This window comes from Fringilla coelebs (assembly GCF_963513975.1).
Source record: "Fringilla coelebs genome assembly, chromosome: 7".
NCBI classification, from domain to species: Eukaryota; Metazoa; Chordata; class Aves; order Passeriformes; family Fringillidae; genus Fringilla; species Fringilla coelebs.
The window spans coordinates 13,723,444-13,795,532 of NC_140035.1; the positions used below are offsets into that span (position 1 = coordinate 13,723,444).

General features: G+C 41.0%; 1 protein-coding gene across 2 annotated transcripts; it reads left to right on the forward strand.

Moving 5' to 3' along the window:
- The first annotated feature begins 12,819 nt into the window (after positions 1 to 12,819).
- GYPC (glycophorin C (Gerbich blood group)) lies at positions 12,820 to 43,295 on the forward strand. Of its 2 annotated transcripts, XR_014616316.1 has the most exons (4): positions 12,820 to 13,013; positions 37,872 to 37,922; positions 40,162 to 41,013; positions 43,167 to 43,295. XR_014616316.1 is itself a non-coding variant. In XM_084209566.1 (3 exons), the coding sequence occupies exons 1-3, from the start codon at positions 12,980 to 12,982 to the stop codon at positions 40,356 to 40,358; spliced, it is 282 nt and encodes a 93-aa protein (XP_084065692.1). In that variant the 5' UTR covers positions 12,820 to 12,979; the 3' UTR covers positions 40,359 to 43,295. The 2 variants fall into 2 exon arrangements, 1 of the variants encoding a protein (XP_084065692.1); XM_084209566.1 differs by having other exon boundaries at positions 40,162 to 43,295.
- The last annotated feature ends 28,794 nt before the right edge of the window (positions 43,296 to 72,089 follow it).

A 72,089-nucleotide genomic window follows, 5' to 3' on the forward strand; every position in this document is an offset into this window, starting at 1 on the left:
TTTGAGGCAGTGGGGAGTTGGCTCAGTGCATGACTACCCATAAATTTGGCTCCAACACAAAACTGGCTTTCTGATTACATTAAACAAGAGGATGGATGCCTTTGTGGTTCATGTCCTTGAACTCTGGTCAGGAGGATGACCACACTGAACCTCCTGGTCGACCTTTTACAGGGCACATAGAAGAGACCTGCTTTGTGTGGCGAGGGCATGTCATAAAAAGCTCATTTATTTAGTAGAGCTATGTCCAGCAGCAGTAGGTGTGCAGAGCTCTGCCAGAGCTGCTCTCCTTTCCAGAACTCCCCACAGCACTGGCACACCTACCCTGGTTCCTGAATGCTGAAGGACAGAGACAGACAGATCATCTCATTCAGAGGCAGCTTTGGTACACTCCTACACTGAACAGAATAGAAACAATCTCTCTCTATTCCTCCTTTGCCCCTTTCTAAAAGGAGAATTTCTTCTCCACTCCTTTTTCTTCCCCTTTGCATCTTGTGAATCAGTTTACAACAATATCACATGCTAAAACACTTCAACTGCTACTATTTTTTATCTTGCTACCTTCTACTAAACCTCCTACTTCTCACTTTCAGGCACCAAACCATCCCTGACCCCCCTATTTGCCATATGTTTTGTCAATACAACCTTTGCTGGTAACACCACATCCTTCCGAGAGCGTTTTGGAAAGGAACAACAAGCAGGTTATTTTGGGTAGAGCACATTTCGTCACACCGGGGAAGAAGAGGTTACTCTGCAAGGACAAATATTTCATGATTTCCAGAGGACACCAATCTGTTCAGGAGCTGTGACTGTGCAAAGAGAGCTCATGGCATCACCCACAGCAGGGTAGCAGGGAGAGCCCGTAGTGAGCGACTCTACAGGGAGAAACTTCCATGACTTGGGCGCAAGCTGAGAGAAGTAGTTGTACTGAAATCATGGAATAAAGTAGAAAACAATATATCTTCCTACTCAATTGTTCTCCCTGGGGAGTTTCTAAGTATTCTGAATACCAGGCCAGAATCTCTTTTATTTGCAAGTGAGTCCCTATTGCTTTACATTAGCAGAGAATTGGGCCCTCTCTTTCACATGGGGATGGGTGATATTGAATCTAACACCTAATATCACTCTTGGTTGCACAGTGATAAATCTGAAGTTACTCTGCTCTTGAGCTTAGAGTACTGAGTGGAAATCCAACAGGTTTGTCCCACTTTTACAGGGAGATAACAGAAAATAAGCTGTGCTTTGGTTCATTAAGAACAGATGAAAAATACTGCAAAATTATTAACTTTGGGCATAAATTATTTGGATTATACAAATATAATAAATTAAAATTTTCAAAGGCAAGGAGAGAAGAGTTAAGACACTCTGCCTGGAATTGCAATCTATTTTCTTTTCCCAGTAGAAGCTGCCCTGGACCTGATATGCCAGCTGCTGTCTGATATATGTCTCCTGCCTCCCCATATGCTTCATGTATATGCTTACATATCACTTTGCAGTCAGCCAGCAGCTTGAAAATGTCACAATGATAGCTTGCTTGGTGACACCCCGCACCCTCTGTGCTCGTGACTGAACGTGTAGCTCCCAAATCTACTTATATGCACAAAAAGCAGAACAAAGAGGGCGGTTTAAGTGAGATTCTTGAGCAGAGCTGCAACAGTGAGCTCTGGAGTGAGCCAATACAGAGGTTTTACCTGCCTGGGGCCTGTAGGGACAGAGGGGACATCAGGATCGTGTTGTTGGATACTCTGCCCTTTACAGGCCATAGATTTTCACTGGCTGATTCACAGATTAATATCTTCAAGGCCACTCCGGCCACAGAATGATATTGAACTAATAACTTACGTTCGACTCATAAATCTTTCAGGAAGGTGCCTGTAAGATTTCAAGAAATAGAAAAATTCACCCTTTTTGTCATTGCTTTCTTCCAAATCTTGATTGCTAAAAAATTGTCTCTTTTTTATCATTTGCATTGTAAGAGACTAATTGCACTATTGTTAACATTCATTAAATTTTACTCCACTAGATTAAAAACCTCTTTTAGTACCTGATTTTAGCTTCTCATTGAGATCCTCGTGAGCAATAAACATATTGCTTCTTTCTGATAAGGTAAACAGAGGCATTTCTGCTGCAAGGCCTTGGCCTTGCATGAATCAGGAGCCAAATATACGTTAAGATATTTATCTTCCATGCTTCAAAGATGGAAAAAAGAGACATCTTCCATGCTGTTGCTTCTTATTCTTCAAATGTAGACAAGATCACAGAAGTTAGCTCAAGCTACCAGTTTCCAGAATAAGTGAGGTCAGCCACGACTGTCCATCACAGACTTTTTACAACGAGCTGCAGCTGATGAGACATTTTTGTAGGAGTGGAAAGACACATTCAGATTTAGGGAGTCAAACGGACTAGCCAGGAATTTCAGCCAGTATATTAAAGGGAGCTAAAGTCCCTGTACAGGCAACAGAGGAAAATTAAATGAGACCAAAAGGCAAGTTAGTGAGCCTAAGAGACATATTCCTGTGCTCTCCTTCAGCAGGTAACCTCTGTTTCTCCATGGGGTGATCAGACCCTCTGACACCCAGTGGGCTCCCACATGGACCTCCCAGACTGGAAACAGGGGGCTCAGGGAAACTCCAAATATGAATTCCAAGGAAATCCTGTGTAGCAAACATTCTACCTTCACAATGATTAATGCACTATTCAAAACAGCTGCCTGATGGTGGAAAAATCAGCGAAGAATGAGCTCTAACCACAGCTCTATGCCATGACCCCAGTGGAAGGTTAACTTCTCAGCAGGGAGTTATCAATATCTATCCGTGGCAAAGACATCAGTTAAGAGTAAAGTGGACATGACCTTAATTCTCATTGTACTTGTGCATATTTACAAGGAGACAGAACATGTTGGTAAAATTTTTATTCTGACATAAAATTTTTTAATTTATTTATGTCAAAGTAATGTGACTTCTAAATGGAGAAAAGCCCTTCATAGCTCAATATTGTAGGTGTATTTCTCTTTATAGATAATATTTGCAGTGCAAGATGTTTTTAAATCTTTTCTTTTTCCCCAGTGATCAAAAAACTCAGCATTTCCAACCTTTTCTGGCAGTACATTTTAGATGATGTTTTCTTTCTCTAAGGAATCCAAATAATAGGTCTCTGCCAGAAAATGGCAATTTTGCAATATCAGCACACTGGCAGAGTACATAGAATTGTTAGAAACACATAATCACAAAATCACAGAATGGCTGGAAGAGACCTCTGGAGATCATCCAGTCCAAGCTCCCTGCCAAGGCAAGGGTCACCTAGAGCAGATCACACAGGACCTCATCCAGGTGGGTTTTGAATGTCTCCAGAGAGGGAGGCCTCACAGCCTCCCTAGGCAGCCTGTTCCAGTGCTTTTCCACCTCCAATGCAAGGAAGTTCTTCCTCATGTAGAGGTAGAACTTGCTTGCTTGTGTTTTGGTCCATTGTCATTGCTCTTTATGCTGTCACTGGTCACCACTGAAAAGAGCCTGGCACCATTCTCCTGACACCCAATTTTGAGATATTTACATGCATTGATGAGGTCCCCTCTCCTCTTCTGCAGACTAAACAGGCCCAGCTCCTGCAGCCTCTCCTCTGACCCCACACTGGAGCAGGAGTGAGAAGCCCTCCCCCTGAGGAGGAAGGAGCAGCAGTGATGGCAGTGATGGACTGACACCATTCCCTATCCCCCTGTGCCACTGGTGGGAAAGAGGGAGGAAAACAGAAGTGAAGCTGTGCCCTGGGAAGAAGGGCGGTGTGGGTAGAAGGTGGTTTAAGATTTGGTTTTCTTTCTTACTATCCTACTCTGATCTGCTTGGCAAGAATCTTTTTTTTTCTCCCAAGGGAGGTCTGTTTTGCCCAGGTCAGTAACTGATGAGGGATCCTTCCCTGCCCTTATCTTGATGCACAAACCTTCCATTACATTTTCTCTCCTCTGACCAGCTGAGGAGGGGAGGGCTGGATCAGGTTTGCTGGGCACCTGGAGTCCATCCAGGGCTAACCCACCAGAGCAGGACATTTCAGAGGACATCTGAGAATTAGTCTTTGAAGTTAAAAAAAGCAGAAGATTGTGGCAGGTGAAAATTCAAATGGTGGAATATTGATAGAGAGTGTTCATTAACACAGAGTGTTTATTTGTGCTACATAGTGCATATAATCAGTTACACTCACTAAATGAGGATTTGATTGCCCACTGCTCCAAAGCACACCAGCACTTTCACGTCGTAAAGACAGGGACTCTGCCCATTTGAATTTGCTAAGTACAAGCAGAATAGCCTCTGGGAGGAGCACAAAACAGTACCAGAATAGAAATAGCACATTCAAATATTCGTAGAAATGCTGCAACATCCTTTATGTCTGGATCTCAGCAAAGAAGGGTGTTGGCTGTTTCTTAAGGGAGAGAGAAAACTTTTGAATGTGATGTAGTCCATTGCACCTAATTTTAGCCAGAGAATGAATAATCTTCTGGAAACTGCTATCTCCTCCTTTGACTCCAGAGGGTATGCAGAAGACTAGGATAGATTATGTGACTAATATTTCAAACACAAAATTTGCATAAAATGACACAACCCCCTTATCTTTAGAAAGTTTCTTCAATAGACTGCCTCATCGTAGAGTCTAATTAGGAAATTTAATTTGGGTGATGCTGCAGAGGAAGAGTCCATATATGAATATTTATAGGAAGCCTTCAGTAATCAGAAAAATCTTTCAGCATGCTTTCAACTTGTAACAAGACCTAATCATGTGCTTAAAACTTAGAGGAATTTTTGCGTTTTCTTAAAACTTGGTAGCCATAAGGGCATTCTTCAGTGCTTTCCCAATAGAAGTTTGAGCTCTCAGAGATGAATCAGCAATGTGGCACTGTGCTAAACAGCATTACTCCAGCTCTTATTTCAGTGTTTGAAAAAACTGACAAAATCCAGGGATCCTAAAGATTTCTGAACTAAGTTTTTTCTCAAGACTTCCTGATATAAACCAATTCCATTCCTGAACTGTCCCTGAAACATGTTTTTCAGCCTGACTTCACAAGAGAGAATTCATATTTATCTCCCTCATAGAGAAAAGATATGTTTAGATTATTCAGATATTTTCCCTGTAGTTATGTTTACTGTTCTGAATTATAACTTCCTGGCCAGCTCTTTGATTTAATAAGGAAGAAAACTATTTCCAAATAAAGCATTGCGTATTTCATAGTGAAGTATATATATTTATCTCAGTTGAGTTTGCTTGTAGCTCACTTCAAGAAAGGAATCATTTCTATACATTGTCTTCCAGAATCTCATCTTTCCCTTGCAGTTTAATGCTTACCATGTCTAACAGGAACACAAGGACAATAAAAAGAAGATCTGTGTGAGTGTTGCTGAACTGACAGGTGAAATCTTCAACCACGTTTGTACATGTCATTTAAATAAGGTTCAAGGAAGTCCATGACATTGTACCCAGAGGGAAACCATTGTGCCCATTTGGACTCTGCATTAAACCAAAACAAAACTCATTGTGCAATTTTGCCAGCAAAAGCATTCATTTTGTGTCCCAGTGCCCAAGCCGCTGTGAGCGTGAGCTGTTGCTGTTGGGCTTGCTGCCATCCCAGCATGTGCAGTTTGAGATTTTTTAGCATTGTTTTGTTTCTTTCAGCTGTGTATTCTCCCGCTGAACATCAAAAATCTTGAACGAGTGCCAATCAGATACAGCTGAATTGCCTTTACTGCAGTAAGAAAAATTATCAGCATGCAATTTATTATTAGAACAGACCATTCTAAACTTTTACTTCCATCACAGCAGACAGCTATATCCATTTTTGTATAAAAACTCACTCAGCACAAATAAAAGGAACAGCAGATTAGCTAGCTTTAAAACCATATCCTATTTTCAGCTGGACTCACTGGAGAGTGGACCTCAAGGATAGCCATATCCAGGGCATTTAGTTGCACTTGGGGAGCTCTTTCTTTCCCACACCCTGTAGAAGACCAATAAAACAAACTTATTTGTTATTTGAGGCTTAGGAACCTCACTTCAATGAGATTAATATTTTATTATTTGACAGACCTGCAACCACCCATTTAGCAGGAGTAAGCAGAAAAAAAAAATTATTTCTACTGTAGCTGTAAGTTTACCCCAGGGTTCCGTGGATCCTACACCAATTGTGTTTTAGGAGCAAAACACACAAAAAAATAAAAACACTACCAAAAACAAACTAACAAAAAAAGCCAAACCAACACTACCAGCATAAAAGTATTGATGCTCTGCATGCAGGATATGATAACCACTTGCCACTTTGGGAATTATCTCCAAGAGCCTAAGGATTTGCAAGTGTTAGAGTCAGGAAGCAGAGAAGAGCACACCCTGAGGGAGCTTGAGAGGACTAAGGTCTGTTCTAATCTCTTGTAAACCCTTTCTTCCCCCCCACCAACAGGGAGAAGTTATTTGTGGGATTCTAATGTACTCCATTGGGATTGCTGACTGCATCTTCTATTTATTTAACTAATCACTTAACAAAGGAGGCAACCTAGGTCAGTAAACACAAACAAGTTGCAGAACTAAAGAGAAAATTATTGAAGTTTAAGGTTCTTTTAAAGTAAAACCAACTCAAGTCACATTATTTATGAGAAAATGAAGTTCAAGCTTCCCTTGGGCTAATAATCTTGTGGAGTTATTTAAAGCAGTGATAGGAGCAGTGCTAAGCAACAGGGTCTTGGGGTCATCACACACATCCTCATGGAGCCCTAGTTTCATTCAGTGCAACTGTGACTCTACCACATGCCAGCTTTTAGCCCAGATAGTGGGTTGAAGCAGTAAACTTCACTGAAGTATCTCTGAAGAGAAGCACAAGATTTTTGCTCTTGCACTTATAGAAGAAAGTAATCTTAAAGTGATGCCTTTTCCTCTGGAGAGATTAGCACATGCAGGCTAAAAGAGCACATGCCTCAGTGTTATTATACTTTAGGAAATACCATCAGCCAATGCAGCTGAGTCTGTTTGGCTAAGTGTTGCTGCAAGGGGGGAAGCAGACTCAGGAATGGATTTTAAGCACACACCCTTATCCAACACCTTTGTTGGATGTAACCCAGTTACTGCTTTGGCCAAAGCATTCGCACTGTGATTGGAAGGATCTCTGCTTTGGATGTATCCCCTCTGTGCCTAGGCTAGAAAAGGGTAGAAAAGAGGCTGAAGCCCTTGCTAAAGTACAGGAGATCCAATCTCCCAGAGAGCTCAGGCTGACACAAGCCCATCATTCATTACATAAGGACAGGCCAGATGCTGTACTAACAACCTTTGCGAGGATTTTCACCTGCACTTAAATAGCTACAAAAGCAAAATTTAACACTTAGTTAACAAAACACAGCAGGCTCCACAATCATCAGAGCTCTTGACTTTCAATTTCCTGGCCTTCAGAGTTATCACAGAATCACAGAGCATGCTGAGTTGGAAGGATCAGCAAGACCAGCTCCTGATCAGCAGCATTCCCAAGAGTCACCCCATGTGCCCCAGAGCATTGTCCAAATGCTTCCTGAACTCTGTCAGGCTTGGTGCTGTGGCCACTTCCTAGGGAGCCCATTCCAGTGCCCAGTCACACTCTGGGTGAAGAACCCTTTTCTAATATCTAACCTAAACCTCCCCTGACACAACTTCAGGCCATTCCCTTGGGTTCTGTCACAGGTGACTACAGAGTGATCAGTGCCTGCCCCTTCTCTTCCCCTCACTAGAAGTTGTACCTGCAGTGAGGTCTCCCTGCAGTCTCCTCTTCTCCAGGCTGAACAGATCAAGTGATCTTGGCCACTCCTCACTCAGCTTCCCCTCGAGGCCCTTCACCATCTTGGCTGCCCTCCTGTGAATGCTCAATAATATGCAGCCACTAAAAAACCCAAATTATTGAAAGCATGCTACAGTAACAGTCCCATCTATGCAAGGAAGAGTAAAGATTTTCAGTGAAACCGAAGGTCCAACTATACCAGGTCCTCCAGGAATTATGACTTTCAGTGTTTAAATCTTTGTGTGAGCAAGTCTTCTCTTTTGTTTTAAATTGCAGAATGAGTCACTTTATTTATCATTCTGTTCTTTTGTTATGAGAAATCCATGTGCCAAAGCCTGCTCTGATTTCTTAACTCAGCAAGAGCTGATAGTATGATTCACCCTCTCCACATCTACCCAGATGACATTACCACTGCTTCAAATATGCACTATCAAACTGCATGTCAACATCCTGTTGACTGGTGTAGAGTGTGAGCAGATGTGCTTTCCAGTGGTGTTGGAAATTAGACTGGAGAGGAGACAGTGGCTCTAAGACATTCTGTGTGACCTTTGGACATGATGACACTACAGAGTTACAGAGACTCTCCACCACTGTCCACTGAACTCCTGACCTTACACATCTTCTTCCCTCTATGGTGTTATTAAATGAACCACAGCCCATGGAAAGCCAAGTACCAGGCTACAGGGAAGATGCAGAGCCTCCTTATATTTCCATTCCACAAAAATGGCATGTTTTGAGAAGTATTTGCATTGTAGTGACACTGGAGGTTCCCCTGAGTACAGACACAAATGGAAAAGAGTTTGGCCCAAATAAACTAACAGATTAAGTGGGAACCTTAAACACAAGCAGGCACACTACACCCTTTATCTGCAAATAATTGTGCAATAAGGTAAAGCAGGGGATATATGTGTTCCAGGGATAAGAATATATTCCAAAGGTTCAGGCAGAAGTCAGGGGAGTGGTAAAAATAAAGACAAATGCTTGGGATGAAAAGTTGGAAAGAGAGTCGATCTCTTATCTCCAGGGTAAACTCTTCTCTTCTGGCCTCGTATGAGGGTCAAGAACTAGTTCAGTGTTATGAATGCAGACAGAAAATTCTTCCTCTGTGTTCAAAGGATTTCACAATCTTGTTGCACTTAAAGTCACAGGCTGCATAGGCACCGCATAAAACATGAGTTATACCAGCACCACAGTCCATCCTGGGTTATAAGTCTATATTGATCCCTTTTGCATCACAAAGGTTTAATTTTCCATGACTTTACATCAGATCTGAGATGGTCCACACAGTCTATGGCAAATATTCCTTGCCCTTTCAGCACAAAAATAAATGGGAAACAGAAAGGAAACAAGGTGGGGGAGAACCCCACACACAAGGTAAGAAGTAAATAAACTATTATTCCTTACAGAGATGGACAGGAAGATAATCAGTACAAAACAGTATTTCATGGGATGTCCAGAGCCAAATGTTTTCCCATGAAGAATCCCTCCTTCAGGATTCAGCCTAGCAGTTAAATCTCTGCTTGTGCTTGACCTGCAAAAAGTCTTCAAAATTTGGGATTCCACCCAACCTCACGCAGCTCAGCAGCTTGGCACGTTTAAGACAGCCTGAAGTGTGCAGCCAGCAAAGGAGAGGAGGAAGCCAACACCCTGTCTCCTGCCAGCTGGCCAGGTGACCATGGCATGCAGTCCTGTGGGACACTGAGCCACTGGTTCGTCTGGATGTGCCCCCAGCCCTGCCACAACCCCATCCTGAACTCACAGCCAGGCACAACTGCTGCCACATCCCCTCCTCAAATGGCCGGGGGATGGATCAAACACCTCCTCTGAAGCTTGCAGGCTGTGCAGGGTGGGCAGTGAAGGATATTATAGAGAGCTTTCCACTCAGACCCTGTCAATCTTGCCATTGCCTTTACAGGATGAGATTACAGATTTTGTATTATGTTTTGCCATGAAAATCCATCAGAGAGAGGGATTTCTAGTGTGATGTCCTGTTGTTGCAAAGCATAACTTCCTGGAGAGAGCCTCCTTCCTTTGTTTTATTTATTTATTTTCCTCTGAGGGCAGCCTAAACCCTCCCTTCCTGTTGGGAACAGCTGCAGCATGCTGCATCAGCTTGCCAAGCCTGAATGACTGTGGAATATCATTTATCTTGGAGCAAGATAGCATCAAAGAGAACAACTATGTGGGCCTGACCATGCATTCACTACATAGCTGTGCTTAGGAAAAGTAGGATAAATTGCAGTATCAGAGGCAAAAGAGGTCCCACTTCTGAGCTAACACTCTTGGACCTGAAAGTACTGTCACATCTGAAAGCACTACTGAGAAAAAAAGGGAATTTTCATTTCCTTATTCAGAAAAAGATTCTTCAAAGGCTGGAGATGCAAAAGCATTCACCAGGGCAGGAAAGCAATACTACTTCTGTAGGTTAATGGGAACGCCATGGCCTCGAGATCAAGTAATCAGCTGAGAAAACCACAGAGCTGACACAGATTTTCTAACATACCTGTGTTATCCCACAGACCTGGTGAATCCTGTATGAATGCCACAATCCTTAGATAAAAATTACTTTCAGATTCCCTTCTGTTATCTTCTCCTTTTAACCCTTTTGGGGAGCTTTCAGTTTTTTGCCAGAAGCAACTGCTATTTAAAGATTAGGAGAGAGTTCAGTCAAATTGAAAATTAATGATTAATCACACATTTTCCCCACCAGCACTCCACTCCCATCTTTTGCTCTGGGTTCCTTTGTTGCCTCCTGCCCCACGTGATCAGTTGGCTGGGAGCACTGAGATGCTTTTTGTTCAGTGCCCAGTCTCAAGGCTCCCCTGGAAGCATGCTGGGCTGCATGGTGCTTCCCTTGACAACATCCCATATTTCCCATCAATGATGAGTGGAAAAGGTCAGGCAGGTCTCTTTAATGGCCTGTTTGAGAGCAAACAGCCTTGGGAAATGGCTCTCTGATTTCTGGGAACCCCAGTCCATTCAATAAGCAAAGACAGAAGTCCCTAGAAAAGTGAAGATAACAACACATTAAAGGGGACTTTCCCGTGTGAGTTTGTATCTGCCAGAATCCTCCTACATAACTTGGGTAAAACTCTTCCACTGATTTTGGTGGGGGAGAGAACAGCCTTAATAAGAACATAGATGCAGGAAGTGTTGCACAGATGCAGAGGGGCTGAGCACCAAGATCTAGCTGTGCATGCCATCTTGAGTATTTTGCCAAAATGTCCTAAGACAGTCCAGACCCTTGGCTGTAACACAAGGTCATCACGACCACCATCCTTCATATCATCTGCAGCAGCTAGGGAATCTTTTCTCAATAGAAGATCTGAAATTCCTTAGGCATCATAGAACCATAAAATGGTTTGGGTTACATCATCTAGCTACAACCCTCCTGACTAGACCAGGTTGCTCCAAGACCACCCAACTTGTCCTTGACCATGACGATGAAAGATTTAAATGTAAAAACTTCACATGACAAAATTCTCATGCCTCAGATCAGAAAGCCCTTATTTTACCTGTGTAAAATTTTACCTGCACATTGTGTTTCTTGCACAGAAGAAGCAGTAACCAAAAACATACCCATCAGTATTTCAATAGAGAATCTATCAAGTGTAAATGAATGTCACGCTGTGGAGCTGAAGCCAGCGCAGCAACGTCAGGAGTTTTTCCTATTATTTCCCTGTCTTTGTTTTGTGCCTTGCTTTGCTCTATCACTAAATGTTCCAGAGATCTCTACCACGAGCCCAGAGTGTGGAAATGCTGACTGAAGTCATTTACTGCATCCATGTTCACAAACAAGCTGTTAGCTGCTGTTGGCATGTAAATAACTCACTGTTCTTTCCATCCTATGGCTGTTAAATAAATACTGTGAGCCAAGTTCACGGCACTGATTTCTTGTAGGAGGTCACTGAGATGATTTCACAGAAATATCCTGTGACAATTTTGCAAAACAGGATGGTCCCAGCCTGAATTTCATCACTTTGTTTTTTTACACTTCCATCCCAATGGTGGCTGTGTTTCTGCTGCCACGGGCAGGCTGTTAATTCGTCCTGACTCCATAACAGACACCAGGAATGTGGAAAATTTGTCCACTCTCCTTAGTGTTTAAGGAATATGCATTAAAAATTGCTTGTATTCTGGTATAACCTAGAAGTCCTAGTCCATGTCAGCTACAGACAGGCTGTGTATGCACACTTACAGTGACTACATGCCACTGACTGCAGCACAGCATGCAGACAGCCAAACAGATAGCTTTAAATGGCAGCTATAGAGACAAGGCAGCTGGCACCCGAGTCCAGGCTGAAAAACTCACAGTGGAGTATGCAAATTTCCCTCTGCAGCCCAATAAATGCATCTTATTTACAAATAACACCTGCCTGTACATTAAAATACAAATTCCAAGACTAGGGAGAAACCAGGTGTCTCATCTTTAGTCTACCAAAGGCATAGTGGAGCAGATTAAGCATTTTGCCAAAGGTGCCATAGGAAGCCTGTGTCAGAGCCATGACTGGAGTTACCTGTGCTTCAGCCTGTGCTGTAGCCACAGGTTCCTCCTTGTTTTGAGCACAGTATAGTATATATTTTATATATATTATATATATGTGTGTTTTGAGCACATATAGTATATGGTACATGCTGACATAACTACTTTGACCCAGTAAATCCCATCCTCAATTTTCACCTGTTAAAAAGACAGAATCAGTCAGACCGTGAGGGTGAAGGGGGATGATGAGCAACAAAATTTGAAAGTCCTACTTTCAATCTTACCAACTAATAGTAGGGAAAGGAGTCAGCAGCAAGTTTTGCACTTAAAAGAAATAATCAACAGCAGTGGATAGGGGTTTGGGAAGTGGATTTAATAGGTGTGTCTAGATTTGGCTAAGAATGAAAAGAGCATTTTCTTTCCACTGGTTGCTGGCTAATAAAAGCAGAGGGGTGGAATACATCCAACTTGCAAAACTTGAATACAGTTACTGCTATCTGCAAATGGGTGCCCCTCCCCGCTCATGTGAGCTGCACAGGCAAAAGAGAATGACACATGTGCTGTTTCCTTTTCCAGTTGTAGAGGGGTCAGGAGCCAGGCAAGGAGAGCCCGAACAAGAGGAGCATTTTCCTGGGTTCCTCCAGCTGTTCTGTTCAATCCCGCCGTCAGTTCTGAGCAGGGCAGAGAGACTGTCAACACAAATAAGGCATTTTTCAGAGGCGTAAATTATGAGTTCCCCAAACAATGCGACATCTCAACCACGTGAGTACCCTTACCCCCCCTCCCCCTTACAATGAGAGTGGATTTATCAGCTCGTCGCTTAAGGAACAGATTGTCTAATGCATTTGGTATGGGGGGGGGAAAAAATGAGGAATGCCTGAGACTAATCCTGAAGGAAAAAAGTTGTGAAGGAGCTGTTTTCTTTCTTAATTCTTTGTGTTTGTGTGCGCGCGTGTGTGAGGGGAGAACTGAAAGAGGCTCTGCAAACTCTGGCTCCTGAGTAGGACCAAACAAAGTCAGCAACGTTTCTGCCTAAACCCCAGCTTAGAAAAGTTTCATTTGAATGTTTTTCCCTCCCCCCGCCTTCAGGAGTGAAGTTATAGAGCGTTTTGAAAGCGTGCTGACGCTTTTTTAAGATAGTAATGGTGCTGCCCAGCCTGCGTTTAGTCTCAAGCTGTCTGTGTGTAACGTGAGACTCCAGCCACAAACTGACAGCCTATATTTAAAGCCACAATGTGTTTCTGCTCCTGGAAATTTAGAAACACGGGCTTAAGGACAAGCAAGTTGGTTTTTCAGAAAGAGAGGGTACAGGAGGGCAAGTCCTCTGTTTGCGTAACTCTGCATATTTCAGGAAATTTTAAAAGAGAGAATTTGGCCCGAACAGTCAAGTGAGCACAGAGGCTCAGCTGCACTATGGCAGTGTTCACTTTGGGACAGTCTTAAAAAGAAAGGTGAGGGCAGGGGTGGATTATGATTTGATAAGATGTGGAAAACTCTTGAATTTTTGGAGCTGCATTATAGATTTTTTTTTTCTTATGGCTTTAGTATGATCTGTCTTGTTTTAATTGAAGAAAGTAAGTTTGTTTTATTTTTAATAAATAAACTGCCAATATCAGAATTGTTTATCATATGATGGCATCAATAATGAAGGCAGAAAGTGCAGACAGCATCGCTGGGAGCAGCCTGCAATTCAGGGTTTGATCCAGATCCTGCTGCAAGGATATTTCTTCTGTATGGCTGTAGACACTGACCATGTTTCCCAAGCCTTGAATGAGGCAGGCTGGTCCAGCAGAAAAGACACAGCAAGCAGAATCTCTGGAATCCCAACCAGCAATTTCTAGTTACCCTTTAGTCCTTCTTGCAGGTTCTAACCAACAAGAAAGATTAGCTGTTACCTTTATATTTTATTCTGCTTCATTCTGCGGTTTAGAATATTGCAGCTTGTTTTCTATTGCAGCTTGTTTTCTGTTATAGGCAGGAAAGATACAGGCAGGCTAATTAAACGTTCTGAGATCTTGGGTTTAGCACAGCTTGTGTAAATTACTGCTGTTGGTGCTCTCCAAGCATGCCCAGGAGGGTGGTCACGACTCACTGAGGTTCTTCTTGTGTATGGTGAAATATCAACAAGGGTCGAGACCCAATCTTGTATATTTAGTGACAGCCTTGGCCAAGTGACACATCCAGGACCAGCTCTGCAGTTCTGAGTACATCACAGACAGCCTCTCTGGCAGACCCAGGTTGTCAGACCCCACAGAAGGCCCCAGGGGGAAACCGGATGAGGAGTTAGTGCCCCATGGGGCCTTTTGTCTGCTGATAATGAAAAAAAGACAGATGCATCAGGTTCTCCTGGGTTTTCTTCCAAAATGTGGACAGGAATTCTCAGCTTGAACTATTTTAAGATCATGTGATTCTCTCCATGAAAATAGATTGCTTGCAATCCAGCTAGGAGTATTATGGCTGAAAAATAGTTATAATACATTGTCTTTGGTTGCGTGTTTTGGTTTTGTTGTGTTGTTTTGGTTTGCTTTTCTTTGATTAGATGGATAAAATTTATAGATTAGGAACAAAAGTTAAAGAGAAGTCTAATAGTAACAAATTTCTGTATAATGCACGTTTGGCGCATTGATAATGGTTGAAGTTTTGAGGGAAGGTCTTTGGGAAAAGGGTCTTACATCCTAGTAAAATTCCTGCTAATTTTGCAAGAAACAAGACAAGAAACAACTGAAAGTTCAGTGTATTGACAGGCACTGCGCAGCACGGACAGCAGATGTTTGCCAGAGAAGCAGAATAATTGGGAAAACAAATTTGTTTCATAGCCACAGTGAAAATCTTTGAGATGGGTGTGAAAATGCATAAAATAGCCATCAAAAACTTTTTGATACATATTTTGAACATATGAATTCTTTGCTGAATACCTGCAGGTGAGACCACAGAGCAGCTGCCAACTGATGTCAACTGAACAACGTTAAGTTACCTAATTGCTCATGTTCTTTGCTTATCTCCTTGTGTTCACCCATGGCTGATAAGGAATTTTATTCATTCTATAAATGCAGTATGATCCTGTCATTCCGGGGAGGAGCCCGCACTGTTTCAGATTTTAAATACTCAACTCTGTGCAGTCTGTAAATGTATTCTGCCCCTATATGGGGATGCCCCACCATCTCACCTTGGGCACTTCCCATGCCCAGCTCAGATATCCCCCAGATGTCTCAGTGGGCTCTCTGTGCACAGAACAGAGCTGAGGGAGACGGTAACTCCGTGATGCATTTGCTTCCTGCTCACATGTACAAGCAGCAGCTGCCTGACTTAACTATGAAACCTGAGGAACTCCACAGATTTGGCAGTCTCAATTCAGCTGGCAGCTTGTGCCCTCTTCCTGTTAGACTGCAGTGACCCTGTTTTGAGGCAGTGGGACAGCTCAAATGAGGCGAAGGATTAGGACAATAAACGTCACCAAGTCAAAGGTTCAGCCTGGGGAGGCAGTGATCTGTGCAAAGCCGTCTTTATGGGTCAGAGGTGTTCCCCCCCTTTGGAGAAGGTGTTCTGCAATTTACAGGGTTTCATCTGTACCCAGCAGGCTGGGGGCTGGGAATGTTTATCTCGGGTCTCTCATACTCCAAATGCCGGCTGTCAAAGGAGTTAGTGGTTAAGGACAACAATTTGTGGGGGCTTTTCTTCCTCATCACCCATCACCAGATAAAGTCCTTGTCCTGGGGGGATAGGGAAGCAGTGTGTTGTGAGCAACGTAGAAGAACTGGCCCAAAAGGAAACCAAGAATTGGTTGGAACCAAGGACCAAGGCTGGTTCTCAGGCCCTGCCCCAGCTGCAGAGGGAGGAACAGGCTGAGGAAGAGGGTGAAGCAAAGCCTTCTTGAGCTGTATGCGCTCCCTCTGCATTGCCAGGTGTCCTCCAGCAGTAACCCAGGCACTGCCCTGCTCGGGGGAGCAGAGTCTGGTGCTGCCTCTGTTTTACAAGCAGGAGGTCTTGGCTCCATCAGCCCAAGCTTCTCCACCTGCCCCAATGACAGCTGGAGCTTCTGGCAAAATGAGTCACGGATGTGTCTGTCCCCTCAGAGAGGCTGAGACCTTGCAAAGGTGGCCTCAGATAAAGGCAGAGTGACTTCTGGCTGTGAATGGGGAGTGTGGTTCTGAGAACAGCCTTGCCACATCTTCAACTCATGATGAGATATATTTTGGGGCTGCAAACTGGTTATTTTGTATGTTCATGGAGCAATACCACTTGCCTTTCACACAGAGCTTGTGAAAAGCCTTGAATGAACCTTTCAGGTTTTTAATTGTGTTATTCACACCTTGGCAATACATGTGATTTCATTGCCCTTAATCAACAGAAGTGCTTGCCTGTGACAGTAAGTGATAAACAAAAACAGGGGCTATTGATTATGAAAATCTAGCCTTCACTGGTAAACCTGTGAGCATTTATACACAAGGAAACCTACAGATTATAATAACCTCTCATTTTTAGCACAGAAATCTCAAAACGTATCCTACAAGCATTGATGTAAATTGAATGTCTCTGCTTGTATCTTTGTTTCCCACCACTGTGCATATGAATTGGAGAATTTGGCTTTATACCCCAGGGCTCTCCTGACACCCTCATTGTCTGACATATTTATGTGAAAGTCTGGGAATCGAAAGGCTCAGTCTGCACCTAAAATTTCAGTAATTAACAGCAGAAATGTTGGCAAACCGCTGAGCTGGAGAGAATAGGGAGGATGTCGACCCAAATAGGAGTCTGCTGGTTTAAAATACAAAATGTCAGCATTGCTGGGCATCATTAAAAATAAATACACAGTAGATGTTAAAGTAGATGTTAAAGATTCAGGTTGTGGCTAGTTGTGTGCTTAAGCCTGTGAATATCATAGAATTATGCAGTGTCTGCATCTCATTGCTGATACTGCTGCACCTTTCTTTCTAGGCTCTTGTGTAATATACCCTGTATGCATAGCTGTTCAAATGGCTGAGTCCAATCAGCAAAGTCTTTTGTAAAACAGGCTTTCAGAACTGCATTGTCTAATGAAAGTCTGTTTGTGTGTGTGCTCTGTGCAGTGCCTGCCTCTATTGTTGGGGAGGGATCAGTATTCCTATAGCAGGGAGAAATTCAAGCCAACAGAGGGATCTGATTGTGCTAGGTGCTGTACAGCCACCTCTTCTTCAAAAGGCTGGTAAAGAGCAGAGATTACAGGTGGGAGAGGAATGACTGCTCTCCATGGACACTGCTGGTGAGGCAGCTTTTAGCTGGGAAAAGCTGGGGAGGTAGGAGTTGGTTCGATTCCAGCAGAATCACTGGTGCAACTGCTCTTGGCTTCCCACTGCCTAATTCTGTAATGCATGCTCAGGAAAAAAAACATAGCTCAGAAGTTATTTAGCAACTGACCTGCTTGTCTCCCACAGAAAGATCAGAAAGCTTTTGAAAACAGCATTTGACATGAGTAGGAAGTTTGTTTACAATTTTTTGTTTCAAATACAAGTTGTGATAGAAAATCCATGAAAAACCCAGATGCCACAGTGACAAGAATATAGAAACACCTTTAGAGGGCAAGTGTTCGGGCAGCAGACAATTGTGTTTTGCTTCCTTAATTTTCTAACTCAGATGAATTTGACACCATTACCCCAGTAATGAGTAGATGAAAAATTCACCAGCTGCTAAGCATTCTGAAAACTACTTGGAGAATGGAGAAAAGTGTCACTTGGAGAAATCAGGCTTTGTTTACCAACAATTTATGAACATGTATGGAGGAAAGGCCTCTCTTCTCTGGATAATTTGTTTGTAACTGATAACTGCATCAAGTACCAACACTGCAGTGCTATAACAACAGACATGCAGCTCATAATTTCATGCTGAAATAAGATCTGGACTCCTCCGTTTCTTGAAGAGTCAGCACAATCTAATTCACACCAGATTCCTATCTTAGCATGGAAATCAAATGCACTGCCTGTGCTGAACTGATCCCTTATTGCAGATGTACCTTGCACGTGTAGTTTCACCAATGAGACAGCTGGCTAAGTGATTTTCCTCTTAATTAATCATCTCATATGCAAAGGATGCCAGTTTCTCATATCTTCTTCTCTTCTGACATATGTTTCACCACAGGGTTCTTCCTGATGAAGCAGAAAACTTCACTAAAAATCTCAATGGGTTAAACTTGTTCTGCTGCATTAGAGTTTTAAAGTGATTTTTCTTTCCTTTCCTCTGCCTCTCTTTTTCATCTTAAGAGGGAAAAAAGAATTCAGTTATTTCATGAGGGTCTCTACCTCTTTTTTCTCCAGATAAGCCCTGAAACTGAGTTAAGCTTTTTATCAGTAACTTGCAGGGGGGCATTTGAACACACCCTGAGACAGTTCTTTGTTATTGGGAGTGATAAATGCCTATTTTACTGGGGACTACATGTTTAAAATGCCTAGTTTTATGAGCCAATCCACATCATACAGGACATGTGTGACTAGTTCACAGCCATACAGAATCAGACATCAAATCATATATGTGTAGGTGTTCACACTTGTGAGCAGAGGCTCTTTCAGTAACACCAAACCTTTTTTTTATATTTTTTTTATATTTATTGTTGTTTTTTTAAAAACCTACCCTCCTTTGGAAACAAAATACTTATTCAAGAATCAATTCAATCATATTGCATGATTCTATGAACCCCCTCAAACAGTTGAGGAGATTAATTTATGCTGGAAGAGATCTTACAGAATTGTTATTCCAGTTTAAGTTTTTTTTGTAGGCAAACTTCTGTGTGGTTCATCTCATTTTCTGTGAAAAGTGTTCTTACTAAGACAAAAGTAAGATGCTTCTTGTCTGCTAATTGGATGTTTCAAAAATTTCAGTCACTTAAGAAGGGATGAAAAAGCAGGTCTTCATGGCTGACTTTAGGTAAACCAAAATAATCCTTAGGTGAGACAAATAGACCACAAATCATTTAAACACAAGTGATTGAAGAGTTATCTGTCTGAATGAGTAGAGGAAAACAATATTTCTAGTGGATGGTGAAGAGTTACCATAAAATGTAGTCATCAAGAGTTCAGGAAACTTGTGTACACTTTCAAAAACTCTGATGTTTAAAATGACATGCTGGATTTTTATATTTTATTTCTGTCTTCTAGACTATATTGTTGAATTCTGCTTTCAAGATTTTAATAGCATGTATTAGGGCTAGAAGTTTACCAATTTATTATGAAACAGTCTCGTTTTTTATTTCCTGAAACTTTAAAACCAGCACCAATGAGCTAGCTGAGGTTGCTTTTTTAACTGTCAATGGTTTGTGCAAGTAATGGCAATGAGCACACTCCCAGTCCCATCCTACAAAGCAAGCAGGAAATTAAATCCCTGATGTATCTGTGGCCTCTCTCACACCTGCTCTCTCATGCTGTCTAGTTCAGATATCCTCTGCACCTCCTAATCCTACCTGTCCTTTTCTTAGCTCACAAGTAAATGGTCATCTCTGAACATGAGAGACACAGAGGTCCCAGCTGTTAAATACCATTTCCTCCCTTCTCTCAAGGAGCTTCCACAGTCCTGCCAGTGAAAAGGAAGAAAACAGGTCAGGAAAACATAGATCTTTCCCTGTCACCATCTGGGCTGAGGCTTTGTTTCCTTTGGGAGTTGCCCTCTTTTCCTCTCTCCCTCTTCTCTATTGATTTCTCTTTGCTCTCTCATCTTCACAGCTTGCTATGAAACAACACCTCCCCTCTCCAGATCTTTCCTGTCATCACATAGCAATTTTTTATTTACAACTGGGACACGCTTTTTACATTCTGAATGGCATGATTGGGAGAGATTATTAGTGTCTATCCCTCTTGAATTTCCATGATTACATCAGTGGCCTTTGATTTTTGGACTCTCTTGCATAAAATCCAGTTTTCCCCACACTGAACTCATAGGGACCTTTTTTTGGGTTTAAAGAAGCTATGCTACCAGTTACTAGTGGCATTTAAGCCCTTGGTGGAAAGAGGGGCTATACACAGAATTAGGCTGTATCTCTCTCTACAGAAAACCCTGCATAATGTGTTGACTACACCAGGAAACAATTCTGCAGTTGGGAATCAAGTCCCAGCTTCCCCTTTGCTTTAGGAAAAAGGGGTTTTTCACTCTTTCGGAAAACCACTCAGTGTGCTCTGAACACTGTCACTTTTCCTGTTACTCAACCTATCCCTGCTCCAGTTATGAAGAAGAGTGGAGGGAACAACTTCTGCTAACATCACCAAAGCCACCAGAAGAAAAACACCACCAGGTCAGGGAGAAGAGGGCCAGGCTGGCTGGGACTTGGAGCAACATTGTCTAGTGGAAGATGAAGCTGACCGTGGGGGTGTGGTTAGAAACAGGTGCTCTCTAAGGCCCCTTCCAACCCAACCCATTCCATGGTATTAGGATTCAAAGGCTGCTTGCTAGGTCCTTCTCATGAAGACTGTGTCCACCTAATGTGAAGAAATTAATTTTTTTGAGACTTTGCTGATTGCCTTTGGCACTTTACCACCTCCTACTAAGAGCTGTCTACTCAGAATACCCACAGCTCAAGCTATAGGTGGTGACTGGACCCACAAACATCCTTTAAAAAAGGCAAATACCCTTCTTTCTTACCTTTCCTGTAACTGAATGGATCTGATTCCTGACAACACCTCTTCCCAAGTCACCATCCCACACCCTGACCCAAAAATCCAGGTCTGATTTGTACTTGCTGTACAGGGGACAATATGAAATTACTACAAATCCAAGCCATGCCACAACCACATGGTGACTTGGCATGGTGAGAGATGGAAAAGCTGGTGTTGTACAGCCCCCAAAAGAAGCTGCTTTTTTCAAACCATTGGTTATTTAAGTCTTTCCTCTGTCTCCACCTCTCCAATTAATGTCTCCTTCCTACTCATGATTAATAGCAAGCTTTCCACTCACATCCTTCCCATTTCCTCTTGACAAAATAGTCTTTTTCATTGCAAAAGTATATGCTGTTTACTTTGTTTAGTATGTAAATTTCTCAGGGCAGAATGATCTCTCCCTCCATCTCCTTTCTAAACAAGAATCACCAAATAATTATTTGACACTTCGGTGCTCGTGTGGCACTGACCACAGCTGTCCTCCCAGGTTACCTCATCAAGTTGCTGATTCTGGATAGAGATTTCAGCCTCCTGAAGCATGAAGATAAAATGCAAAAAACAACCTTAGGTATGACATCAACTGGTAATGCATATCAAGCTGGAAGGACTTTAGGGGTTTCTCCTTGAAAATATTTTTCCCCTAAACACATTTATTTGTATTCTCTGAGATAGTCTCTAGACTGTGGAGATCAAAGGGAGCTGGAAATCCAGCAGGGTTTTTAAGTGCATTAAAGGTACCGTGTTTCAAGCCACATGCCTGAACATTTAAGCACCATGGAAGAAATGAAGTAGCAGGTGGTAATACCTGTAAACATGATTGTTCTAATCTTAATACTTTTCAATTTGTCAAAGCCTAACTGTGTGACAAAGAGCCAAAATAAAGGATGCTGTGTGCACATGCAGACACACACGAGAGCATAAAACCCAAGGACATTTCAGCCACATTTCTGATTCTGTAAGTCATTTACAGTAACAAGGATGTGTATTTACCAGGCTTATGTGGAACCTGGCAAATCTAAGTATGGCGTGCTTCTTGAGAGATTTGAATACAGAAATGTAATTCCCTGCTGCACTTCTTTTTTGCTGAGGTAAAAAACATAAAATGCCATCCACCATAGAATAGTAGCATATTGTAAATGTCTGCATATTGTGAATATATAGAGAGAGAGACAGTCTATAATGTTCCTCACTTGGCAACTTAGACATTATAAAAATATTTTTAGGTGCTTTCACAGAATCAAAGTGAGCAAAATGAGACTGTTTTTATTACTCCTAAAGAAATGAGAAATTATTAACAAGTGGTGTCTACAAGATCTAACCCCTTTCCTACCATAAGTTTTTGTGCATGTTTGAAACTTCATCAACTTTACATGTTGAAAACTTCATCAGCTAAGATCACCTGAGATCCTGGCCTGTAAACAAATACCTAACTATTTCTGTGTCCTTCCCATTTCTGAGAGTTTCTCAGGAAATGCCTCACTTACTGCAAGCTGCCGTTGCAGTGCTGAAATCTGTTGCTGAGACACTTGTACCCCGAAACCTGAGATTGCTCACATTGATTTGATTGGACTGTGTATCAGAATTTGCTGATTTCAGATCCTAATTTTTTGATACTACAATGCTTCAAATGCCTTGGTTTAGCTCACAGCAGCCTCATCTACTATCACCACAGATTTTATTGAAGGCAAAGTGATTAATGAATGGTAACTAGAGTTCTTGTAGGAAACACTATTGAAGACTGGGGGTAGTGGGGAGCAAAGAAAGATAAACTGATCCTGTGTGCTCCCAAAGAAAACTTCCCGCTGATTCAAGGTTCTTGCACATTAAGAAAAGATGTCTGCGGCTCCTGAGCTCATTTCCCCTGTGGATTAATGATCCATAAGGGATTCTTTGTACCAAGGAGGAGTAAATCACCCCTCCTGCTTTTGGCAGGCAGGAATATAACTGGGGAGATAAATGCTTTTACATTTCTCTGAACTTTGCTGTTGCTCCTGGGTAAAGGATTTCCTTTCTGGAATCCATTAAAATCTGTGACTCTCAGACAAAGACTCTTCTTCCTCCTCCCATGTTCTGTGTGAGATGCTTAATCTCAGCATCCTGGGGACATAACCATTTGTGAGCTGGAAACAGAGCATGAGCTGAGCCCTTCTGCTCTCGAGGTACCTCCTCTGGCTTCCTTTGCTTGCAATGAATGAAACCTTTCATTGCAACAGCCTCTGACTTGTGTCAGAAGGTTCCTGACTGACTGGAGCAACAATGGGTTGGCAGAGAGGTATGAAACTCTTTAAAATGTGGCATTGCTTAATGAATAAAGATCAGCTTTAAACACAGGGGAGAAAGTGAGATGAGGTGCAGTTGCGTGACACTGTTTTTAAGAAAAAAATGCAGCCTGGACTTTTCCTCCCTATTCCTCTCCACAGATTGCATTTCCTTTAAGGAAAAGGTCATGCCTTCTTTCCCAGGCTGCTACAAGCCTTCCCCAGACAGGAAGCATATCCTGTGTCCTGTTTTCTCCAGAGTCCAGCAGCAGAACAGACAGCAGTGTAACTTCCATGCTGCTGCTCCCACTGTGCTGTTTTTAAGTGATCTGAGTACCAAATCTCTGGCTGACTCTTCCCCCCACCTCAATCGTGGTGCAGCCCCAGGGCCTTGCAGAGCTGGCAGCTGCTGTAGATGGCCAGAGGGAGAAATACAAGCCCCTCCCTTTGGAGGTCTGGATGGCTATTTTTGTCAGATATGAAACTGCAGCAGTCATTGGGGGGAGATGTGGGAGGGGGAAAAGCACATGCTCTGTAATTGAAGATTGTCTCTGTGATTTATCCCAGAAGAGAAGGGTAGATTTTCCTCATTGAATGAGAAAAAGAGACCTGGAAACCCTAACAGGTAGCACATGCCCTTTTCCACCCAAGTGATTTCCTTCACAGCTCACACTTGAGAAGAAGCTGAGGACCAACCCTCCCTGGTCATGCCCTGCTGCCTGCAGCACAGAACAAGGTCCAGGACTTTGGCTGGCCAAGGGAAGTTCACCAGGGAAATACAGATAAATGTGGGTGTTCGGCTTTGCAATTGATTTTGCTTTCCACTACTTGGCACTTCAGGGCACCAGCTTGCTGTCTGTGGACATGAGCATCCATATCCCTTAGAGGATAATTTCCTCCCACTCCCCCCTCCACTAAAATATCCTTGGTCAGAGGAGATGTAGCAAGAAATGCAAACTCTGTCCCTTAACAGGCACAAAGCCATGGCGTGTCAGCTGTGCCCAAGGGCTATACATCTCTCCAGACTCCCAGGGCCACACACATCTGTCTTTTCCATTCCCCAGCCTTGCTGGGATATTTCCAATCCATCTTCTAGCTGATGGGATTTGGTACCAATTTTCCCCGTCCTTTGTTTCACTGCCATTGCACAGTGAAGTGATGCTGTAGCATTACCAGAGCTGCCTGTGTCTCCCTTAGCCCTCACCAGCTGTTAGGTTACACCAGCATTGAGGAAAAGAGACTTCCTTTCCCAGGGACAATGCCACCTCTTCCCATCTGATTCTGTAGCAGAATGCTGGTGTAACCAGCATTAAGGAAAAGAGACTTCCTTTCCCAGGGACAGTGCCACCTCTTCCCATCTGCTACAGAATCCATGACAAGTGATGGCCAGGGTGGGTTTGGTCCTGATGGTGATGGTGCTGGGTTTTCTTGACTAACCAGAACTCAAAATTTTTTTAATCTCTGCCCATGGAAGTGCTGCATGGAGCTGATGGGCTGTCTTACCCACCAGAGCCAGTAGCAGATGCTTAATGGAGAGTTAAAGCCCAGGCTGACCATCAAGGGGTCTGAGGAATGGGAAAGTTTTGAGCCAGAATTAGTAATTCAGAGTTTAAATGGGTGCCTTGGGGTATAAAAGCTTCTGCATTTACCAGAGTTTCTCATATGAAGTACTTTAACCTCCTGCTCACATCCGGACTTGGCGCTTGGCGGGACTGAGCCTTGCCTGCCGCTCTTCTTGAATGAGATCTTTTAACTTGGAGTTGAAAGAATTCAGCCTTTGAAGCTCAGCATTCCTGAATGCACAGCTGGTGGCAGGGAGCAGGGAACTCCTCTGTCCAGCTCTCCCAGGTACCTGCAGGGCCTGCAGGGCTGTGTGACCATGACTTTATCATTTTGTCCCCTCCATCTGTGCAGCAGCTGCCCACCCCAGCAATGATAAAGGCTTTTGTCTGAAGCCAGCTGTGCAACCCAGCACAGCACAGAGATGCTGGTAAGCCTAGCCCGTGTCTTGGAATGCAGCCAGGGTAGGGAACAGCTCTGCCACCCCTTCTTCCCTCCTCATTAAGCAGACCACCTACTTCTCTGGCAAAAATGTGCAGTGTAAGGTCTTAAAGAGTTAAAGCCAGACTGCTGTGTATGACCCTTCTTTCTAAAGCATGTGCATCTCCTAGGGAGCACTTCTTGCTGACTCTCTCCTAAAGGGACTCTCAAGAGCAAAGAAGATAGAAGGACAACCCTTAGAGCTCCTGCTTGTGTGTTTAACACTCGTGGGTGTTGCAGGGGAAGAGGGAAAGACTACCACGTCCCGTGAAAGGAGCCAGGTGGATTTAGAAAGGCAGATATTCAGGTCTTGTGGAAGAAGGAATTAAAATTAGCAGAGCAGCCCTGTAAATCTGGGGCCTGAGGCCTGTTTTATCCACTCCTTTAAGTTTTCTATTTGACCTATACAGAGAGAACCAAAAAAATGCAAAAAGGAAGTGGGCTTTACTCCTCTCTTGTAACAGATACATGCTTGTGTCCAAGTGCTGCCATGGCATGAAGAACAGCACAGCTCCCCCTGAAATAAACTGCAGCTCACACATTTCTCAGGGTGGAACTTGGCTCTTAAACAAAATTTAATGGGAGTCTGCTCTGGCTGAACTCTACTTATGACTTCATATTTTCCAGGGCTGTGCTGCTGCTGTTGGCTTGTTCATTTTTCTTTATTTTTTTCTTTTCATTCTCTTTATAGTAATAGGTGTTTCAGTGGGATAACTTGACCTTATGAGACTGTTCCAAAGCATACTTCTCTGAAGGCAGTGGTAAATAGTTTTGATATATTATGAAAGTGCTTTGAGAAATTTGCAGGCTGTCTCATGACTGCTTGAGAAGGCAGACTTCTGCAACCTGTTAGGCAGTATCAACTGGTGAATTAAACTAGGAAGCTGGAAAGCAGAGAAGGCGTACAGAGGTTATATGTTATGTTCCTGGCTTGATTCTATCTTGTTTCTCATACTAATAAAATGGAGCTTTCAAAACTTTCACCATCAGCCCAACTGAGCAGGTGGAATGTGTGAGAGAACGGATTTCAAAGGAAGCAGAAGCAGTTTAGCAGTGAGAGCTCTTGCTGATCCCACCTTGGGTGTGAACCACTTGCTGTTTCACTTGGTGTGTTGGGAAGGTGCCAACAGTGCTTTGAGCCAGCGGTGGCTGCTGCTGCTTGGCCACAGAGCCCCAGGGCTGCTGATGCAGCTGTGGAGGAGCTGCACGGCCGAAGGAAGGATGGAAGGATGGCACAGGGTAACAGCTCTGCCCTTGGGTCCCCATCTGACAGCTGAGAGAGGGACCTGACTTCTGAGTGCACTCCAATAAAATCTTACACAGGAAATACCAAGCCCAGCTCTTTCCATGGCCTTCTACTGTAGTTCAAAGGAGTCACTGGGCTCTGAATGTCTGGAGTTCTCTGCTCTGCTCAGAGCACTCTAGAAAAGAAGTCTGCAGCTTTAGCCAACTGCTTTTCTCTTCATGCTTTTCTTCTGGGGAACTTGTTTTGCCTGCATGTAGATTTTTGATGTACTTCAACCACTCAAAAGAGCATTCCTGCTTTTTGCCCTCTCTGTCTACACCTAGCAAACCTCTCCCTGTTAATGACAGTCAGACTACAGATTGACTTGGATCAATTTGCCAATAAGTAAATAGCCTTCTAAGTAAACAGTAAATATGAATAAATAAATAAATATTAAATGGGGGAAGGGGCTTTCCTTTTGGTGACCTGGTTTTCTGCTTGGAAGGAAAATGTTTAGGAACAAGAATGCCCTTTGCTGCAGGAATGTAGTGGCCAGCTCAAATCACTATTCACTGTCAGCTTTCCTCCATGGATATTTCACACACTTGGAGCAGCCCAAAGGCTTTACAGTAAGTGAAAAATATGTTGGTCAGAGAAGTACCATAGCAAGCATTTGTTGCTATTGAAAACTACTAGACCATATTTCTTTGCTTAATGACACACATTAATCCTCCATTGAAATTTCCATGGCTGTCCAAACTGAATCTGGCTTTAAAGGTTCAAAATACAGTCCAAACTATAGAAATGTAGCATTCTGACCAAAAAAAGGAGCTGGAAAAAGGTCTCAGCAATGTTCCTTTGTTTTTTCCTTTGCTGTTTAAACTACTGAGGATGTCATTTACAAGCTTTGAAATGGTTTCAAAAACATGGGATTTTTTAAATTGATGACCAGAATATGAATATTAGCCAAGTACCCACTGCTACTTCTGTTTTCAGTCCAGTTTTGTAATGAGATGAGTATTATGTGTTCCTGCTGTCTGTCTGCCTAATCATCTGCTCATCCATCTGCCAGTTCTCATCAGGAACTTTTGGGTCCACTGACCAGTCTCAACCAGATTTGAAAGAGAAACAAGAGTCTTGGAAATCAATTTGATTTTCCATGTTGCATGAAAGTCAACCCTGTCTACAGAGAGCCATTCAAGGGAACAGTAAAAAGGACTCCTTATTGAGAGATTAAACTAAATGAAGTTCTTTTCTACTTAAGAATGTAGCAGCATCGAGTTTTGGCATGATTTGTTTCCTTCCATAAACATGACTCTAACTTAACAGGCAAAACACAGAGGGTGAGACCCCATTTAAGCACCTACAGGAGATATCAGGCCCTTCTGACCAGGCATGTTGAAAGCTCTGCAAAAAAAAAAAAAAAAAAGGGTCTCACTATCTCATAGCGAGGTTAAGCCCTCAGCACAAGCTTTGCAAAGGGATAGTTAAGCAGTGCTAACAATAATGTTTGGGATTTATTTTCCCTAATTATAGAAATCTAGGCTTCTTTAAGCTATTCTATGTTTGCTTTTTGGTTGATGGGAAGGGAATTCCCACACCATACTCCAGGATTCACCACACCGTGTGGAGGCTGAATAGAACTTCTTGCAAGAAGGCATGTCAGAACAGAACAGGACAGAATAGCTCCAGCTGGAAGAGACACACAGCTATCATCTCGACCAACTGCTATCAGTATCCTCAGCAGCACCTGTAGAGACAGCTGGGATCACACAGACTCCTTTCCAGCAGTCAAACATCTCGTCAGGCTGGTTATTAGCCTCCCACCTACATGGTCCTTGACATTAGCAATACACTGTTAATGAATTTCACAATAATACATTTGTGTGCTGAAAAACATTCAGTGTATGGCTTCAGTGCAGGTCTTTTCATGCTTAGCTCTGTTAATGTGTTCAATGTGCTATTTTCCAAATAATGGCAGTCAGTCGTCCAAAAATAATACACAAATGATCCTTTTTCCTTTTCCCCCCAACAATTATTGCACAATTTGTCTAGAATAGCTCAGATGAATGATAGGTAAAGAAGTTTTGCTAAAATTTCTCAACTCTGTTCAGACAGCTTGAACTGATAGGTAAATGCTTTTCAGATAATAATGTGGCCTCTGTCTTTAGAGCAGATACGCAGAAGAAATCTCCATATTCATTGAAGAAACCTTGGGAAATAAGAAATATTGTTGCCCTGAGCCACTATTTGCCTTGCAAGTTTCTAAGGTGTTTCAATATGTTTTATTTTCTTTGTTTAATATGCTCAATATTCAAAGCATTTGGAAGATTGTTTCCACTACAGATATCTCCATTAATAATATTAATCTCATCTGTGCTCCAGGAAAGATCTCTGTGTCCCTGAAGAACATATGCTAAACAACCTGACATTTCCACTTGCAACGCACAGTAGACAGCCTTAGGCAAGCATTGGTGTATGAGCTGGATGGAGCTGAATACAATTCATATCAAATAAGCCAGGGGACAGAGCACAGAGAACTCCCATTTCCAATAATTATCACCTGTTGGACTACTTTGCTACAAAATATTGACAGTGAGAATGAGCATAAATGAAGAAACCTGCCCATGTTGGGAAAATTATTATGCTTTTCTAAGGATGGGAGCCTGATACTACATTCTTTGAACTCTTACAATATTATCAGGCTTTCACCAGTTTCCAGGTGGTTTCTAGGTGACATTATGTGTAGTTTGATCATATCATCTCTACTTTGAGCACAAGGTCAAGCTTTTTCATCTCAATGAGCAATAGGCATTTATCAGCCTCAATAGAATAATGGCCATGTTTCTATATCTCAGCGTGTCTGTGTTTCTTAAAATCAGTTTTCTGCCAGCAACAGAGTCAGTGGAGCACTCTTGCTTTTGGATCTATGCCCCCTAAATCCCACCCCCAGTACACAGAGGCTCCTTCCCTCAGCAGCTCCCCATGGGGAGGGGGACCTGCAGGGCTTCTGGATCTCTGTCCTGATGGCTGGAAAGCTCGTGGTTAATGCGCTACTGACTGCTGCGAAACAGAGCTTAAAAATGCTGAGTCCTCACTGCCTTTCCTTCAGTGCTGGGCTACTCTGGTCTCCCTTTTCTCTCCAGTCTGCAGATTTCATGAAAATTGAAGCAGTCCTTATCTCTGCCAGCTTTTCCTTTAAAAAGAGTTGGAGTTGAATAATGGAGTCAAAATTTGTGAAGGATAAAAGGACAGTCAGACAGATAGCAGGAACAGAGAAAATCAGTGCAAAAATGCTGTTGAATGTATTTGATGAAAATGTTTCAAATTCTAGCAAGTAGTTCTGACTGTCTTAGTTAAGGGACTAATTTTAACTAATGTTTGTCTTCATGCCAAATCCATAAATGCTTAGTGCCATGTCCATAAAAGAGGGCATGTTTCAAATGTAAACCAAAACCTAATCTTTAGAAGTTATTTCAGTCATAAAATCAAGCACAACAACATTAAGAAACTGAGATCACCTTATCCTCTTAAGAAACAATCAGAAGGCTTGAGAGCCTGGTCTGAGGCTGCTAGACCTGTTAGGTACAAATTAAAAGCTTGTCTTGGTAAATAATTACAAGCAGTTTAGCAGTTAAGTTGTCTTACTGCTTCATGTAACCACTTACACAAGGGACTGGGAAGGAATAATGACCTACTCCAAGATCTCTTGGCCTCTGACTGTTCACTAAAAGGTTCTGACTCAAATTTTTATGCTTATGTTTTTAACATTAAAAGTTTAGATCAGTGGGGTATGCTGTTTTCATGAACTATTTCTTGAGAATTATAACATAAATATCAGCTACAGGTCGTGAGATGGGCTTTCACTACGTCTGTGGTCAGCTGCTTGGATTACCTATGGCAACATTTGCAATGATTAATCAGTTAAGCCAGCAACTCCTGTCTATTCAGCTTTGACCTCAGTGAAGGAGCAAATGGCTGGTTTGTTCCCATTTTGGTTCAACAAAAAAGGAATAGAACTTAAAATTGTTGGCTTTGGAGGAAAGTCGGGCAGAAATTAGCAAGAATCATCAGATTCACTGGGTATTTCGTGTTTCTTTCAAAACCCTCTCAATTATAAAGCCTTCAAAAGGAGTACTCTGATGAAGAGGGAAAAGGTGGGAGGAGAGGCAAAGGCAGGAAAATGTCCTGATCATGGACTGTATGTGAGAGATTGATTCACACTCCATTTGTCACTCCTTTCTCAATGAAACAATTCCAGGTCAATTTATCTTCCCCAGGAAGATGTTGTATATGAGCTGGCTGTGAGCACTATAGAGGAAAAATATAAATGATGGCCTGGTTACATCACCTTATTTCCATGGAAAAGTAGGGAAATTTTGCAGTGATGTAACTATACACATGAAAGAGACAAAACAGGACACAAGTTCCAAATTGCCACATGGAGCATTTTTTCAATAGATTGGACCTTCTTCCAGGTTCTCACACTTCATGCACCTTTGTACAATAAGAAGGCAACTTTTGGTCTTCAGACATTGAGCAGCTTTCCCATAGGAGCACAGCAAAAACTGGTCACTGCAACATTTATAGCACTTCCAAGGGGGCATTCACCATTTTAATACACTTATCAGATGGACTTAATTGCCATCAGAATTGGTGGCAGTTCTCAGGGTTCAACAACCCTGAGTAATGAAGTTAGTCTCCAGTAACTTCAAACTAAAAAAAAAAACCAGAAAAAACAGTACATGGTTCAAACTGTTCAAACTGAAAGGGGAATTTGAGGGCACTCTCAGTCCTTTTTCAGTTCTTTTGGGGGATAAATGGAAAATTTAGTTTAAAAAAATCTGTATGTTTTTTAGTTTATAGTCCTTTAAAACATTTTTTTCCTCTTTTAAAATTTGATATGTGTTTTTTTAATTTCAAAATATAGAATATCGGTTCCTTTTAAAATATCCTTATTATTTTTAACCTAAAATAGTTTCCCAAATTTCATTAATATTTTCTCCTTTTCCCTCTTATCATTAAGGGATATCATATGATTATTTTTGACAAGATGACTTTTAGTGTATCTCTCCATCTCTGCTTTTCCCCAAGACCCAATGTCAATTCAGCTTCACAAAAGGAGAAACTGTGTGAATGAAACCATTTCTTCCACAAACATTGTAAAACAGATTTTCTCTTATTTACTTCATAACATTCTAGAATGGTGAAAAACTATTTTGCTAACACTATATACTAGAATCAAATGAAATTAAAATAATGTGACAATCCTAACCTAATTAAGCTGATTTGATAATTGCTTTTTATCCTTTCTGTGTTATAAAGTGTCAAAAATCTTGAACAGACCTTTATTTGAATGAAACTGTACTTGGTCTGTTTAGAATTAATGACAAAGTACTTGTTAGCTGGGATAACAAGAGAATTGGACCCAGAGCATTTTAATTTCATAGGTATTTTTAATCTGCATGATGTAACTTTCATTTTCAACACAATCCATTTACTTGTCCAAAAGATCATGTGATTGTTGTTGTTATATGACACCATTATTTTCCTTATAATAATTTAGTACACAAGTGGCAGCCAAATTATTCTGTCTCTTTTCCAGATTGACAGATGAGAAACTGTTCCTTAATTTTGAAAGAGCAGCCTTAATGTGTTTCATAGTCTAATGGGAGATGGTGATGACTTTTTCAGCCGAATATGTCAAATTGATGGGTTCAGGCTAATGACCCTTCGGGACAAGAGAAGGCAGCTCTGGCAGGGCCCTGCACACTTACTGGCAAATATTAAAATAGGTAATGACTTTTTTTTCGCTCAGAATGGCCTCAGTGTGATGCATCTGATATTGTAACGGGCCAGAGAGCAGCTTGAGCAATTAACATATTTCTAACATGAAGTTTTCAGAAGTTGGTTCGACTCATTTTTACAGACACAGCTGCAGTCAACCAGTTCTAACTATAGCTTGTAAATTAAATTGGTGTGCTGAGGTTAATAGATTAATGATTTTCTCATGAATGCAGTGTGTTGGCAAGACACAAATATAAACCAAAGGGCAAGGAGAACATACCATAGTTGCATAAACAATGGAGGTGTTAAGACTTCATTAGTTTTTCTTTACTAAGTGTGTGATAAGAAATGTCCTGCGTCAGTGGAGAAAACAGGGACGCATTAGGACCTGCTTTTCCAGTCAAAGAGGAGCCATGACTGCAGAAGAGCATACAAAGAACAAAAAGAGCCCCTTGGAAAGGAACAGTTATGATAAATATATATTATATTTTATATTTTATATATATATTTATATATATATAAAATATAAAATGTTGTATATATTTTTAAATATATGTTAAATGTAATTTTTTTAATATATAAAGAATATTTTAGAAAATTAAATTGCAGTAGTTATAGAAAAGGTTTTAACAACTACAAAAGCTGCCTGGTGGACTCCATATATTCCTCAGTGCTTTCAGAAATTTATGATGTTTTACTGAACCCAATCAAATACCTTAGTATCATCTTGAGTGGAGGCAATTAGAACCTCACCTAAATTCTTTCAATAAAAAGGCAGTCTTCTTTTTTTAAGTCACAACTTTTTAAAAATAAGGCAAGATTATTATGGTACGTTGTGCTAGGTCAATTGATACAAGCCAAAAAAATAGACAAAAATTTATTAGACTCTGTATTACTGAGTAAACTGTATTTCATTTGTCTTTTAACCAAAGTTATCTTCCAAATGCATGGAAGAAGCAAAGAACATCAATACTGAGGTAAACCCCTCCTCTGAATTCCAGCTCTGTCTGGCCTGAACCATGAACTGGATTCCTGAACTATCATTCAATTTGAACATCTCCCTTGTTTACTGGACATGCATGGACAGATAGTAGGAATGTTTAAGACAAAGCCATTAAACATTTAATAGCCAAATTCTAAAGACATACTTCAGCCTACAGATAGAGACTGCTTACACAACTCAGTCAGTATTTGGGGTGATTCTCCAAAGCACATCCCTGGATACACTGAGGTAAGGGTGGACTGTTCCTCATCTGGAAAGTCTCGTTAACAGCAGATTTTCATCAAGTGGTTAGGTGAGCTGATTCGAGATGAAATCTTCCTGTGTATTTCCTAGTCTGCATGCCTAGGAAAGCCCTGAGAAAGAAATGAGTGCCTTAAGGATTTCAATTCACATGGATTGAATGAATTTAAACCACTTCTCATGCAATGAACAGGAACATCAAGAGGGAGAATGGGTTGTGCAAGAAAGCACTTAAAGACCTACTTGAGTGCAATTTAGCAGCCAAGGCTTTGTCTGAGATGGTAACAGAGCAGTCAGCAATGGAGCATCGTGATAAGAGATGCTGGGGTTGTTAAGAATCAAAAACACAAGCATGTGGGTAGTAAGATCCTAAAAGACAGGAGCAGGAGCAGTGCTGCCTGGCTGCTGTCGAGTGGATTTGAAGCCTGTGTTGTCAGAGCTGCTCATCGCACACAGATATCTCTATATTCACTCAGCCTGACAAACTCCCAAATGCAGGATCACCCACAGCTGCATGGGAGCCAAGACAATGTGGGTGGTAACCTCGGGCTTTTCATTCTCTACTCAACACTGCCAGCTTCAGTCTGGAACTTTATCTTGGGAAATTGGAGAGGCCTTGAGAAGTTTGGGGTAAGGTCTACAGTTATACCATCAAATTGCCCTTGTGGATTGCATAGTAGAGATTTGGCAGTTCACACCAGATCTGTCCTGTAGGGTCATTCCTCTCAAATGTGCCAAATGGGGATCCCCTTGCAGGTATGGTTTTCCTTTCATGCTTTTCCCATGTAAATCCATAGCAATCAAGCATGTAGGTGCTTAAGTTGTTGACTAAGGTCCTGACTGCAGAACCACCAAGAGTACAAATACTGGATTTTTTTTTAATGGAAACTAATTTAACAGGCAAAAATTATGCCTGAAAATTGGAAAGCTTGAAGCTTTCTACGAATTTATTCCATGTGTCACTGATAGTAGCCACAGAATCACTTGAAAGTATTGTTTCCTGCAAGAAGAAAGATCTAAACTCTCAGCTTTCTATGCTGAATGGGAGAAAGTATTTGGGGGATGAATATGCCCTTTCCCACCACCGTATAAGTTAAACAGCTTGTCAGTTGGAATGTCTTAACATGGTTAAGGCATTTTTCTAAAGTAGAAGTCTTGCTCGCTGATAAGTCTTGCATCTTTATGAGGACTGCCATTAAACTTTGTTTTTTCCTTAAAGACCTGTTCTCTGGTGTCACAAAGTCATGCCAAAACCTCACTTTCTGTCTTCAAAGCACATTTAGTCCTTGGCATTGTAAAGAACTGGAAAGATCTACTTGAATGAAGCTCAGATATAAAGCAAGTGTAAATGTTAAAAAAAAATTGTTTTAAAGCTAGTGTCAGAATTTTGGGGCAGGAAGTGATTTATGGCTTTTAGTGGTTCAGATTTGCAATTTGCACAACAAAAGAAATCATTACAACTGTCAGAAAAGTGCATCATGAGAATAGGAGAGAGCTGAACCTCAAGCAAAGATTTTCACTGCTGGACCTGCCCTCTTCAAATAAGTGTTCCTTAGCCAAAATTGAAGGGGATAAATTAAAACTAGGGGGAGGGGGGGAACTACTAAAATTCATAAAAATCAAGTTTTATTGGAAAGTTGGACCTGAAGGAGGTATTTTAACAAATTTACCGACAAATTTAGCAGGAACAAGTCACCACTGGCTATGTTAACATACAAGTCAGTTGCACTGGTGTGCCATCTGTGAAGCACAAAGCCAGAGATCTGCTTGCAGTATTTAAGTCAGGAACATTTCTGGGACTTTCACAGGCTGCTGCCTTCTCAGCAGGATGTGATTGATGAGAATGAGACAGGTAGCAATTGTCATTCTGTTGCAAAAATTCCTTATCTGTAAGTTTATGAGCAAAACTGGAATTTGATGAATGTCAGGTCATGACACAAAAGCATTTCTTTCTCATCATTCTGGCTTTTAGAAACATACTTTCCAGCAGCAGACAATTTGATTTGTGTGTTCTGTTCTTGATTTGGTCAACTCATTCTGATGGCCAGAAATTTTATGAAAAACATGTTTCCCCACAATCTTTTGATTTCTGTGTGTCATGGTAACCAGTGGCAGTAAATAACAACAATGTTCAAGCACTTGCAGAACCAGATTGTAGGTGGACAAGGGCCAATATAACAGGGAGAAGAAGTTTTGCAACGACAATATAGCAAGAGATAACACAAAAGATGTTCTTGAAACAAAGGGAAACAATCAAAACAGGTGCAACAGCAGCAATTGAAACACAGACCTCTGAGCACTCTGCATGTGAAGAAGAGCAGAATAAAGAAGGTACAAGAAGGCCAAAGCCAATGCTGAGCTAAAAGTTCCTTCAGGAAGCTGGATGTCTTTTTTTGTCTCAGCAAGTGAAGATTCAGTCCTCAGCAGTACAGTAATGCACTGTATTTCTCACACAGACTGAGTCTAGAGAGGCCATGCTGAGGTTCCTGGCCAAGCACAGATTCCCTTCTGGACAGCAGCCACTGTTTCACTCCTGCTCAGGGAAGGTGGTCTCATTCCACCACACATGCCTTGCGTGCTCCTCTGCCATATTTCTGGAAGGATGACACTGTTTGAACCTCAAATAATGCCAATACTTTCACACCTGCCTAGCAATACTGTAATATTGCCATGGATCACGTAGTTATTTTTGGACAAAGTGAAATTTCAGAGACAGTGTAACAGGGATTAAGAAGTGTCTCTGCTCTACATCAGCATTGCTCCAAAACTGACCTGGGAAGCAGACCTTGACTGTCTGGTCATTGGTGGTGGCTGCAATGTTCTGGCACTCCAGCTGATGCAGCCAAAGGCTGTCTGGGAGGACAGCAAACCTGTTCTGTGGCCAAAAGGAGACACACAAAGGAGTAGTCAAGCCCTGGTTCTTGTAGTAAAATGGGAGCTGTGGTGAGAGCAGCCACATCAGGGTGTCAGCTGAAGGGCACAGCACTGCCAGCTCAGCAGATCAGTGCCACCCGTACCATGGCTCAAGATGAGTCCTGCATTCTGTGGCAAACTTAGAAAGATAGAAATGAAAACTTTTCTGCCAAGTGATGATACTGTAATCCATTCTCAAAAAGCACTGGGATGGCAAGTCCTAGAGATAAGGCACCTGCTTGTTATCTGAATCTGAGAGGCACCTAAGAATGCCAGCTATGAGCAGAGTGTTACTCACAAACCGTTTTTTAATTAAGGGGATAATGATTTGATCTGGAATTAATGTTTGGCAGCAAGCTGTGTGGCTTGGGAAGCGCTTTGGAATTCACACCTTCAAGTGTTTGATTGCTGCAGAGGAGCCTGCTTTTTTGGCATGCAGTATGTATTTGGTGTGTGAAGGAATACAGAGCATTTTGACCTTGAGGCAATTAATCTCTTCTGTGCACATGGGTTTTGAATAGACATAGACATAATAAGAGTTTTTAAATTACAGAAGATGTGCTCAATCATTCCATCAGTGTATAGATGGAAGAAAATGTGGGAAGGATCTCTGGGGGAGAGAAAAGCGCTCTTACTTTCTAAAAAAAAGCACCTCCCATGTTTGAGAAGAGGTGGATCCTTTGAATCTCAGCTCTTCTCAGTTTGTTGCAAACTGATGTTAGAGACTGGACATGAGCAAGGAGAGAACTGCTGATAGTGTTTTGTCCTTGAATCATATATACAGATATAGCAAAAGGCAACCCAGGTATCAACTGTAGGGTCACTCTTGAGTTTACAGAAGGACTTGGAGTTACATTTTCACCTTTACCAGAGAACTTTTATATGTACTTCATTTACCAAAAATTTAAAATAAATTATAATGCAATTATGTTATTTGACTTATCAGCACTGAATTCAGACTTACTCCACATGGGGACTGAGTTTTATGCCACACAAATGAGAGGCTTGCCGTGATTGCAAATGTAAGCTGAAAAGAAAACAAATGCAAAGATTAAAAACAGGACATTGCAGATAAATATTAATTGAAATCAATACACACAGATTAATTTGCACCAAATCAAGATCCAGACCATGCTCTGAAGAGCCATAAATGGGAAAATAAATAGACATCAACCTTCTTTTTCCCCAAAACTACCTTTCTGAGAGTAATCACAGTACCTAAATGCTCTTAATTTAAGCATTCACTGGAGGATGTTACAGGTAAGTGCTCATAATACACAGTAGGTGTTTCCCTGGGGGCCATGATAGTTTGCATAATGTGTTAGCTATTTCTTTTCCAGTGCTGTGATGGCAGAAAACTGCTACAGTAAGGCTAACTCTAATGTGAATTTTCATAAATGTCTTTTGCTAACAAGAGATATTGATTAAGTTCCAGGTTTCACAGGTTAAAATAAGACAAAACTGCCAGTACAGTCACTGCTCCTCCATATGATCCAGTTTCTTTTTTATAATTCACTTTTTTATGTTCTATTCTATTTATAGATGGAGAAGTGGAGAGCCCCACAGCTGGAGCAGATGTGGCTGTTATTGGAGGTGAGCAGCAGACCATACTAAGCAGCACCATAAGAATTAAAACAGCAAGTTTGTTGATTTCTTGCATTTCGCCAAACCCCTGCTTTGCTGACAAGACAACAGGAGCGGCACAATTAGAGTTAATTAGGCCAGTGGGAAATCTGCTCCCAGAGGGGCTATTGGCAGGATAACAAGATGAGATAATGAGTACAAACCATATAGTGAGCAGTACCACTCTCATCCATTCCCCATTTTAGGATGAAATACCAAACAGTCCAACAGAAAAGTCAGTCTCTGATTTCCCTCGGTATTCACTGGATCAGGCTTGTCCTTTAGCACAGAACTGGTGCAGCACCTTTGATTTGAGCGATGTTAGCTCATACCAGCTGACCCTTTATTGTTGCAGAATTCACCACACTCTATTTCCTGGTGTTCCATTAAAGCTCTCTCATGCATTTAAACTAAATACAGTTGTCAGAATAAATGAGCAAAGCTCCGTTCACGGAGTGAACCTGTCTTTTTATTTTTATTGTGTTTGTTCATTTCCATGCTAACACACTAATTTCAGTCATTCACAAGGGGCTATACCAATCATTAGTGCAAATTGGTGAGGTTCTGCTATATTTCCCTCAGGTCCCATCTCCTGTAACTTTAATTTCAGCTTTCTATGAACAAGTAGCAGGTAAATTGATTTGTACTTAGTCCCCTAGGCTTATTAATATTGTGCTACATCTAAAGCCTATTAGAGCCTCTTGTGTCAAGGGATACCACTGAGGTCCTAAAAATTGATGAAGCCCACGCTGCAACCATGATATTATTTTCAACTTGAAGTTCTTTGTACAAGCCATTTCATTTCTGCTAGCAGTAACTTTACCTTCCAGAACCAAGCACCATGAAATCTGGGTGATAATGTTAAGGCATTATATATATTATATCTTCAAAGACAGAGTTATAATCTTTATTTACCCTGCTAATATTCTGTCTATTCCTATGGTTTTATGCCAGTAGGGTATCTGCACTCAGTTTCCTGATGCTGATAAAACTAGAGCTTTGGAGATACCCACTCTTGCCACTTGTCTTGAATACAAGATGCAGAAGAGAGGTACTCTCCACCTTCCCCTCATTGTATCTGCAGAGTAGTAGGCATTTCCAGGGAGGAATTCTTCTGACAAAACATAAAATTCACTTCTAGAAGAAATGACCACACACACACACTGACAGCAGAGAAAGCCCTAGGAATGTTTTGTTCAAGTTCTTTTTATGGTGTATTTCTTTAATATTTGGCTTATTCTTGGATTCATATGAATATAGAATCAGCTCAGTATCATGTGCTCATACAGAATCACAGCAAAAATGTTTATAAGCACATCCTGAATCCATGCAAAAAAATAATGAAAAAATTATAAAAGTCACACAAGTTGAATAAACTTCAAAATACTTAATTTTTTTCAGACTTTTTAAGTCATTAATTTGATCTGGGAGGAAAAGAATAGAGTTTGTAGGTCTTTTAAGAATGGACTTGTCATGAACTTGTCTCTTTTATGGACTTCTACCTTTCACAATGGAAAAGGATCATGAATTTACTTTTTTTCACTAGGAGTGTTTCCATTCACCATTTAGTCCTATGCACACTGAGGTCATTTATAGAAATTTTTGTCCAGTCAACGCATAGCTGGAATTTAGTCCAGGAGACAAGAAAGATCTACCCAGAACCCCTTCCTTCTGCCAGGTGCCACTTTCACATTCATTACAATCAAACTTTCTTAATTAGAGCACAGAATGAAATGGCAGCTTGCAAACACAGAGCAGCTCCAGAGTCACACAGCTCCTGCCATTTGTTGAATGTCCCCTATGAAATGCTCAGTGCCCTGAACATTTCCTGAAATTGAGGACACTTGAGAAGGCAGTGTTGGGTTGTCTGCAGCACCCCCCACCCCGGATGGATGAAAGAAACCTCTTGGTTTCCCTTTAGGCTCTTTTATTTCTCCTCGTTTGTAATGAACTTTTAGCTCCAATATGTTCAATCAAATCAAGCCATTGATTTAAAAGAAAGCTAGTGAGAATTTTTCCAGTCTTCCTGCAGTATCTACATCCCATCCTGTTTTTTGCAGCGTGCTCTGGCTCTGGCCACTGCAACAAGCAAACCCCTGATGGGCTTTTCCCTGCCCAGCAGCTCAGGTCACGATGCCTGGCTGTGAGACAGTGCTGGTGTTTTATCACCTGTGATATGTGATACATTTCAGTGGTTTCTTTCGCCTAGGTGTGATTGCTGCCGTGGTGTTTGTCCTCATTTGCCTGCTGGTGGTGATGGTGCGCTACATGTACAGGCACAAGGGCACCTACCACACCAACGAGGCCAAGGGAACCGAGTTCGCCGAAAGCGCCGACGCCGCTCTGAAAAACGACCCCGCTCTCCAGGAGGCAGTGGATGAGAGCAAAAAGGAATATTTCATCTGAGAGGCAAGGATTTCCATGGAGACTGCCCCGAGGGAATCAATCAGAAATACAACGTCAACAGAAGTACTAAGAGATGGGTAATACGAGGATACGGGCGAGCGTCCTAATTGAAAAGTATCTCTCTGCTTTTTTTTGTCACTGGGTTGTTTCTTTTCCTCTAGCAGTGAAGAACTAAATGCCAGATACTTGCCTGTTGATTTTATTAGCAACACAGCTGGTCACAGTTGAAATCAATATCAGATAAGAAGAAACAAAATCTCAGTATGAGTGATACACCAAAACCAGATAAAGATAGCAAATGTCAAGCCTTGACATTTGGTGAAAATAACAGATGCCAAATGAAAACATCCTCTTAGAGTTAATGATGCATCCTATTCTGATATGATGAAGAACTACCTGAAATTGAATTTCAAATGGTAACAGAACAAACATTAAACTAGATAAAGGTGATCTAACTTGAAAAAAGAAAATCTATAGCCCAGATATCCCTCCTCCCCATCCCCTGAAATGTGCATTTTTATTGGCACAGTGGAGTTTATGTGGGTTTTTTGCGGGGATTTACACTGGGATTTCTTTTTTTAATATTTGAATTTTATACATATATAAAAATCAAAGACACTTCAAACAAATAAAACTCTTGGAAAACATGGAAAAGGTAAGAGTGAAGGATTTATTACTGACTTTCTCTGCATGGCAGCTTGAAAACTGCGAAATGCTGGAATTCACAATGTAGTATACAATAGTCAGTAGATGTACAAATATGATTCCAATTAGTCTGTAGGTTTTCTGCACACATGCATAAATAGATAGATATTAAAAGGTTAAGCATCCTGATTTGAGCAGGCCCCTTGAAACAATGGAGCTCAGCTACATTTTTTTCATGTAAGATATTTCTGCCTGAATATTTATTTATTTATTTTGCATTAGAATATTCTCTGAGTGCCCCCCAGCAGGATTGTAGGTTTTTGCAGGGAGAGGAATTCAGTACTGGTGCAGATATGAGTACATCTTTCACAAATGCAACCTTACGACTATCACTCTAAAGAAGCTTGTTCATCTGCATCCCACTGGCTTTAATTCTCACTCTGTATGGCTTCTGTGTATCCTTTGCAGTGTGCTAAACCAGAGAATTACACTGACATTGATGCTTTATTATAAATAAATAAATAAATAAATAGATTATTCATGGTGGGTCACATGAAAACATCTTATTCCTCACCTAAGAATCAACCGTGATGAGTTTCTTTCCCCAAGTAAGTTGGCTTCCTAATTGAAGCCCACAATTACCTCCAGAAATAGGATAATTGTTCTCTGCACCTGCTCATCCACAGCTGTCATGGTGCCCTGGACTACTGAAAATAGAGGTGGAGAAATGCAAGATAACAAACAAGATACTGATGAGCTCTGCTCAAGCTGATATATTTTTTCCTGTGCTTTGATCTTTATATGTGTGTACGTTTATATAAAGTCATCTACAGCTGTGCTTTCAAGACACTGTTGCTGATCACTTGTGCTCACTTCTTGGCACCAAAGCTTGGGAAGCTTCTGGAGTCTGGTGTTTGTTAGTGACACTGGCCTCAGAAATGCTGTAAGAGATCTGAGCAAGGTAAGACTGAGGATCCAGCTGAAGAAAGAAGATATTTTTGTCTTTCAATCACAGTATTTGGTCAGAACTTGAAGAAGATGGACTCTGAATTATTTTTAGAATCCCAATACCTTTAATTTTCAATCTTAATTCCACATGTGTTAGCATTTTAACCAAAGAATGTGACACTCGTGCCAAATTTATTAAATGCTTAAGATGATTTCTGTAACATACCATTGCAGAACCACGTTGTATTCTGTGGCTAGTGCAGTATAAAATGCACAAAACACCGAGCTGAAATATTTGATATTATGCACCTGCCTCCTTCTTAGACCCATTAATATTTTAATAATTCTAAAATATTAATAATTTTTAAATAATTTTACTTCCGCAATAGGAACTATTTTATTTCTCTAGGACAAGTGTTAGAAAAAAATCACTGAGTTTAACTGTAAGACTGAGTTTATAAAACTGAAGACCCTGATCCTCCAGTTCAATAAAAATGTAAATATTTCCTCTGAGAAAAAGAAAACTGGGGTGACTTGAGCTCTGCTGCATCTCCCACAAAAGTGTGGGAACACCAAAGAATTTTCCTCCAGCCCGAGCAGGACCTATAGAGGACTACCAGCCTTTTGTCCCTTTCAAACATTCAGAACATGTAACATTATCATAACTGTTAAAGAAAATTGACTTTACAGAAAAGTATGATGGACATAGGGGATAAATTCCTGCCTCTCTCCTCGGTCTCATGACTGGCTTTTGCAAGTTGAGCTTGCAGATTTTAATCAGACACCTGTGTCGTACCTGTTACACACGGGAACTTGACTTAGTTTATTTTGGTGTGGGCATGAGTTTTTAAATTATGATTTAGACAAAATGCCACCCTGGAATTGCAGACACCAGATTTTCTGTTGGTATATCATGAGCTCAGAGGAGCTCAGCCAATTCTTACCAGTTCAGTCAACTTCAGACTTTGTGTCATTGCTTCCCTTAAATCTCAACTGAATGCAACTTCTGGTCTCTGACTATATCTCTTCTTTGTAGCTTAATTAACAATCTTTATCCCATTTTCTTTATTTATCTAGACTGACAAACAGTTCAAGCATTCAGGAACAGCTTCCCTGTTGGTAACAAGCCACTTTGAATAGTTGGACAGCAGCACTTCTGTCATGAGCTGTGGTTTCAGTGAATTTATTTCTTTACTGTGTCCTTCTGGTTTTCAGGGCCTTGTGTATTTAGAAATTGCTCAAGCACACTCAACAGAGAGAAGAAATGATTTGTGGAGATTTTCTGTTTCTTTGTTTTCTTCAGGAAAAACTTTGTTTTCTAATGAAGAAATCTCATGATATCAGGTGACTGGCACATTCTAATGGCCTCATCCTGCTGTTTTTTACTCATACAATAACTCAACTGTCTAGAGTCATTCAATTTAGTTGTGAAAAGAGTGCATTACAAACTTCCTATAACTTTAACAACTAATTAGCAAAACATCCCTCTGCAAGCAGCATGCTGTGCTAAAACAAACGTTGCGTACAACGCTGAGACATCTCAGTTGGCAGCCGTAGCTTTTCATCACTGATGGCTAAATGATTTTTACAGTTTGCTTCCTGAATAGAATAATTAATGAAACAGATTCTTCTTCCCCCACATGTGGGGTCCCTCTGATGCTGTGGCCTGTTGTCCTGCAGCTCTTTGGTGCCTCATTTTCTCAGCTGTGGCTGCTGTTCTTGCTTGCACTCCCTCAGCTCCCATCTGGATCTCTCCTGCCTTCTCTGTGCCAAAGGATTAGCCATTTATTTATGTATTTATTTACCTATTTTTATCTATGAAGTTGTTCTGCCCCTCTCTGCTAGGCAATAAAAACTTTCAGAAAGGTTTAGGTTTGGCTTGCCAATCCTACATCAAATTTGAGCGAACGTGACCAATCTGACCTGAGAGATTTACAGAGTGATCACATATGCCACGTTTTTACAGACAACAGGTCTAAAAACAGCACTGTGAGTTCTGTAGTTGTTAAATTTAGTGCTGTAAATCTCCAGTGATCATCTCCAATGTTTCTCTTTAAAGAAGATATCATTATGATGATCCCTCAGGCCACTTGATTTTGTCCTCATGCCTTAATGCCCTATGAAAACTTGTTGAATCCCACTTTGCATAGGAAGTAATAGGTCCACATTTGCAACTATAAGTCATTTTTCAATGATATATGGGAAAATGCACAAAAAATGACCAATATTTTCTGAAGTTGGCAGACAGGAAATAAATATGATTCTATTTTTTTAAGATATATGGAAATAACAAAAATTAAACATAGTATTTCTGGTGACATTAGTGAGCTTTAAGAGTGGGTTCATGAAGCTTTCAAACTCTTTCACTGATAAAAATAATCCCTAGCAAAGGGAAATTAATCTCCTTTAAACCATTTCTTTTTGTTAGTCTTTGAAAAAAGTTTTCACAGATTCAGTATTCTGACATTCTGTCTTCATATCTTGATCTCAATTTCTTCTAACTTTATGAGCATAACTGACAGTCCTCCCCTGCACAAAAATGACTGCTTGCCCATCTCAGCCTCTGAAGCACCATTACAGCTCAGCAGAGTAATTCTGTCTGAAAGAAGCCTGTCCCCACTGTGTATCTGGCCAACCAGACCATGGACCTGGTGTGCATTTTTTATGGGGCTTGTCCTCTATTGTTCCAGGTTTTCCCCGGGTCCAATATGCCACTACACATTAATACAGACCTGAGGAGAATTTAGTCAGCCACTTGTCAAGGAAACGAGACATATAGACATACATATGAGTAAACAAGACACACATATGTGTAATTTTTTTTTCTTTTTAGAAAAAAAGACCAAATCACTTTGGGATACTATTAAAAATAGGACTGTGGGATTTCTCAGAACATCAAGTTTTCTCTTAAATCAAATCTAAGGATCACAGGGGTACATCAGTACATGGAAATAAAAAGGACTGTTTTCTTTCAACAAGGAATGCAGACAAAGTGCTGAAACATTTATAGTCCCAGGATAAGCAGAAAAGGACTGCACTAGTTAAAGCCTGCGAGAATTCCTCACAGAACAGAGGAAACACTGAGACAAGATGCTGAGAAAATCAGTAAAAAGGTGCAGAGCAAGAGAAGGTAATCTGATGCCAATAGGGATGGAGAGAAGTTTTTCTTCAAAGAAAATAGATATTCCTGTTTGGATAAATCAGTGTATTTGCTCACTGTAACTGCTAACAACAAATTTCTTTGAATTTTATGAGATGTTTCCTTTGAATTAAATGAGGTGTTTGGATTCCTTGTGTGTGCAACTCCAATCAAAAAATTATGGTACATACACACCAACAGGACACTCCCATTAAATATATAAAAACTGTTTATTGCATTTTCTGAAATCTCTCATTCTTCACATAAGAAAGCTTTGTATGTTTAGGAAGTGCAGAAGCCTCCCAGCAGCAGCTCATTCAGGACAGAATATTAAATACTTGAACAAGCAATGGACCCACATCTGGTGTCTGGAAATTTGGGTACATAAAGGAAGATAACAATACCAAAATAAAACATAGATGGTGAGCAAGAATTTCAACCATATTACAAAGAAGTTAGATATTTGCTGTAGTAGAGATCTTTCTCTAATTCGAGACAGTAGTATTGTAAGTGACTGAAAATAAGGAATCTTTATTCTACGTGCCCATTCCCTGTGGGGTTGGGACAGAATCCCACTGCATTCAGTGGGACAAACATTTTATTGATCATATTTATCCTTCCTGAAAAAAAATTGTGTTTCCACGTGTGTCAGAAGGAAAGACATTGAATTAAAATAAAATCTTTATAAGTGCTGATCTTTTAGCACAACTTCTTGCCTTTACACCTTTTCTGTTGTTTCAAACTGTATGTATGATGGAAAGTATCTGATATGTTGTACTAAAGACTATTTGGATTGCAGCATTGCTATGAAAAGAATGGAAAAAAAGAGCATCCAAAGCTTACTGCTGATTTTATGTTAAAGCTGACTATAATGTTTGTATTTACCAAAGCTATTAATACACTGATGGTGTAAATCTACTATATTTTGAATGGGAAAAAAAAAGAAGAAATTAATAACTTTATAATTAAAGTTCTAATTTTCAGCATTTGAAAGACTCTTCTCATATTTTTCTTCTTTTTCAAAACATCATAAACTTTTAGAATTGCCAATTATGTTGCTTTCATGTGAATGCAGATCAAAAAGGAATAGTCAGCGAGAATTTTTCTTCATAGAGCATACAAACCCTAAAAGATATACTGCTGGTGTTTGCATTAAAAAGCCAGAGAAGCTTTTGATAGATCTAAGAAGGAGTCAACCTTCAAATGAGAAATCAAACAATTGTTCTCTCTGAAGAAACATTACCCTGTGGATGTTGGTGTGGACCTGTGCCCTGCTCTGTGATCTAAGGCATGGTATTTTTAAAAATTCTGGGCAGATTATAAACATCTAATGGCTATTTACTGTTGGCTGACCTGCCTTCCCCCCAGCTGGTACCAAATGTGAATGCTTCTGCTTTATTCTTCATGCTTTCCACACAACTTATCTTTTATCTCAATACATCCCCAGTTTAAGAGTATTGAGAGGATGTGCCTGGTATAACAATGTTGTAATAGAATCATTGGATCTTTAAGGCTGAAGAAACCCTGCTGGATCATCGAGTGCAACCTTAGGAATCTTGCCACTGCCAAGCCCTTTTTCAAAGATCACTCCTGAGGAAAGCTCTTCAGGGGATTTGTTATTGGGTCAAGATGGTACCTCAAAGTGGTCAAGCCTGGCGGGTCTAGAAGGACAATGGATCACGTCAGTTTTGATTTCTGTGCAGAAACTGTTCCAATGTGCCTCCAGTGTGCCACAGGATTTGATGTGTAGGCTGGAGGCCAGCACCAGCCAAGTGGTTCACCAGCAATGCTCTAATGCTGAAGAAAGATAAGCAGGGAGGAAATGCTACTGAAGACCATAAACCAGATCCTTCATTATTAGCCAGAACACTGTGGAAACTGGAGCTTGGCTTGGGACCACATCAGACAGCAGGATCCGGTGTTGTTGGAGGTGCTTCCGATTTGGCAGCCCAAATCTGTGGTGTCTTTTACCAGTGGCACTGCATGGCAATTCCATGGAGACTGGCCACAGGCTGACTGCCAAGGAATTATCAAAGTGTGTTCACACCAAATGAATCCTTTATGGATGGCCAGTAGCTGACAAGCTTACAGCAGAAACAAAGAGGTGAATAAAAAAAAATAGCAAATGAAGGGCAATACATGAAAATAAGAGCTTTCAGAATGAAGTGCCATCACATAGCATCACCTTACACATACATATGATTTGCTTCATACCTAGTCCATCAACCTAAAGCTTCAGCACAAGGTATTTTGACTACACCCAGAAAGACTTTGAAGTAATAAATCTGTTTCCCAGCAAATATTTTGATTAACATTTCTATTTCAGCTTCAAAAAAAAGGTTTCCCACCTTAGCAACTAATCTTGCTAGAACTATACACAGAAATGTTTCTTAATTTCTGATTTTTGCTTAATGCCCAGGAACACCTGAATGGTCACTCAGTTTCCAGTACGTTGTAAAGAAAGTATTTAATCTCCCTGAGGGATTGCTACCAAATTCACTTGGAAGGACTTCTCAGTGTGACATATGGGTATGTTGATAAAATGCAACTCAGCATCATATTCTTAGTTACTGGAAACAATCACCTTTATTCATTCTAACACCTAATGGAGTGATCAATAGCATTTTAATAAAGCCCCCTGTTATTCATATTTAACATAAATAAGATTTTATATTGTATTTCAATTAAATTACACTTTCTGCTATTCTTTACTGTCAATTTTTTGCTTTCTTCGCCATTCATAGGTTTTTTGTTTCACGAATGCATGTGAGAACATCAGGGCTCTCCATGCCTTTTCTCATATTCCTGTAATGTTCTGCATGAGCCTTGTGCTCAGAATTTCTTCCACAGAGCAGAAATATCTCGATTCCCTTCTGTTCAGCAGCAGCACAACTTACCTAGCAGAACAAAAGTTGAAGACTCAGAGATTATTACATCTCTCAGTTTTCTGGTAAAGAGATAAAGACCCTTGTTCCGTGAAGGGAGCTCAGGACTCTCTCAGTCTTTCTTCATGCATGACATGAGTGATGCTTCTGACACCAGGATGCAAGAAAGCAAAATGAAAAATGGAAGGCAGAGCACAGAATCAGGAGCAAGTGCAATCCCCTGAACAGCAAGATGCTGAACACTTGCCAAAAGCCCCCTCAGAGTTATTTCTCTTTTTCTTCTCATTCAATACCTCTCTCACCTTCTTCCCTGCAAAGAAACATCTGGCAGCTGTGCTTAACTTTAACCACATCTCTCATCTCTGCAGCTTCACTGGCTGCAATGAAAAATGGATTACAGGCACAAGGATAAGAGCAAATAGTTCAGGATCAGATTACTTCCAACCTTATCAGACCCACCAAGTCAGCTCACGCCTAGCCCTACTCACAGCTGTAAGTCACATGAGCTTTGAAAACCTGTCCTCATTTCTTCATTTTGTTCCAGCCCTCAAGTCCTGTTCTCATCCTCTCCTGCTATAGGATTAGGAATTTTCTTATTAGACTCTGGCTGACCTGTTCATGGATACAATCTTCAGGGGAGAGAAGAGACTCTTGTATTGGTTGTGGTGGGGTTTCTTCCCATACAAAAAAACTTGAAAAAACTGTTTTGTTAAACTCCAGCTGGTCAGGCATTTTGGTAAGGAACATAATGGAATAGTTGTGAGTGAAGGTCATACTCCCAAAGATTAACCTGCCTCCCCAAAGCATAGGGGCATCGAAGATTTAAAAGAAAACAGTTTTTTCTGACGTGGATCAAACAATACCTTTTCTATAAACCAAATTCTTAGCCAAAGTTGAATTGTTTCTGAAAAAAAATAATCTCAGAACTCCTTATAATTGTCTTTTCTCTGAAATAAAGAGTAAATAAATAATCAGTCTGAAGAAAAAGCATTTTTAATCAAACAGATGAATAAGAGGTCATTATTCACTAAAACAATTTCTTTTCCAGCAGTTCTGTGTTGTACAGTAAAATTTTTTAAGACTGCACAAAGAAACTAATATTTTGTTTCATCTTCCCTCTGCAGGAACATTCATGAAATGTGTTTGTGTCATTTTAGCTAATAAACATTTTTTTTGAGCAGTGTCTTCGAGGGTCTTGCCCTTTCTCTCTCTAAGAATTGTATTTAAGGTGGATATGGGAAAATATATATAATCATTCACTGTCTAGCTCCAAGTCCAGGCAAAAGTTCCCACCTTCCAAGCGCTCTTTTTCATTTTATTGATATTATTATGGCAAATTAAACTGCTGAGAAAATTCTATACAGTTTCCTAAAATTGTATATTTAGCATGTATCACTCTCCAGTTGGAATTCCCAGCCAAAAAGACAACAGAGTCTACAATGAATTGGGAAAACAGGAGTGAGAGACTCCATTAGTCCCACGAGGAATGCCTCTGCATGTGCCTTGGTTTGCCCTGGAATATCAATAAAGAGACAGAGGTTATGGTGCTTTTTGCTTGTTTCTTTGTTCTTTTTGGAGCTTTTTCCTAACGGCCGTATGGAGAAATTGGCTGGCAAAATTCCTGATAGGACTAAAATAAGATAATCCCTTCAAAGGCACAGAGTCTTCTCCTCCAGCTGCTGGGAGCAGAACATACAGATGTCCACTCTTAAGGTCTAATGCTAAACCCATACAGAGAAAATTAAGCTCTGCTCCACTGTGCCCAGTAACACCATTCTGAACAAGATCAGGGAATAATTTTACCATTATTTTTACCATTTATTTTTATTATCATGGAATTAATACACACCCCAAGTGTGTATGCCCTAATTTTGGACCATTTGAGAGCTCTGTAACAGAGCAGCTGCTTCATCCCATCTCTGTCACAAGGAGCTCTGATGTTTCCTGTGTGTCAGATACCAGTAACCTCCACACCAACATCTGCCACCAACTTGTGAGGGCCATCAGCTGCTGACAAAGTGCTTTCCAGAGGGTCTCAATACCTTTGACTGAAACAGCAAGAATGGACTCTGCATTAACTTTGGCAATAACTGACAGAGGCCACGGATGCTGGGCAGAGTCCATAACTTGTAGGAGCAATTGGATCAGGTGTAGTAAAACCAGAGCAACCTATGATCTTGGAATGCTGTGTTGGTGGGTGAGCACACAGACACGTGGGAATGCAGTGAGTTCTCCCCTGCTCCTTGGGGATGGTGGAAAGGGAATTCATACTGCCTAGCAGCTCACTGTGTGAACACAGCTATATCCCTGAATTCAAAAGCAGCATGGCCACCAAGACAGGCTGAATGAACCCAGCCCCCTTTATCTGTGGTTCAAACTCAGCTACAACAAAATCTAAGAGAGATCTCTTCTGACAGCTGAGTCAGAAAGCAGCAGGAATTGATGGGAGTCACTCGCTGTGAAGATCAAGCTGTGGTTCTCACAAATGTTTTATCACCATAGAGCACAGAAAAGCTCTCCATGAAATTCTCTGCACCTGCACACTGACAAGCAAAGTCCAAGCAAGATGTCCCTGTAAAAGCTTTGTTTTCTTATTTGTATCCAGAGGTTTGACTCAGCCCACAAGCAGCTTGTATAAATTAACACAAGTACCTTCACTTCAATACTATTCAGTTCAGCTACTTTGACTCAAAAAAAAACCCCACAAACAACAGAACCAAAAACAAGAAAACAAAAAAAAACCTTCATGTAAATTTGTCAAGGACCAATGAACACATTGAAAAAGGACATCTGCATGAAGAGAAGTTATGAAAAGCCTTGAATCCAACACTTAGGACTAAAGTGTACTTTTTGTTAGGCTTCCAGGAAAGATTCATGTTGCAATAGGTAAACTGCAGAAAGAAAATGACCTTAAACATAGCAAAAAAAAACAGAATCTTTGAAAGCAGAGGGTTCTGATCCTTCCTAAATTATGTTGGCAGAGTCTTAATTTTGCAGAACTGATGGCTTTTGTTTTATCTCCTCACCACAGTTAATCTGACAATGTGCTACTGTAATTATAAGCCAAGACAAACTTGCATGCATTCTAGGGAGACCATCATGAAAAAAAAAGGAAGAAATATGCTATTGTGCATTAATGACTTCTTAAACAAAATTTTCATGATTTTGTGATGGAGGACTGAAATGATGGGCAAGAATTATCTTCTTCAAACATCTGGGAGCAAAGCACAGCTGGCTCTCTATTGGAGCTTGGCACTCAGCGTGCTATGAGACATACTTCAGTACATAAGAGAGGCTCTTATAAAGCTGAATCATTTGGGCAATTAACACTCAAAGCAATTTTCACACAAGCTCTTGATACATGAAATTTGAGTTTTCCATAAGTGACAGGCAGGCTGCTGCATGCAGACAGAGCCAGCACTTCAAGGTTTATGAGGGGGAAAATGCATTCAGAGATGGAAGGTGCTTTAAGCAAGTTTTTCTGCTCATTTGAAAAGGAAGACTTACTGACAATGTTTTACTGTTATGGGCCTGTGCAAAGTTAGTTACCTCACAGGAATATTCAGATCAAGGGAAAAATTTTGAAAGTTTTGCATCGCATGTCTTAGAGGACCAAAAAACTAATTTTAATTGATTTTTCACCTCCTGCACAAAATCTTGCATTGGGTGTAAGCTGAACAGTCTCTCTTAAGAAGGCAATTGTTCAGGTTTTCTATGAAGAGCAACAGCGTAATTTAGTGGAAAGAAATTGAAACAGATGAAAAAAAAAAGTGGATTTTATAAGTGCAATTACTTTTGATCAAAATTCCTAGAAAGTCATTGATTTAGAAAAAATACATCTCAAAAAGCCAACTATATTTAAGTTTCCTATTGCTGTTAAAAGGCCACATACAATATAGTTTCTGACTCAGAATTCCCAGTGATCTGGGAGTTGACTGATGGATTTATCACACTTCAAATGGTTAATCCTGTTCATATGGCAGCCAGGAATTACCACACACAGAAAAGTATGGAGTTAGTCACAGGTAAATTTAGAAATGGAAAATAAAATTTGTTCTACCATCATATATAGCCCAAGCACTTTGCAAAGTAAAGATATCACCCTTAAATTTAAAGCATAAAATGAGAGGAAAATCAACATTCTTCTCCCACACCAATCTGTGAACCAGAAGTGAAGGTCCAATGTTCACAAAATCAGTTTTCTTTATTTTTTAATTACTAGGTTATTTTTTTTTCTGTCTTCTTCCTTTTAATTACGTGCAGGACTGAGTAAAACACAGTCCAGAAGAACACTCTGAATTTTGCTGCTCCTTTGGTTCTGCAGAGCGGTGATTTCAGGTACTCTTTGAACTGGAATATAGTGATTTAGTAGCAGTACAAGGAAGGTTATTTAGAAGACAAAGTTACACAGAGCAGCTGCTGCCCACCATTCTGCTCTTAAACTATCAGCTGGTTTTGATAAAGCTGCTCAATTTCCACAGAGATAACCGAGAACAGAAGCTGTCTGAAGACCCCTGACTTGATTAGAGTTTTTAAGCCAGGGTTGAACCCTATCTTCAGAAGCAGCCTTCCTATCAGGAGCTGCCTCAGAGTAAGCAATAGAGATACGCAGCTGGATCCTTTAGACCTGAGAGAAAATGGAACAGAGGTGCATTCGAGAGGCAAACCTCTGCACCTGAGGTATCTCAGAAAGCCTGGATTTACTGACAAGTAGGGCCAATACCCAGGACTTTATTTATGCATTGCTGCTAAGACTGACAATAGCACTTTGCCATTAAGTGCCTTAAACTCATTTCGCCTAAACTCATATTCCACTGAAGCTATTTTAGGCTTCAATGACCAGAAGCGTTTTATCAATGACTCAGAGCTCCCAGCACACCTTGCTTCTTAACACTGACTCAATTGCTGCACACCTGGACTTCATTCCCCAAAATACTGCTATTATCCAAGATCACGAATCCTAGGAGTCACCTAGGGTTTGCAATCTAGCACAGCAACTGGGTGTAGTTAACTTTCTGTGCTTGCTTCCACTAGGGAGCAAATCCTCTCTTATTTAGCAAATAGTCACAGCTGGGAAAAAGATTTTATAAGGAAGTTTTTCAGTCATCCTTTGATTTAACTAGAGGGGTGCAAAACAGCATGGTTTTCATTTGGGTTTCAGAATGTATTTGTAGCCAAAGATGAAGTGCGGAGAAAAGTTTGAAGGAAGAAAAACAGTGGTGTGGAAATACAGTGATGTTTAGTGAAGAGCACCTAAAAATAGCTCTTGAAGAACAGAACACTGAATTAAAAGAGCAAGTCCATATTTCTGTATAATTCTCAATGGCTTTTCTATGTAAGGCTGATTTTCTGGCAGACCAGGATACTTAGAGGGGGAGCAATTTCTTCCACGCTCCTCTTCTCTCTGTGCTCCCCTCCTCCAGTGTGGAGTGGACTTTTCAGTCAGACCTCAGCATTGCACCATTCCCCTTGAGGAATGAGCAGCCCACGCACTCTGGTGTGTACTGGGCAGTGCCTCCCCTCCCCTGGAACAATATCTTGATTTTGTCCAGCCCTTGTTTCTTTGCTACTAGGGTGGTTGCTTCCCACCAGTGAATACTGAGTCTGCTTCCCTGAGTGGCGAGCTTTTCTTTGAGCTTATTTTGTCCCTAGTGACTTAGGTCAAAAAATCTCTCCCACCTGCATCGTAGTGACACCTGAGTAAACTTCAGCAGCAGTTAGAGGCTGACTCTGGAAATGCAGGGGATGTGTGTGGCCCTGTAAGAGAGCTGTAGTGGGACAGAAGAAAGGTCCGTGTAACCTGGTAACGCATCTCCAAATCTTTACTGACAGCAGGTCTGTAAGGGAAGGCTACAAGCACAGGGGAATCTTACAGTACAATGTCTCTAAAATATACTCTGAATATTTATGATATAGAGGTGTCTCATATCAGAGTAAGGTTGTATTTTCAGATTGCAAGGCTTTTTCCTCCATTAATTTTTTAATTCATTAATAATAGGTAATGTTTTGAATTAGCAATTCTTTTTTGTGTCTCAGACATGCTGAAGCAATAAGCTACACTATTTTATTTATTTAAAACAGCAGTACTTTCTTTTCTTTGTTCTGAACCTATCCCTGAGTTTCTCACCAGATTCCTAATAGCCTTTGCATCAGAACAGATGATGAAGTGTTATTTCCATTAACTTCCTTGGTGGTCCTTACATCACTTGGAAGCCCTGTCCACCCTCTGCAAAGCTATTTAAAATGGCAGCAGCAACATGACCTATCTTGTATGAGGAAAACTACAGCAGCAGTTTCAAAAAATGTTAAATTAGCTGGAAAGTTACATTCTTTAGATTTTTTTTTTGTATTGCTCTCAACTTCTGTTCAATGAGTCTTTTAAAGCTTGACATCCATTCTCTGCATATTACAGTCAGCAAGACACCACCTTTGTGGCAGCAGCTTTATTCAAGAATATAACGCTCTGCAATCCATGGCTTCTGTGCAACAGACAGCATTTTAATCTACATGTAATTATAGACCACTAGAGGGTTTTCAGGACTGTCTTCATGTGTAGTTTTGATAGTAAAAAAAAAAAAAAGAAATTTGGCTTCCACACTTTCTAGTAAAGCTGTTCTCTATCCCAGATAATGAACAGAACTCATTGGACAGGACTGAGATAATTTGCAAGGCAAAGCACTGATGGGTACATGAGAACCTTGAGCCCTAAGTTTGTCTTATTTTGGATGGGCTTGGTTATGGTATCCAGATAAATTGGTGGCAGGGATCTCTGCTAACACGCAACAGTTGCAGGCTGCAGGTGGGGTAAATTCTAGTTATGGAGGCAGCAAATTTCCCACTAGCTGACAGCACGGGAACATTGTCAGAATGTTTCACCCATCAGAGTATCACACATCACCCTCCAGTTTCTTTTCACAATCATAAAATTGTTCTTTACCAATGTTAAACAGAACTTCTCTTGTGTTTTCATGAAACATGAATCAGCTCTGCATTAGAACCAGGGAATTTCAAGCCTGTAGAAGTCCTAGTCCACCTTCCCATGGGGGATCACATCAGTGAGCTGGAGGTAAATATGGAATTGGTCCTCAACAGTGATTTGATGAATATAGATCAATAAGGGTAGTTAGAGATTTTGCATTTAAAGTTTGGTCCATCTCACAAAGTCCATTTTCATTAAGTGAAACATAATATTACTGATCTGAAGAAGGGAGGAACAGAACACTAATAACCAGTGTGAACTATATTTATAGTTCATAACAACAAAACAACTCAACATGCTTTGCAAGGGTGATATAATGGGTGAACACCTTCCTTGGATGCACTAGCAGACAAGAACTGCAATGATTTTTTTTCCCTATTTGGCCCTGCTCACCTGATGCTGACACATTTCCTGCATAGTGGAATGACATGTCCAGTTCTGGTGTTGACATTTTAAAGAGGATGTTGAAAAACTACAGGGCGTGTAGGGAGGAGTCACAAACATAGCTCAAGGGATGGAAAGAAATATTTATGGGAAGCGAATTTGATCTTATCTCAAAGAGGTCCTGAGACAACCATGACTGGTGCATTAGGAACTTTCCTCAAGAGAAAATAGAATATACAAAATCATCTTTAAATCTTGCAGAGAAAGGCATAACAGAAAATTTACAGAAATTGAAATTGAACAAATTCATATTAAGCGTGTTTTGATGACCATGATTAACCATTGAACTACACAGAATTAGAGCATAGCAAGCTCTTGATCTCTGTGCCTGTGTCTGTGTTAATATTTAAAAAAAAAACAAGCTCTCATCAGCAAAGTTATAGTCTTTCAGCCTAGATGTGGGCTTAAATAGATCACAGTCACACTTTTATGGATTCAGGGCAAGACTGGCTGTCTGACACATTTCTGAAGCAATATGTAAGCCAAACACAGTACAGGCTGTTGGACTCCGTCCAGGAATAAACATGTGTGATCAACTGGCCAAGCACTTGGTCTTTTCCATCCAAGGGTGATGTTTTGTTACCAGATATACAAATCTTGACAGCCTTCCCTGTTCACAAAATGTCTTGAATACCCACACTTGCCCAAAGCAAGCCTGATTGCAGAAACCACCTCCACAGAGGGCAAGTACCACAAGAAGTAGTACAACCAGCATCACAGTTGTGCCTCATGATTGAGTGAAGCCAGTAGCTATTGCCTCCTGGAAATAAAAGTGTAGGAGGCCTATCAGCTTCTCAGGTGCTGTTTAACCTGCAGATATTGTTGTTTGTGTTGCCTGACACAAAAACGTGTTACAGTGTTATCACTCACTCCAGCAGATATAGCATTGCTAATTATCCCCTGGTGAGCTACTTTGCAGTGACATAAATAGCCCAGTTAGTGTCATTTTACATTATCTAGCAAAGAGTCTCCATAGCCTGCACAGGGAGCAGAACTGCTTGAAAAGAAAAGCAGGTCTCTTTAAAGACAGATGTTGTAATGTCTCTGCACATGCTTCAGATGCCATGGTTTGCTTGAATCAGTTCAGTAAAGAAGGAAAAGGGGAATGACAAATAGGGTGATGAAAGAGATGCATTAATGAATAGTCTTATTGTTGAGAATTCATCTAAAGCAGAGGTGTAGAAGCTGATGCAAATACTGTTTGCCTCAGATTCCCCTAGATGCAATACTTCACAGATCACCCCTCCAAATTAAATCCATAACCTGGATCCCTTTTCCCTGCCTGCAAAAGGTCATGTGTCATTGTTGCCAACAGAATGGCTTCTTCTAGAGCCCTGCCTTAGGAGCTCCTTGTGTGTACATCTGAGCTCTTCCCCACACCTGAGAAATTCTGCTCTGTCTGATCTGGGCTGCTTACTCAGCTTTGGTGCAATGGCAGACTCTGTGTGGGAGATTGTGCCTGGTCAATGGGACTCCCAAATTTCAAGCTGAGATTTCCAGGCTGTAAATAGATAAAATCAGGAAGAAACTGTGAAAGACAGTTTGGTTTGGGTCATTTGTGCTCATGCATATGTATGGAACAGCTAGAAATTCTGGACAAATGTCCTACATCCTCAAATTCTGTCTAGGTAAGATTTCCAGGCAGTAAACATATCTAAATGGGAAAATATGTTTAAAAGAGTATCATTATTAATCTAAGCATCTATAAGAAAATATTAGAAAAACTGGGAGGTGTAGACCTATGTCTTGGAAAGGGAATCGACTGAGAAAGTTATTAAAACCAAGCTGAGGGAAGGAAAATTTATTCCTAATGAAAAATTGCTGATAGTGAGATATTGTGCTGCATAGTTGAATGACTGAAAAGAGGTGAAGAATGAAGAGCATAATCCCAGTTAGATACTGGGAAAAGGAGGCGACCCAGGGGTCTGAAATTTGTTTCATCTTTTTCCAAGTTCCATAATCATTGTTGCCATCACAGTCATTTATCTGCAGCAGGTCTTGCTTGTGCTGTGTGTTTGACATGCAAGGAGGAATCATTTACTGGGAGCCACATGGGTTATTACCATAGCCAGCTGGGTTCCAGGGACACCCTTTGGCTACCTCATGGCAAAAGGCTGGAAGTCCTTCCAGGCAGGTTGTTATCCATGAACTTAGGTAGCACAGGCTAGTGAAATGAGGTCTGTGATCTTCCAAGGATACTTCATTCTGAGATTGCCTTCTGCTTGTTCTCAGGGAGCTAATTTTCCTTTAAGATGTTGAAAGAATAAATGTTTTCCTGGTGTTTCTTCTCCAGTTGAGCAGCCATGTGGGTTGCCAGGGGAGAGCTGACTGACAGCAGGAGAGAGGACAGTCCAGCTCAGAGTGAATCAAAGGGTGGCTCCTCTCCTCCAGGCTGTCATCCACACTCTGGAAACCTGAGACCTTCTGCCCAATGGCCACCACAGGAATTAGTCAGAATGTAATAAAGGTGTCTTGACAAGGAGGTGTGGCTCCACTGATTAAATGGATTAATGGGAATCTGGATGAACATCTCTTCAAATGTACCCATGGAAAGGATGACACTTCCATGGAAGGAAGCACTTCTATACAGGAATAAAATTTCTGTAGTGTTGGATGTGAAGATTTTTCCCAAATTTGCACTGTAGTTACAAATACTTTGTGTCATAAATTCTTTAGGCTGAGGAAGCTCCAAAATAACCTTAGCATATTATTTTATGAGCAGACACCTGTAAAAGGAATGTTGTAAATCTCATCCTTTCCTTGAGATGACACTCAGGCCCCTGCATGTCTCAAGGCAGAACCAAAGTTTCAAAGAGCTTGTGTGCAGTTGTTCAGGGAATTTTTCATTCATGTCTCAGGCTCTATTTGCTATGCAAATTGAATAGCAGCACGCCCAAAATAACTTACATGTGTCTGCCTATTTGCAAATTGAACTATGCAAGTTAATAGGCAGGAGAAAACTGGGTCCCCACAGCAAAGTACAGAGATCTACAACTTATAAATCAGCAGGACCTCTCTGTTGCTGTCTCATAACTCAGTTGCCCAATGAAATTACCTCCCATCTTAGATACCTCTAGCAAATTTGGTTTTCATCTACCAGTCTTTCTAACACCACCATTTGCAAGTATGCCACCCCTGCACAGGCTGGCTCCAGAGCCCAAGGTCATCAATAGAAAACCTCCCATTTCTAAGCAGCCCTAAGAGTAGGCAGGAAATAAATAGGCATATTGTACACATTGTCCTAAAGAGGCTTTTCTTCCTACCAAATTAGTCCAGGTACCTTTGTGAGGAGTTCAAAAGTGTTTTGATGGAAATTAATATGTGTCCTGAAAAATCAAGAGAGCTGGAGGGGAAGTCCAGGAACTCAGAAAGTAGCATGTACTGTGTGGGGGTTTTTTCTACAGATTAATTTACAGCACTTCTCAGGGGACTCAGCCTAAGTAGTTGTGACAGACCAGACAGAATAACTCTTTTATGCACATTACCTTGACTTCCAGCAACACTGCTGTGATGTTCTTCTTAAGTTTTTGGTGTTTTAAAGAGAGATGGAAATTCTATTACCAAAAAGTTTTAGCTTTCAAAAAAATGCTGCTGTCTTTGAAAGAAAAGCTTTCAGCAAGAATTAGTCTATCTAGAAGAAACTCCTACATTAAAAGCATTCTTTGTTGAAAAAACCAAAGTTTAAATTACCTGTTTTGATGTGGCTGACTTAAAGTTTTATTGTCCACTCCATCAAAATTCTATTTGCAGATTGATTTTTAGTAAAAGAAGTCAAACTGAACTCACTGATAGTCTTTTGAAATTGCAGTGGTGAATTCTTTGCTCACACCAGTTCACAATCATAATTGTTTCTATTCATCAGGTTTTGCACCTCTCACCTGATTTTGCACTGAAAACATGACAAGATTATCCTTCCTTCCCACCTCCTGCTGAGCTTCCTGGAGTTAGGAGAGCAAGAGCAAGGTTTTGACCACTCATACTAGCAGCTGTGTCCATGCAGGCTGCTGCATTTTTATAAATCCTTTAGCCAAGAACTTCTCCCTCATCTACCCTAGATCCCTCCTGCCCAGAGCAATGCTTCAGTGGATCCCTGCCCTTTTCTTGGATGAAGTGCTCACTGCAGCACTGGGAGCTCTCCTCTGAACATGCACCATGCCTTGGACACAAAGCATTCTAAGCATTTTGCAACCCTAAATTTAGCATTTGCTGGGTTATGAACTCAGCCCAATGGGCAGTACGTGCCAAAAGTCCTGGCACACTCCCTGCAAGGAAACACTACAGTAAAAATAAGTGAAGAAGAAGGTATTTCTGTACCTCCTCTGTGCAATTTTTCAGAAGTTTTTGTTCACCATGAGTGCAAACAGGAGGACATGGACTCTGGGGTGGCTTTTGCAGCCACCCCTCCCTACCCAGCATAAATAAATTTCTTTTTATCTCAGTGTGACTTTATGAAAACTGAGACATTAAGATTCAAGTGACTGAAAGGTGATAGAAATAGCATAGGCCATGCATATCAACATAATCAGATTTTAGACCTGCTGACCTCCCTCCTGCAAGGAAATTAAATACAATACAATTCTGATACCTGATCATTAAGTTTTATTCCAGGATAGCAGGATTGCTTTATTTATTGCATAAAGCACTTAGGATCATAGGATCATGGTAAAATACAGATGAACTGCTCTGAAGTAGGCACCTACAGACAGCTGGATTTTGGGAAGCCCAGGAGGTCTAACCTCTCTCTCTGAAAACTCTTACTTCTTCTTTTCAATTGGGATTTTGAAAGAAGAATAAAAGGAGTGAGCTTTCAGCCACCACCAGGGTAAATCAGCATATTCCCTTTTGCTGCTGGGAGCTCGTGTTGTGACAGGTCATTGTGAGCTCTGTAAATGCAAAGATTAAAGTAATTGAACCTCTTGAGGGAAATCCAGAGAGGTTAAAGCTGGAGGTAGCAGCAGGTTGCCACAAGGTGGGAGGGGAAGTCTAGAAAGAAACCTTGAGATTTGCTTTTCCCTGCCTGGCAGGGTTTGAGCTGCTCTTGTCTCCCCTAACAAACCTTGCTGTTTCTCCAAAGGGGTTGTTATAATTTGAAGACTAATTGTCCTTTGCTGAAAAAACAGAAAAAACTGGAGGTGTTGGGAGAGGAGGAAGCTCTAACAAAGTGAAACCTGGCAGAGACATGCAACAGAGCCCCTCCCCATCCTGTTCAAAACCACAAATCTGAAAAGGCTCTCCAGTTCAATTAGAGAAGAGAGATGCCACTATCCCATATTACCCAGCCTTATCATGTGAATTGCTATTTTCCAGCTCTTGGGGTTCTCTAAGCATGTAGCTCTCTAAGCTGTTTGTAGCTGAGCATGCACTGAGCTGATTGTCACTCCTTGACTTTCAGACTTTCAGAGTTTCACTAAAATTCAAAGCAGCATGGGCTTAGGAAAAGGGAGATTCATTTTGGTTCTTTCATCTGGGATGATTCATAACCAATACAGGAAAAATACTCAATTAAAAGCTCTTTCAGAAGAAAAAAAAAATGAGTTTGCATAAATATAAAACATAAAAACCACAAAATTGACTTTTGACTGGAACAAAATTAACCACCCCGTGCTGATTTTGTTCTTTTCCATAAAAAATTGTTTCTGTAAAAACTGTGGTGTTTGTGGAGGACAATATCTCTTGTGTGCCCCATCTTCTTCTGTGGTGCAAGCTGTCAGAGCATGGTTCCATCTCCAGTACAGCTCTCTCACTGCTAAAAGCAGCAATGTGCTGCCCCAGACCTGCAGACCTTGGGCATCGTGCTCTGTGTGTGTGCTCGGTCAAAGCCTCTGACACTTGGGCATTAGTTGAGAACACAGCTGCTGCTGTTGTGACACTGCAGTTCCTCAGAGTTCTGAGTTCTCTGCAAAATGAAAACAAATTCTCCAGCTGTGGAAGATGTACCAAAATTATTAAGCTTGTAACAAAAAGCAGGTAGATAGAGCAGGAAACTCTGAAGAAAAGATCCTTCTTCATCATGGGCTTTGGCAGAGTAAAATCTAGGTAAGGAATTTGCCATAAGGAGCAGATGGAGGATTTCTCAGAAGAAATCCACAAGAGACACCATTGAAAGTGTGTAGTTGGTGACTTCATCTGGCCCAGGCCTGACTCCTAACTTTATGTGTGACTCACAGCAAAAATAAAAATTGATGTCCTCTGAGCTGAGAGGAGATTCTCAGGCACAGTTAGGGAAGGAAGCTGGGAGTCCTCACACCCTCCTGTTCCAGCTTTAGATAAAACACCTATGTACACTAAAGGAAACAGAGAAGTCCTTTCACTTTAAACACTGTTAGAGCTTTGGTGCAAGCTGTTGATTTTTATGGCCTATCACTTTGGAGGCAATAGAAAAATTATTGTTACCCTTATTGAAAACTGCATCTGTTTTTGGGATCGAGCGCTGTGTGCTGTCCTCATGATAATGTGGGACACAGCTGAAGGTTCAGAGCTTGATGATATCGAGGGGAGTTTTCCACTGACTTCCATGGGTACCATAGAAGTCCTTTATTCAGCTACTTCATTAAATGTTTCTTTTTTTACGGGGTTATTACTGTACAGGTCTGATGTACACAGGATACTGGAAAGCATTTTTACTGCCAGCCCTCTGTTTGAACCAATGGGCAGTTTGGAATATTATGGTCCATTATTTTTGACTGAGGCTCTAAACTTCACTGTAAAAATGCTGTCCTTGTAAGTTTGCTATCCTGAGTGTTGCCATAAACACAGGTTCTTGCCAGCTGGGAGACATGTAAGGTAATTTCTGATGATCTGATCGATGCTTGGGTACTCCCAGGAAGCAGCAGGATGCCTGAGCTGGGATCACTGCAATTTAAGCAGTGGACTGAACCAGGAATGGGACTGTATAGTCCTTTCAGAGATATATCTCCTCCTTGGCTATTTATGCTCTGCATGCCAGCAACTGACGCATGAAAGGATAAACCAGAGCCCAACTCACACATTTTACCTGAGGACTGAGCTTTACATAAATCCTGTTAAAGCTTTTAAGGTGCATTATAGGCGAGCGAGCAGGAGATCCCCTCCAGGCTGGTGAACATGGAATTTATTGACCCTGTTTTACCAATGGCATTCTGGGGAAAGCTGTTGGTTTGTGCCAGCAGCAGCACTGGAGAGAGAGATAACAAGCTGCACCTCCTGGCAGATTCCCACTAGCTTTTGAAGAGCTCAGCTGCATTTCATCTAACAGCTTTATTGATCTAAAGCAAAGAAATAAGGAAAACTTAAGGAAATTATGCCAGGCAGCCCTCCTATAAAGTTTTGGCCCGGATTTTGCCGTAGCCATTGATTTTAAAAGCTGACATGGGTTTGAAATGGAATTTGAATAAATAATGGAAAAATAATAGGAATGTAACTAGTGATGCTAAATATGAAGATAGCTGCCCTGGAGGTTGGGATCATATTTCTGTGTGTGGCAGCACCCCATCTTGGAATTTCCTATTGGCACCATTGTTGACAGGATCCCACCCCTGGCTCTTCTCTTCCAGTCATTTATGACAGCAGGGTTCAGGGTTTTGTGACAAACTAGAAAAAATATGAAAACTTTTAGAGACTGAAGCATATCAACATTACAGCTAAGCAGAGCAGTGAAGCTCTGTATTGCTTCTGCCTTTTAAATCAAAGAACATTTCACAACTGCCCAGTCTACGTACTTTTGCAGAACTAACTTCTGCAGTGGTACAGTTAATAAACAGCTGTGCTCTTTTATCTACCAATTTGAGAATGACAGGTGTTTAAATGCTGTAAAACATTTCAATAGGCCTTTTTTAATTAAAAAAATAAAAAGTGCCAAGAGCCTTGTATCTTGCTCTGGCTCCCAGAATAGATTTTTCAAATGTGTATTTGTATGTAGGTTGTCTCTGTACTTTGTTGTGATGGGCCAGGCAATGGGATGATCAGGCAACCCAGAGGAGCCGTTGTCAGTGATGATTTCCATCCAGCTCTTTGCCAAGAGCAGGGAGCTACAGGGCAGCCCCTGTTTCTCTATGCTGTGGTGAGTGGGAAGGCCACTTCTCTGAAATGCAGGCAGAGCTGAATATTGTCACCCAAGAGATCACTGGGGTCAGACCATCCCTGCTGCAGAAAGGGGAAGGAGATGAGGGCATGGAGAATGGCAGCGGGAGGTGCAAGGTGTGGCATTGAGGGGGTGGATTGTCATACAGGTGTTCCTTCTTCTTCCTCAAACATCACCACAGCAGCCTGGTGCTCCACAGATTTGACACAGGGTTTGTCCAAGGGCTGGTGCCACAGCCCTGCAGCCAACAGCTCTAACCCAACAAAAACAGCCCTGCAAAAACAGGCAGGAGCCACTAAAGCTTCAGGAACAGAGTCCTGAGGTGGTGAAAGGGAACAGGCATGAGGACTGCAAGTACACATTTCACTGTGAGACAAGCACATGTTTCACTGTGGGAGCGAGAGAGAGTTTTGTGGTGGTTTGCATTGAGAAAGCATTCCTGGATTTGCACTGCACTTTTGAAGCAGGGATATTCTGGGTTTGTTATATACCTTTTTTTCTCTCCTGCATCTTCAGATAGCTTTCTCCTGAATCAGGTGAAAAGAGCAAATATATTTAGCAAAATGATTTAAAGCACAGCAGGGAATAAAAAGAAATCAATTAAGGTTTAAGTATCTGAAAATCAAAAATCAAACTCGTATTTGTTCTTAATGATCCCTTCCTTTATCTGTTTTAATTCAGAAAGAGCCTCTTGGGTTGAGAAGGCTATTATCATCAACAAATGCCAGTTTTTAAAAATAAACAAACAAAAAAAAGAAAAAAAAGAAAATGCCTGTTAAGTGCTGGATGCTAGCAAGTTTAATTGACCAAGATTGAACATGCTTTTAGAGACACATAACTACCCAGAAGGGGGAGGTGGTGGAGGAGGAATTATAAAAAAAGAAGTTCCTGCCTATGAGGTCTGTTTGATGTATTCAAATGTATCATTCAGCTCCTGTGTCTCAATAGTTTAATTCAGACCTCTTTGGGCCCTTTTCCTGGGTCTCTTCCTGTTGGTCCCCAGTCACACACTTGGGATACATCTTTGGGATAGTTTTACACTCAAACAGAGGACCTAAAGAAAAAGCTATAAAATATCAGAATGCATTGGTATTTGGCCCAAAGTTCCCCAGTACAGACATCTGGATGAAAATACAGAGCATTTTCTCCGTCTTGGTGTCATTACACAGGCCAGTTGCCTTCTTGCTGTGCACAGCAAAGGTGATGTACAGCCCTCCTGTGGTGGTTCAAGCCAAGGCACTTGTGACATATTTAAAATGAACTTGAAGTGTATGTGTGGCTGCTTACTGCTGCTCAGTTGAGGGGGGGTAACATTAATGTTAATTCCTCATTGCTCAGACACATCTCATTGCTCTTCAATCATTAAACCATGATTTGGATGACTGAGGTAAAACCTTGGACTAGTGTCAGCTTCTGCCCACCTAGCCTCTCTGGAGCAGATATATCTGTATCCAAGGAATTCAAAATACTTCTCATTATTCCAATGAAAGCAAAAAAAAAGAAAAAAAAGAAAATCCCTTGACAATTAAGATTTTCTGGTCCCCTATTAAAGGTTCTTTCCCACAGAGTTCTCATAAACTTCGTTTGCAATGCATCTGGCAGACCTGAGATGAGACTCAATGTCTCCTGTTATTCAGCTTAAAATTGTGTGAGACAGTGAGCCTTGGTCCAAGTGAAGCCAAATGAGGATAATTCAATGACTTCTTTTAAACCTTCTTTTGAAAGTTTGAAACCATACCTTCATGTTCCTTTTCAAATCTTGCCATGAATTATTTGTTCAAGGGAGTTTAGGGAGGAGAAGTAAATTAATTCAAATCTCCATGGCTCCTGCACAGTGCCCTCATTTTTTCACCATCCTCCTTGGCAGGGGATGAAGCACGCAGCAGAATTAATAGAGACTGGCAGGAGGGCAGTGCAATGTGTCACTCATCACTATATACTTCTTTGACTTCAGACCTTTTCCAGCTGGATCTGCTCGTACAAACCCTCAGTGCTCCAGCTGGAAATGGCTGGTGACTCCAACTGTGCCGCTGAGACTCTGGAAAACTCCTGCAGACAAATTAGCACAGGAGGAGACTGATGGTCCCCTGGTTCTGCACACACTGACCCCAGCACCTGCCTGTAGCCTCCCCCTCGCTGAGCAGCAGCATTAGCTAATGTGTTCTTGATTGCTGCTGCACTTAAGCAAATGAACTAACGCTAAGTTGTCAAATGCAGAGCAAACAATTAATTAAACGCTTTACTTTTGTGCTGTTTAAAATAGGAAAAATTAACCAAAATGTGTCTTTCCTCCCCAGCACCACTCTTCTAATGACCTGACTTTTCATAGCGTGGACGTAATAGCTCAATAAATGCCACTGTGTGAAAAATGTGTTCAGTCAGTATCTCAATCTCCCTCAATGGCTTAAAAAAAAAAGTTTTCTTGGTTTTAGGTGACTATTTTAGGGAAATATGAATCCTGGAGTTAGTGCATGCTAGGAGACAGCTACCCTGTCCATTCCTGTAAGGTTGAAACATTTCTCCAAACAGAGTCCTCCCAGTGAGGGTATTTTTAAGTTTTGAAATTCATTCAGTGTAAGCTTTTATAGCCATTAAACTGTGAGGATCCTTGAGGTAATTATTTTCTGGCATTGAAAATTGTTTAACGAGGACTGTATTCCACAAGTATATAAACCTACTAGAGAGAATCAAGATACCTCTGTGGAAGAAGCTGGACATAAAGAAAAATCAATCTCACATTTTTGAACAAGTACTGAGTTTAGATCTCTCCCTTCTGCAGATGATAGCATTTTGAGATGGAAGGCATTCAGAAGTAGGGAACTCAGGAGAAAGAAGATGGAGGGACCAAATAATAGAAGTTCACCATGTTGTGAAACCACAATTCCAAATCAAATAAGCATCCATTCTCAGGGATTTGCTGGGCAAACCCCTCTTCTTCTATCCTCTATTTTTAGGAGATACAAAATTCACTTTGAGCAGTGTTTCATGGCTAAAACTTTTATCAATTATTTGAGTCAGCTAACAATTTTACTTTGCATATTTCAAGGGAAAAAAAAATCTACGTGTGATCTCAAGCTTATAAAATTTGAAATAAACAAAAAAACGCCGACAAAAACAAATTGAAGTTAATTTTCCTGAAGATGCTCCTTAGTATTTACATAATGGGTTTGTATTTCTAAAAAGAAAATTTTGCAGATCACTGAACCACAGCACAGTGACTAAGTGAGTTTGCTACTAAATCATTCAAAACAAGAGTTATTTAGCTTCTAAAAGAAGCAAACATATTGTTGCATAAGACTCTGAAAGGACTATTACAGTTTTTGTGCATCATTAAAGCAAAACTCCCGAATAATCCCTTAGTACCTAGGTTGGAAAACCGTAGCCTGTAATGAAGCTATGAATATTTATTGCAGCAGAACTACAGCAAGTGAGAAGCAGCTTTGGCCTAATAGTCTATAATGCAGCTGGCTGCATAATCTGAATATTACAAAGACAAGAATTTACCAAAGCTAAATGACAGCAGTCTGCTGTTCAGCTGAGGCAGCTGGAGCTCTGGGAAGAAGCCTCCCCCTGTGCTGGACCAGAGGTGGCCATGCTCCATCCAGCCTTTGGCCTCCATAAGGGCCAGCAGCATTTCAAGGCATCCCCAGTCCTCTGTTGTCTCACCAGGTGCTGGAGGGGACAGCCCTTGCCCATCCCTCTTTGCTGTCCTTGAGGTCATTTTTTAGCTGTGTCCCAGAGAAATTCACAGTTCCAGCAGACACTTGAAGAGGCTGATGCTGTTCTGGTCCATATACCCCAACTGTGTCATCCCTGTGCTCACACCACATTGTAGACAGGAAACGTGGGCACGGCCCAGACCTAGAGGCTGAATTAATGGCATTTTCTGCCCTTTTCTTGCCATTTTCCTCATAATTTCTGATAGACATTTCTACACTTTGATTTGACTGATATTTTTGACCCCTGCCAAGCACAGGGAGAGTGTTTTCATGGAAATCTGCCATGACTAACTTTGATCTCACTTATGTAGATAGCTGGAGTTATTGTTCCTGTTGTGTATTATTTTGCACCTAGCAACACTGAATTTCATTTACCATTTTAATACTCAGCCTCTCCATTTCATCCATCCATGACTATTTATCTGCACCATCAACTTCAGGATGGTAAAATCTAAATAAGTTTTGTGCTAATACAAACTGTCATTTCACTACTCCCTGCTTTGTTCAGATCATTCATTAATACCTTGATTAGCTCCAGCTCCCTGGTATGTTTCACTCTTCCACACAGTGTTGGAATTCCTTTTAACTGCAGTCTTTACAAAGTGATTATTTTAGTTATCAGGTAATAATTTATAAGATTTTTTTTATCTTATCTCACAATGACTTTATGCTTTACCCCAATATAATAATTTGCACCATTTTTTTTCACCCCAGTAATTTGGTCATACCATCCCAAAACATCCTAAAAACCCAAGCATATTTAATCCACCTAAGGCCCTATTTTCATACAGGTGAAACACAGTGGGTTCACCCCTGGCAGACCTCTTTTTTTATTTTTTGTGCAGAAATCATACTCCTTCTCAGTGAGAACACAATACAGTTTCTAAATCCATCTATGACAAATAGGCATAAATCCTGTGAAGTCATATTCTAACGAATCCTGGTTCTAAAGGTGGCCCATTTGTACCATATTATCACCTGCTTCTCTAAGATTCAAGTCACTAGTTTGTCTTCTGAAGTAAACCTCTATACACAAGCTGTGCTTCAGTGGAAGAAAGCAGACTTCAGCAACAGCTTTTCAATCTCATTTTCCCAAGGTTGAGTTTCCTAAACTTTGAAAGTCACTGGAATAATTTCAAATTCATAAAGCAAGATCCTGTGTCTTCTGTTTTAGGGTGATTATATTTAGGCTTGGCTATTTCTGGTTTTTATAAAGATGCACATTTTTGTCCCCTTAAGACACCACAAATTGTCTTGATCTAAATAATATGACCTTCTTGCTAACATTAATTAATCCTTTTACTGAGAAAACATTTTCCCACAGAGTATTTTTCCTTCCCTCTGGCAAAGCAATCAAGCAAAATAAGAGAGAAAAAAAATCTCATCTCTTGCGCAAAGGTGTGTGAGTGTTAGACAGACACAGGGCCACCCCCCAGGAGAGCCAGGAGCAAATGGACACTGGAGAAACTGCTTCATTTCTTCTCCAGGTCAGGCTGCCTGTTGGCCATTAAGGATTCTGCTGGCCTGACTGCAACGTGTAACATTGAAGTTAAGATCACTCCAGTCAACAACACAGATAAAATCAATGGCTTATGGCTGCCTACATTTATCCATTGAAGTGGTCAAATTCTTCATGATATGTGATCCATTCAAAAGAACTTTCTTGTGATTGATTTCTCTGTATTTTCCACTTTCAAGGCATTGAACAAATCACAGGTGTTTGAAAAGCAATTGCTATTCAAACACAGGGCACTTTCTCTTGGTTTTTTCTGCCTATATATATACCCACATACACACATGCCTGATGATTCGAGCAAAGCACAGGAAGCATTTATTTAGTTTTCCACAACAATCCATTTAGCCTTTATCACAGAGAGATGTAGGGGGGAAAATGGCAGTTTTGCAGGTAACAAGTCACTCTTGCACATCACCCAAACTGCCCTGCATGGCTGTGTGCTACTCCCTGCTGTCCCCTGTGAGTGACAACGTGCCTTCCTCACTGCCCATTGCAGCTCTTCATCAGAGGAAAGCAGTGCACAGCAGCATGGTGAGCTCAGGCAGAGGGACCCCATGTCCCAAAGTTGCCAAAAGAAATATTCATGGAGCCACAGCCTCGAGCAGCAGTGCCACAGAAGCCTACAGCAATTTAGCTGGGGAGCAGAAAGCTGTTCTACCTAGTAGTGGGAAAAGCTGGTGGAACAGCTGACTGATTTCATCTTAGTGTGCTGAACTGGCCCTGCAAAAGTCCACAGAGGAGCTCCTGCCAGGAGGAGGAATGTGAGCCTGGAATGTGGGTGAGGGTAATCAGGATAGACTGGTGCAACAGCACCCTTCATAGAAGAGGTACCTTATTTTCTAAGATGTGAGCTGCCTTTTGCCTTTGGATGTTGATCACAGATTGGCTGATGTGCAGGAATCTGTCAGACCATGATCTCCCTATGCTGATACACTAGGTTCTAAACAGATCACCCAAATTATCTAGAGCACCCAAATTATCTAGCATTGTTCTCATGCTTTGGCTAAATTTATGACACTGAACTACAGTGAACTACAAGATGCAGAGATGGAGGGAAAAAGAAAAAAGGACAAGAGCAGTGCTTTCAAATTTAGCAAAACCTGTTCTACAATCCTGTTTGCCTCAGCAGTTCTCACACCAGGATCCCTGCTGGCAGACAAATGCCTCAATCTCATAGCAGGTTTTGAATGATTTCCATCCCTCCCAAAAATTATATCAACAGCAAACCAACTTTCCAAATGCTTCTCAAGGACAGGTTTCTGACTCCAGGGCTGTCCTCTCAGGGACAGCTTGCTTGACTCACTGTACTCTGCCCCTTTTGCCATTGCACATGCATCCTTATGTGCCAGGCTGGTGTGACAGTCCTTCCTTTGGGGAAGAAAGAGGCTGAGCCCTCAGAGCTGGATGGGAATGGCTCAGCTCTGGCTCTGTGTGGCAAATAACCTTGTGCAGGATTTATTACTGTTGTGAGCCTCTTTCACCAGAAATCTCTTAAGCAGACCCTGACACCAATCCCAGTTTCCCATTCTGAGGTAGAAGGGAGCCCTTTGATTTCATCCTCATGATCTTGATGTTAGTTTGGATTTAAAATATTACACTGGGTAAGTGTCTTAGCCCAAAGCTGCTGTTTGTTTCAGTGACCCTGACAACTTCTCTATGTTTGCCATCTGTTCCAGAAATTGCTTTACCTGGAGGCTTTCCTTAGTGTTCTCTTCCCCACTTGCAGGAGCACCACTGCTGAACTCATCTCAGACCCCTCAGGTGGATGGGGAGCAGTGCACAGCTGCCCACCATCAACAGGATAAGAGTCCTGCTGCATCTCACAGAAACAAAGTAAGGCAAAGGCTCACAAAGATTCTGAGACCTTCTCATGCAAGTTTAGTATGGACAGTATGAACCACCACAAAGAGGACGGAAAAGGACCTTGAAAAACCCTGTACTTCATTATGTAAAACAGGTAGAACAGCACAACTGCCGTTCCTTTGCTCTTCATCCATCTTGTCTTTCCCTTGCCCTCTCATTTTCTCTGTTCACATCATAGCTCTGGAGCTGCCTGCTTTATCCCCTCAAAGCAGCTGGGAATAGAGTCTGACTGCAAGGTGCTATTACAGGGAATAAAGATGATCGTAACAAATAAGTAAGCAGAAAACTACTGCAGATGAAATAAAATGCAACACATGAGTCATTAAATATTGAACTAAACTCAGCCTGCATAGCCAGACTCAATCTGTTTTTACTGATGGTAAATGATGGGCTTATATAATTTTCAGTATCCTGATGGATGAGATGACATCAGTTGTTTAGGTTGAGCAAGACAGAGTGAAAAGGGTGCATTTTACTTTTTTCACTAAAAGGCCAATTCCTCTACAGTGCTGAGGACTTGAGAGGCCTCACTTTCTGGTTGGACTCTCAGTTTCTCCAGTGTTAATAAAAGCTGTGGATTTTGGGCCAGTTTGGTTTAGGCAGTTTATAGAAGGTCCTCAAATACAGGCTTAAGGATTGATTACCCTTGTCGGTTTTTAATGAAAATTAACAATGTGGGTGGGAATAGATTTTTATAATTACCAGGCCACTGAAATTAAAAAGAGAGAGGATATTCCCCAAAACTCTGAGACACCATTTCCCTCCAGCCAGGGGCACCACCACAGAGTGACTGCAGGGAGGCATGCTTTGCTGCAAGGGAGAGAAAATAAGAATTAACTTCTGATCTGCAAAAGCACTGGAGCTGCTGGAAAGTTATTATTTAATAAGATGCCATGCTTTGAACCACTAGAATTAAGGGCTGAGGGAATCTCTCTGCCACATTGCTCCTTTTGCCACTCAGACCCATACGTGGCAGCCACCTGAGGTTAGAGAGCTGTAATTAAATTAATAAAGCAAGGCCTGGCTACTAAAGAGGGAAACAAAGAAAAGAGTGATTATAAGTAATTACTGGATGTTCTGGTGTCATTTAATTTTTTTTTTTCTGCTCTTGAGGCTGGTAATTTTTTTGCTGCTGTCGTTCTTGATGGGATGTCCAGCTAGAAATCACCTGCCAAGCCACAATTTTTTATCAAAGGTTGAAAAGAGGTTAAGATGACAGAAGAAGTGCCAGCATCTCTAGAAAATATTGAGACTATTTTGCTAGATAACTGAAAATGTAAAAAATTTTTCCATTTTTTTTGTTTGGTTTTGCTTTGTTTTGAGTATAAAAAATTACCTTTCACAAGAAAATTTAGAAGAAATGAACAAATTTATCAGTTTCCTGTGTAACCCCTTACCTTAATAAAATTGAATATTTATAAAAAATGTTTGCTTCAAGAATTCCTTCCTAGGTGGCAACACGAGGACACTGTTAAAGAAAATGTTGATTGAGATGCTTCAACAACAGCTGCTGTTCAAACCACATGTGATGTGT

Excerpts from the sequence above, each read along its gene's own strand:
- GYPC (XM_084209566.1), top strand. The coding sequence starts at position 12,980 with ATGAGTTCCCCAAACAATGCGACATCTCAACCAC. Across the intron at positions 13,014-37,871 it reads CAATGCGACATCTCAACCAC|ATGGAGAAGTGGAGAGCCCC; the intron begins GTGAGTACCCTT and ends TTCTATTTATAG. Across the intron at positions 37,923-40,161 it reads AGATGTGGCTGTTATTGGAG|GTGTGATTGCTGCCGTGGTG; the intron begins GTGAGCAGCAGA and ends TCTTTCGCCTAG.